The sequence below is a fragment of the Ciconia boyciana genome, chromosome 2 (assembly GCF_034638445.1).
Source record: "Ciconia boyciana chromosome 2, ASM3463844v1, whole genome shotgun sequence".
In the NCBI taxonomy this organism is placed as follows: Eukaryota; Metazoa; Chordata; class Aves; order Ciconiiformes; family Ciconiidae; genus Ciconia; species Ciconia boyciana.
This window is the reverse complement of record NC_132935.1, coordinates 97,549,676-97,616,479: the sequence shown is the minus strand read 5'-3', so window position 1 is coordinate 97,616,479 and position 66,804 is coordinate 97,549,676. Positions and strand designations below refer to the sequence as shown.

Below are 66,804 nucleotides of genomic sequence, written 5' to 3'. Positions count from 1 at the left end.
TTCCAGGCCCTCAGTGGAACTACTGAAGATTTACTTTGATGGATATGGGGCCGGGATCTGGCATGCAGAAAATATGCATTTACATTCTACCAAAGTGTCTAAAATAGTTGCCCAGGGAGGCTGAAATTCAATTTGTGACCTTGTAGTCACTTGGCAGAGCACAAAATTAAATATTTTGTGCCACAAAATTAACCAGAGAGTCTCAGGGGTAGTGGTAAGAGGAGGCTTAGAATCAACCATGAGAGCCAAACTAAGACCTATTTCCCAGGCAAGTTATTCAGTAAATATTGGAAAAAATCATAGCATTCATATCTGGGTTCAAAATAATTTTTTAGTATTTAGTTAGTATTTAACCTTACTGATTATCCGGTTACCTCAGAGGAAGAGGTTATTGGCTGTGTGGATTCATATGAATAACCCCGACACCAAGTTCTGCTCTTGAACTAAAGCTACTGCTTACGGCCAAGAACTGTTTGTGACTGAATTAACCATTTGGAAAAAACAGCAGGTAAAAAACAAATACAATTACAATAGGCCAGACCTTGTAGCAAGTGCTCGAAAGCTCCAAAGTGAAATTTTTGCCTTTTTAAAGTCTCCAGAGGCCCTACCCTGCAAGGAGTTCAATGTTTCTGAAAAGCAAACCAAATACCGGAGGTGTTTGATGTCAACACACTTTAGTTTAACTTCCAGACATTGGTGTTTAAAACATGGGTTAGAGTAAAACCTCTAGGATACGGCCCAATAATAGTTGTGAGCTATAAAATCTAATAATAATACTTGGTGTTTCAAATGTCACCTTCTATCAAACACTCTCAAAATATTTAAGCAAACCTTCAAGTTCCTTTCACCTTGAGAGGGTAATTTCCCTCACTACCTGGAGAGCAGCACATATATAAGAAAATAACACTTTTTTTCTACACCTGAGACAAACAGAACTACCTCCTCCGAGTACGCAGGACGATCTGGTTTCACTGTCAGTAAGGACTATGTTCCTCAAGGAGAAGAGATGGAAACCTACATATACCAACACATACCTGCTTTTCATTTTGAGATGTTCATTCAAGTGGCATGGAACCACCTAGCAATGATGCCATCGCCGGCTGGCAGGTGAAAGCCACATGTGTCACTTAGTGTACTAAACACTCATGTGCTACAACACGCTGCCACTTCTGCCTGTGTTTGGAAACACGTTTTTTCCTTCTGCTGCTTTTCTTCTGCATCAGGATCAAAAGCTCTGGTAGCAGAGCTCTGGTAGCAGCAACCCCCGGCTCTGGCACAGCACACAGGCATGCTGCACCGTAGGGGCACACAGGGAAAGGGTCCATCCGTGAAGAGTTCAGGCCCCCAGTTTACAAACTCCGTGCTGCCGAGGTGACCGTCCCCAGGCTCGGAGGTGACCGTTCCCATGGCAGGGCAATTGCGTGGGCAGCACACCTCCCTGCCTCGCTGACGGAGCTCTCACCCAGAGGCTTGCAAGGACTCGGGCTGTTCTTCTCCAGGCCCACAAATCACCTCTCCTTGCCTTGGCCACCAGCGGGAACTCCCAAAATCATGGGATCAGCCTCAGCTCCCGAGTCAGCGCTCGCGCAGGCTGCGGTTACGTGACAGCAATGTGCACCATGGCACTGCCGCAGCAGGGTTCGGCGTGCCCAGGGCCCAAAGGGGGAAATGAGGACACGTGTGTGTGTGTATATATATATATATATATATATATATATATATAAATATATAAGAAGAGGGGCTCCATACTTAAGCGTTTGTTTCCATCAGGCTTTTCTAGACGCTGACAGAGAGAAGGACGATTCTGGAAGCGTGCCTCCGAAAGGGAAGAAACACACTTTAAAGGCAGGGTATTGCTGCACCGCCCCCCCCAAAAAGGGCCCAAACTCCCGCACCTTGCTTCTATCGAAGGTCGGGACATGTCGCCTGCTCGGGCCGGCTCCAGCCCCCGCGGGCGGGGCGGGGCGGGGCGGCCGCGCGGCTGCCGAGGCGCCACAGCGCCACCTGGTGGGGCGCGCCGGCACCGCCGCCTGCCCGCGCCCCCGCGGAGCGGCGCGCACACGGGCGCGGGAGCTCCCGGGAAACCCCCCGCGGCTGCCCGCCCGCCGCCGGGCGCCAAGAGGGGCCGTGTCTCACTCCAGAACGCTGCGTGTGTGTCCCCCGCGTCCCCCCACCCCCCGTGCAGGTCGTTGCAGCGTTCTACGCAGTTGGGCAAAAAGCTGGAGTTTTGGGTTATTTCAACATTAACTGCCACGTTCCGGGATGCTGCAACCGGCGGCCGCTTCGACATTATAAGCGCTGTTAATTAATATTTCATTACAAGGCACAGCACCTGAATTTGCCACAGGTGCGCCAGCGTTTGCTGCTCAAGCACCAGTGGAGATTTTTGGCACTTATTTCACTTGCACAGCTGGGAGTCCAAACCAGCCCCAGCCCAAAAGAAAACCCATGTTCTGTCCTGCTGCGTCATCTCACAAGCAACCAACACCGTGTTATTAAGTCAAAATCACAGGGAGAATAAACAAAAAGTTGCTCATGTAACAATCACGTGCAAGCAGAAAGAAACAAAAGTTAACGGAGCACATTATTTTTATCCCGAGTCTCAGGTTTGGGGTTGTTGTGCCTTTTTTTTTTTTTCCCCTCCCCTTTTAAAACAGATGTTGCCAAATAGTTTTGACCTTGAATCACACATACCTTAAAATGGCTCACAACCTTTTGAGGAGCAAGCCCCAGGCTCTAAACCATGACATAGCTGAAGCAGCCTCCTTGTTGCCAGCTGCCACACAATAGCCATTGTTCCTGGAGGATCTAGCCAAAAATAATACGATGTGCAACTGCCTTCCCACTGTTGTCTTTGCAAAAGTACTTATAAGTTCCAGAGATGACTTTATGGATGGTGTACAGCACAAATAAACCAAAAAGGAGCAGAACAACTTGAAAAGCATGCAGAAACCCTGGAAGTGGGTGGAGTAGGAATAAGAAAGTGGAAGAAGGATAAAAACACTATGAGGAAGAGTCTGTATTAAAAGATAGCGAAGTGTTTAAAGTTAAGCAGCTGTTTTTATGTTGTTGTGTAGGTGAAAACAAACCAGAAATATTTGAGGACTACTCTGTCTATGTGCTCATATCATTAAGACTCACGCATTAGTCTTGAGCAGGGTAGTTGTGCGCTTGCACCTTAAATGGTGCTTTTATATGGCTCTGATTTTAGAAAGAACATGAGTTGCAAAGAGGGAAAAAGATACAGAAGGATGAAGTAGTTTTCTCTTTTAGCTTTTTTCCCCTTTCTTCAACTTTTACGACAACTTTGCCAGTATTGGTTCTTAAGACACAAACATCAGTCTGAATTCCTGAGAGAACATAAAATGGCTACTCCTCCTGGTTGGGGAAAAAAGTTATTTGAAGATGAAATATCTGGAAATCATAGGGATCACAGGCACACAGCTAAATATACATAGCCTGTGGCTTATGAGCAGTCTGTACTGAATTCAAAACTTTGCAGAAAAGCATACAGGAAAAAAAAGGGAGTTGTTCCAAAGCACCTCCTTAGTTACTGAATTTATTTCCTACTTGTAGTTCAAAAAATACCAGTGAAGGATCAGCTTTGCTTTCCTGCTATTGATAGTCCCAGCCACAGCAGAAGGCATCTTGGTCAGCCACTGGAACTTCATATTGCTGTTGTCTGTGCATACATTTTCTGATATAAAATAAAGATCATTTATCTTCCATCTGTAATACATTCATCTTACCGATAAAGAAAGCCCTGAAAGAAAGGACAAATCCACATGCACACTGTACACGGTGTGAAAGTTTGACTTTCAAGTTTTCTTCCACATTTCCACTTCTAGTCATCAGTCTACTTAGTCACCTCAAATCTCAGTTCTAGATCCTGACGCAAATTTAGAGCTGAACTTTGATCTAAGTCCTGAATCAAAGGTGTAGGAAAACCAAAATGGGCTAAGAAAAGTCACCTCAACCATTTCAGATGAAAGCTAATTTTTTAATTGTTTTTTTTTTTTTTTTAAGTCCGGTTTGAAATTCTGGCAAATACTGAAGCTCATGTTTCCATGTAATGCCATCCAATTACAACATATTTACTAACCACAGCATATTTATTGGTAACAAAATGTTGCAAATGCCTGCTATAATGGGGCCTCTGTTTAGCCGTTACTGGCTGTTTGATAAATGATCTGCAGTGTTAGAAGGTCACAGGAGAATAGTAGAGAAATGGGGAGGGGAAGAGAAAACCCCCAAGCCCCAAGTGGCCAGCAAGACCAGACTGTGGGAGGGACTCAGTTATGCTCTCTCTTTAAATATCACAATCCCTTATAAGGGAGAAAAACATTACCAATGTAAAGCACGGTCTGTAGGCAAAGCCTGTGCCATTCAGATGCATCCCCCAAGCTCTGTCCCTGGTGGTATGTCTATAAGCTCATCGTAAAAGTATGTTCCACTGAACGTACAGCTGCAGCGACTTCCTCCTCAGGGGAGCCGGCATCTATACATCTAGAGAAACAAGCACACGGGTCCAGGTGTGACCACCTGAGTCCACACGGTGCAAGCTGCTTCCAGAGCTGAAGAAAAAGGAAATGACCTGGAGGAAATGGTGTGGGATGTTGTTCCACCAGTGTGCTCTTGTCATCAGCTGGAAAAAAAACCCAAACAAAACAGTCACAGTGGAAATGAGGTTGATCTGGTCATTACGCTGACAGAAAAAATGCCTTTCCTTTTAGTGGTGGTGCCGCCTTTTAGGAGTTTCTGGTTTGTTTTACTTAGTTACTGGGGTTTGGAGTTTCCCAATTATCAGAGCACTCACAAAGCACTTCTGCGTTCTCTGTGCATGTGAGTGCTGTCTCCTATTCCCCAATGAGAAAGACATTTTTAACAAATTGATAAGACGGAATTTTCCCATACAGTCGCTATCAGGCAATCAGAGCACTGCATGGCATGTTGGAAATGAAAAAATGTGCTTATGCTCTTTCTATCTTGGACAAGCCCTCCAGTTCCTCCTCCTCCTCCTCGTCTCAGGGTCAGAGCCAGATAGAGAAACATCTCCCAGGCTACAGCACTGGCACTGCTGTAGCAAATGCCAGATGCAGCCTCGTGCCTTGGGTTTGGCCTGTTTGCACACCTACCTTAACTGATGGGGAGTTTCAACGAAGCAGAAGAAAAAGTAGCTGAAGGAATGAAAAATAAACCATTGTATCAAACATCAGTAACAAGCTCGTGAAACCTGTGTGCTGTATCTTATTTGTGTATTGCTTCATACGCTTTGAGGAGCAATTAGTAAAGCATTATTTCCCTCAGACAGACTGAAAGTATCTGAGACCTGGGCTTGTAATGCAAAGCATGCTCACACTGGGGTTTGTATGCTTCTTTCCTCTGGGAAAGAAGCAACGGGCAAAGGGGAATTCACTGCTTGCTAACAGGCAATCCCACAAAACACCTAAAACTTCCAAAGAGTGAAAAAGCAGAGATTTAGGTTTGGGCAAGCAGAACAGTCATAGAATAATTTCGTAATTAACTGAGGAGTTCCTGCTGTTTAACTTCACTGCGGTGAGCTTTCGGTTCTCCGCGGTGTTGGGAACAGCCAGGGCTTTCCAAGGGCGGGCAGCACGGGGCGGCCGGCAGCGGGCCATTTCTTTCAGCAACGTGCTGCTACAGGCAGGCAGTGTGGGCCAGCTCAAGGACCTTGCTTCCTGCCATTGTTATCCCTGCAGCCCTGGAATTTCATCCAAATGGATTTGACCCCTTCACTAAACAGCCCATGCATACTTCCCCAGTGTCCTGGCTTCAGCTGGGATAGTTAATTTTCTTTCTAGTAGCTGGTATAGTGCTGCATTTTGGATTTAGGATGAGAATCATGTTGATAACACAGGGATGTTTTCGTTACTGCTGAGCAGTGCTCACACAGAGTCAAGGCCTTTTCTGCTCCTCACCCCACCCCACCAGCGAGTAGGCTGGGGGTGCACAAGAAGCTGGGAGGGGAAATGGCTGGGACAGCTGACCCCAGCTGACCAAAGGGATATCCCATACCATAGGACATCATGCTCAGCATATAAAGCTGGGGGAAAAGCTGGCCAGGGTTCTGCTGCTTGGGAACTGGCCGGGCATTGGTCAGCAGGTGGTGAGCAATTGCATTGTGCATCACTTGTTTTGTATATCCTTTTATCATTATTATTATTTCCCCTTCCTTTCCTGTTCTATTAAATTGTCTTTATCCCAACCCATGAGTTTTACCTTTTTTTTTTTTTTTTTTCCCTGATTCTGTCCCCCATCCCCCTGGGGGAAGTGAGCAAATGGCTGTGTGGTGTTTAGCTGCCTGCCAGGTTAAACCACAACACCTGGTTAGGGTATTCCTGTGCAAGGAGAGGATGGAGTCAGCAGGGTGGGGTGGAAAGAGAATGGCTTGCTCCATTGCTGCCAAAGCAACATGACTCCTGGTTTGGCATGCAGCTTTGAGAAACAACAGCTCACCCATCCGATGCGGAGCAGATCTGTGCACCTCGGGTGTGCTCCACCAGCAGCGACTGCTGAAGGGGAGAGAAAATATAAAGCAAAGGATGCAGTTCTTCACCTGGCTTGCACTTGCTCACGAAAGAAATTTAGTAGGTGCCATTTATGCCCTGCGCTTTAGGAAGATTCTGTTATTTCAAATTTTCAAGTCTGAAATGCGGTGCAGCTATCAGTCTGCCATAATGCCTCACCATGCTTGCATACAGTTTTTATTTCTGCACATACTTTATATTGATTTTGCACAGCATTTCCCTGTGCGAACACTGGCCTTCGTTTCTGCCTGGGAGAAATCCTCTCTTTGCAGGAGAGCTGATTCTTTTTTTGTCTTTTTAAAAATATTTTCTATCCATAAGATGATTTCCATAACAGTTCCCTGCCACTAAGCCTCTGAAATCTCAGGTGATGCTCCAGTTCCACGCCACAAGAATATATCTGAGTGGCCTTTGCCTTACAATTTGATGGGTACAGCCACCCCAAGGATAACTGCTGTTTTTATCTTTTTCTGATCCTCACACTCCTAAAAAGCTTTGTGCTGTTCTCAAACCTCTCCATCTGTTTTCCCCTCATATGCGTACCAGAGTATACCCTGCTTAAATTCCCTTTAGCTTACTAGACCTCAAAATGTATGACATTTCATATAACACAGAATAATCACCAATTAGTATTACAATCTGCTTCCAGCTGCCCCACTTTGTTCTTCTCCATTCCATTCCCCCAGCCTTCCTACAGGAGAAACGTCAAAATTTCTTCCATGACAAGGCTGCTGATGTCCAAGGACAGGCCACTGCCACCACTTCAACCTCTATCACCCAATCTATCCCTCTGCTCACTCATGAAAGCATTTCTAAAAGCCAAATATTGAAGAAAGCACTTGAATTTGAATCCACGTTTTGCCTTTGTAACTGGTTCTCAATTTCTGCTCCAGGGCATCCCCTTGTTCCCTGGAGGGGTTGGAAACATTAGGACCACCTCTCTTCTCTCCTGTCATTCAAACTTTCCATGCCTGTCTTAGACTGAGTTACCGGAAGCCTTCCTACCTCTTTTTTCTCTCCTTTCCTCCTCCTACATCCCAGACATGACTTCCTAGCAGACGCCAATCACCCACCCTCTACAAAAAGCCATATTACCTCTCAAAGTTTCCCTCCTCCTTCCTCTCAGGACCTCCTAGAAGCGTTGTTCCTCTTCGTTCTCCTGTTCCAAACTTCTGCTCCGAGGCAGACATGGAAACTTTATAAAACATTATTAACTCTAGATAATGAAGAGTTATTCAGTAAAAGGACCATAGTTTGCTATATAGTAATAGAGTTTTTGGTATGCCAGGGCCACAGCTTCCTTGTAGCTTTAAGCAAGAGTGAATGTCAGAGGATAATAATCAAAAATTCTGTTTCAGCAGATTGACCTTCCTCTTAAGAGGATATTAAACAATCTTTTGGCTGAACAGATCTCCAGGTATTTTGGATAGGAACTTCAGTTAGGTGTCAGCATAGCTCTATCTGAAGTTAGTGGGATCATGTCAGTTTAAGTCTGGAGTTGCTGACCTGGTATAATGTAACTCGGTATTGTGGTTCTTTCATCTAAGAAAATCTAAATATCCTCAAAATATTAATTAAGCCTAAAAATAGGATCAATACTTTAATACCACATTTACAAGCTGGGAAACTGAGTATTGAGAAGACAAGACCCAGGTAATCCATGAGATCCACTGCTTCTGGATGGGTACACGTGAAAATGCATCTAGACTGGATTTTCAGTATGGTTCAGCCGAACAGAAGTCAGGGGAAATGGTTGCCTGACAGTACTTTTGATGGCCAGGTCGTAGGGATCTCATACTGGATTACCATCAAGTAGAAAAGCACATAAACTAAAAGCTACTTTTAAAACACATGAAGCTAAGAGGCCTGGCCAGAATGCTCCAGACTTATCAGAAGAGGATCTGGGTCTTCTGGCTCCTGGCACAAGACCCTCATTTCATTCCTTTTGTTCCCTTTACTTTCATTCCCTTTACTGGGCTTTGGACCAATGCATGCAAAAAAAGTTTCCACTGGGCTTTAACTTGGGTCATCCACTCAACTATGCATTCCTGTACAGTCACATGCTATTATTATGGTTTTAATTAGTAAAGGTTACACATCTATATCTATTGTTTCAGTAAAGCTTTGGCCACAAAGTTCACATGGTCATACTTAACCAAAAACTGAGGTTATCAAGTAATCAAGCTAAGCACATTTGTTGCAATTATGGCTCCCTATTTGTTTTATTCACACACACTCACCTTCCTCTCCCGCCCTCCCTTCTCCCAAGCCCCACTGCCAGCTTACCAGCGTGGAGCAGTTTATTGTTGCTTTGTTGTGAGCAGTGACCCTGCATCATGTAGACAGCTGAATTAAGTCCTATCGCTGTACCGATCTAAACGGACATTTTGACAGGGGTGACATGGGTGTGCCTCGGCAACGACGTGGCAGTAAGTGATGTTACAGCAGAGACACCATTGGAATGGACAAAGCGTATTGTTTGTAGCTGTGCTGCATTGAGTTCAACCTCAAGCCAGGCTGCTCTTAGCCAGTGGATTCAAATACAATAATTGATTGAGTTTTCTTCCTGTGCCAAAACAATAATGAGAGATAAAAAGGGATTTGGACGTTCTTTCCCTTTCACTCTCATCCAGACTCTAAAGAAACAAACAGCTTCATCACGCATGCACGTGATCAGGTATTTTGAAATAAAAGTGCACACAGAAGACTGAAACTGTGGAACAAATTCTGTTCTTAGTTGCAACGGCAACAGTCACGTGTAAACTACATCAAAATTTTGGCCCCCGCAATTTAACAGTCCTTTCATCTTTTACTAGTAAAAAATGTTATGTCTGATAATCTACATAAAGTGATTATTACCTGGTACACCACTCCATATGGCTGTTTTCTTATTTACATGTCACCCATCTTGGACTGTGTCATTGAGCGAGTCCATTTTACATTTATGTTCAGCCTGTCATTTTTTGGTTCTTAGGAATGAGCATGAGGTAGTTACTTTGGATCACTGCAATGAATGCTGATATTCAAAATTTGCAATAGGTTATCTTAAAATGGCTTATTAATTGATTTAATTCAATACCTGGAAAACTCTTATATGGATAGTCTTACCTATTTAAGCCTTGCTTGGTTCAGTTTAATTATGCCTCTTAGAGATTCAGCTTACTGGTAAGTGTTAGTTTGCTACCCCACTCTGCTTTTCACTGTCTTTAAATGCCATGTTGAAAAACCATAACATTAAGAATACTTCAGCTGGGGTTCTTTTTGTTTGTATCTGCCCACCGACCCATTAAGTCCTGTGCTTTTCTCTGAAGCAAAATGAAGAGGAGAATCTCTTTGTCTGCCTTCTGTGCTCTATTTATGAAAAATCAGATTTTCTTATAGTTAAGTGACTCTAGAACAGTGGAGCCTAAACCAAGCTGCCACCATGATTCACAGCAAAAGAACTAAGGGCTTACAACACAGCATTGTACTCCATAAAAGCAGTCTGGTACATATCCCGCAATCAGCTCTCATGCTTGCACAGTCAAGGATGCGTAAGCCCACGTTTGACCTCAGTTGAGTAGGCTGAGACTACACACGTGGTTAGGTACTTGGGTGACACAGGGCAGTTGTTAAAGCCCTTGAGCATCTCTGGAAGGGAATCAAACCGGGTGACCCAAAGGTGCTGGGCAGAGAGTATTGGCGTCTCCCTGGAGCAATAGCCTCTTCCCAGAGACCAGCTTTCGTTCTTTAACTTCCCCCACTAGTTTATTCATCAACAGCTTCTCCATATAGAGGAGCCTTAAGTAGCTCTTCTTGAGGTCTTTAGCTTAAGAGAAAAGGATGCCAGCTATCCTCAAATCCAGCAGTGATCCCTCCATCAAAACCCTTTTAACACAAGGTTTATTCATGGGCCACACAGGTCTATTGTTAGCAAAACACTTTGTGCCTGTAGTGGAGTGGTTACCTTCTTTTTCATAAATGCAACCACAGAAAAATCACATTCAGTTTAATTAAACTGTAAGATTTATTCTTTTCTCAAGAATTAAAGGGGTTTGAAATATAGTGGCAAAACCAGAGTTTTCTAGATCTCAGAACAAATGAAGCCAAGTCCTTGGAGACAACTATTCTTGGAATCCCCCCAAAAAACATTAAGGAAAAAGATGTAGGCAATTCTCTGATAAGAGATCAGAGGTTAGATCTGATAGAGCAAACGGACAATTTTTGTTCTTTCTCAAAAAATAAGGGGGACAATCTGTTCAGGATTCCTCAAAAGATTTGTGCAAGAACTAACTTACTTCAGAAACAGAATGGTAGTTAGTATTCCTCTTCTCAGGCATCTGTTTTGTTTTCCCAGGTAATGTATTTTTAAGCATAGTATTGATTAACTTTGATTTAATTCAAGTTTTCCTATGACTACTCACCCATAACAATGAAGACTTTTCTTCCTCAAATACAAATAAGCAGCAATATCATTTTAGAGCAGTAGGTATCAAACCATATGGTGACTTGTACCTGGAATTTAACAGTTCAGAAGTTAAAAGAAAAAATATTATTTATTCTTAATAAAGCCAAATTTAAATACTCCTTTTATAATACCTACTTTTTAAATTCCCTCCCTGACTTTCATACTAATAAAGGCTGTAGGTATTTAAACCGGGCAGCTGGAGACACAAAAGTACATTCAGAACCAAGTTACAGTGGTAAATATCAACCATATTTCATTTGACTCAGCGTGAGAGAAACACCTAGTTTGCCTGTCCCAAGCAACCTTTTGTGTTTCTTTTAGAGCACAGGACAGTTTGCATTTTGTTAAAACTGGAAAGAAATGAGTGCTACTCACTGAGAATTATTTCTAATACAATTCATCTGTCACTGTATCAAATTCTTATCACAATGAAAAATGAGTGGCATAGATTAGTTTCGCACTGCAGACTTTTTGCTAGCCATTTCATTCCTGTGCTCTGAAAATGCTTGTAATTAAGTGACAGACACAAGAAATTGCTTAACATTAGGCTTGCACAACACAGAGCTCCTGAGAAAGGCCCGAACAGCAGATACTCCTGTTTCAGGCTTTTTTTGCTTCTCAATGAACAGTGGCAAGAGTACGTTATTGCACGAGTACCATTTATTTAATGAATCCAGACTCTGGTTCCGTCTGTCCTCACGTGAGGCATCCAGCCATTGCAAGGCTGTGTAGCACAGAGAAAGGTGATACAGGAGGTAGGATGCTCTCGCTGTGCCAGCTAGTTAGCGCAAGGGTCCTCTACGGCTGAAGTACAGGTGATGAAAGATCACGTCTACTTTCTGTCCCTTCTGGCAATGACCCTTATGAGACTAGGTCCTGTTCATTTTCTGTTGAGCTGGCTTGATGGTACACGCTTAGCAAGCGGAAGAAATGGGTAACAATTTAAAGCCTTGGTTGATATTTTGGAAAGGTCTTTTGTTTGGTTGGTTTTGTTCCCCCGCCCCCTCTGCCCAAGAACAGCACTCTCTTTCTGCCTATGCCATTCAGTTTCTCCATTTCTTTCTTTAATGCCAACCACAGAGTAAGAAAGCAGTTTAACGGAGAGAGATTTGGAAGTTCTTGCAAACCAAACCCTTCTGCTAACTCTGTCTCCACATTCCCAATTTCTATGAGTACACGGTGAGACCAACATGAGGACGAAGAGGCATCTAGAAAGCACAATGTTACTTCACAGCTTTGAGTCAGCTTTTCAATTCTTTTCTTTCTCTTTGTGTGAAAGAGTTCAATGAACCTAAAAGAGCATTTCTTATTAGAAATTTTAAGAAGTGCTTAAAAAAAACACAGTGGTTTAGGGACCAGATTCAGAACTCTGCATAATGGATACAAAAATATTTTAACACTGGAGCTGGTGACATAGACTTACTTTTTATTCCACAACTTGCCTTTGCTTTCTTCCCTTACTATCTCCTGTGTCTTGTACATATTCATGGTACTCTTCCAGTGGCAGTACGGACAGCAGCCCTTGCCTGCAACAGAAAGTGAGCTTTTATTTACACCATGAATATCCTATGCCATTTAAAGATGCCAAGTTGTTTGGTTGTGTGTTTTGGGTTTTTTTGTTTGTTTGTGGTTTTTTGTTTTTTTTTTTTTAAGGGATGTGTGTTTTACAAAACATGCTTGCTTGCTCAAAATGCTAAGCAACTTCACGGAGCCTCACAGGGAGGAAATATAACTAATAGTCATCTTTTAAAAAGTGACAGCTGGCACATGAGTAGCAATAGTGCCTCATGCAGTATAATTGCTGGTATTTCAAAAGGTGACTGTGTAAGCATGGATGTCTATAAGGCACCCTGCTGTCTGTATGCTATTTGAAAGTTGCTGTGATTTTGTGTGATTTTTTTTTTTTTTGCGCTTTTATCTTCTCTGTAAAAGCAACAGTTCGACTGTAAAGCAGAGCTTGGCAGGCGATTTAGCTTACCAGTGACAAAACTGTGGTCTCTTATAGTGTCTGATATCAGAAAAGAGCAAAGAAAACATGGAGATAAATTCTGAGAATTATTTAAAAAAACTAATTCTAAAATCCTGTGGCTCTTTGTGAAAACACAGCTATGCAAGAGAGAAGCAGACAATGAATTTCTACTGAGTCATTTTTTACTGAGATTTCCTCAAGCAGCGTATCTAGATTATCCATTGTCACCTCAAACACAGGTTCATGGGTGCATGGGTTAACCCAGGTTGGAAGAAGCCTAAGGAGATCATCCAGCCCAACCTCCTGCTAAAGCAGACACAGCTATGAACATGGGGGTTTTAAAAAACAAACCCCTCAATTCTTTTTGTTTATATATTAAACACCACTTACAAAGCAGCCTCCTCCTCATCAAGCTTTTGAAAACAATTACATCTTAATCACCCCCCCCTTTTTTTTTTTTTAAATACAAGGGTATTTATTTAAAGATGACAGAACACGAAGCTTTTCCCTCATCCTGTACCCAGTGAAGAAGGCAGGGAAAGAAAAACCTCTCTTGGTAAACAGATACATTAGCACATACAAGAGAGGACATGTGGTGGCAAGGGAAATGCCAACATCTGACTTGTACCAGTTAACTTCAGGGAAAACGGATAAAAACTGCTATTGACTTCAGAGTTATGACTTTACCACATGGAATGACAATGATGTAAGCCCAGACTAAGTGAGCTCATAATCAATCTTTTAAATCTAGTCGAAAGAGGTGTTGGGGAGAGGTAGTGTTGACCAGTAATTATAGTTCAACTGAGACAGTATTATGAATAAGAAGTAGCAGAACTCCTCAGAAAAAACATTTCTCCCCCAACCCAAACCTCCCTCAAACGCAAATCTTTACTTGCAGGTCTGACTTTGTTTGACATGCTGTTGTTCACATGTAGCAAACTTGACTTGAAGCCCAGAAGAGCTTAAGAGTTCCCAGGAAAGAGAGTGGCTCAATAACAGAGTAATAAAAAGCTAAGAAAGTCCACATCATGTGCTGAGCTCTGAACCAAATGTCTACTCAGGGAGTGAGCTAATTGCAACATGATAAAGTAGGAAGGTGCTAATGACGGACAAGCTCCAAACTGAATCGTTCCTGGGGATTCTCAGGTGCCTATCAGATGAAAAAAATAATTGCGGCAACGGAAAATGTAAGAAAACATCAGGAAAAAAAAGACTATTCTTATGGTCTATTAGATGTGGAACAGTCTCCCTAGTGAAGAGCATTTGCCTCAGAGTCACTTTTCCAAAGCCTTGTTAAATCAATTGTGAATGCACCTCCTAAAAAACCAGAATTGCATTGGCAGGGGGAAAGACATGGTGATCCAAAGGGTCTTTTCTATCTCTAATTACCATGACCTCAGCTGGACATGCCCAAAAACTTTTAGAGAGGAATGTGTGTTAACACTTACATGAGGACATGATCCCCTGGGGAGATGAATGCATAATTCCTCCAGCAAAGAAACATCATCTAACTAGTCAGGAATGAAAAGATATTGTACACAGAGCCAGTATTAGTTCAGTTGGGCAATTTCTTGCCTTTTTTTGTTTTTTTAAATCAGCAGCAGCAGTCTCCCAACACAATCCAGGTGATCGATTTCGACTAGGTTTTCTACCTCAGTTAGCAATGAACATCCCAGATTTCAAATATTTTTAAAGTTCAGATTAACAGTTTAATTCAGCAGTATTTTATAATAAAATTTTAAAAATTTGTATCATTACCAGGTAAGCATAAGTTTGTTTTGGGAAGAAATTGCAGCATGTTTCAGATATTCTCTTCACTGAGTATGCCTGCCCTCCAAAAATTAATGACTGTAGTAATAATTAGGGCTGATTGAACTCCTATTGTTAACATTACTTAAATTAAAAAATAATATTTCAAGCAGCATTATGAATACGTATATGCTGTCTGCTGGAAAGTTTTTAGCTGCATAAAAGCTTTTGGAAAAATATTTCCATTTTTGCTTAGTTTTCAAATAATAAAGGAATTTTTTTTAAATAAAGTTGTTACCAAAGGCTTTCAGCAACATTATATGTAAGTTTTTTGTTTACAGCTTTCTATTCAACAGGCACATAAAAATGTCATAAGATATTGAAAAAACCCAACAAACTTCAAACCACATCTATTAAACATTTCCTGAGAGGGAAAAGGAATTACTGACATTTTTATTGTTTTATTTTTAATAAGAAGAAAGCACAACTGCTTTGTTTGAATAGCAAGTTCCGAGGACTTGTCAGGACAAACTTTACTAAGTACTAAAGTGGTGATAGTTGACTGCAATTAGATTCAGCGTTCTCACCTAACGAGCTTATTGTATAATCAATGCAAACCTACATGGTTAAACCAAAGGATTAACGTAAAAATCAGCATGGGAGCACATTAACCATGCCAGACCATAGGCATACTACATCACTGGTTTTTAATATCCAAGGCAAAGACCTGGGAATAATATCAAGAATGGAGCTACTGAGAAAGGTGAGGAGGCCTCCCTGGCCTCAGCTTGACATGGAACAGCAACAGGATGCCCTCTAAGTCCGAAACCAGGGAAAAAAATTGTAGTTTTAAGGTCTTTCCCCCCACAAAATTTGCCCACCACCATCAAGGTGGCATTCAGCCCTAAAACTTGCTGAGACTGAGAGGACTGGAAAAGCACATACCTGGGGACATAAGCCTCTGGCTCTTGGTATCAGCTTTGTCAGTATTGAAGATAAATATCTGAAGAGAACAAAATTTACAGTTTGGGATTTTTCTGGTGTTAAAATGATAAGGGAAATAACTCCTGCTTGGTGCTCCACAGTGATAGGACTTTTTTTTAGTCACTAATAACATTCAAATTGCCTTAAAAGCTATGATGGGGAAAGGCTACATTTGAAGGAAAGATCAGGGTATGAACTTCTACCCAATCTCTGAGGGAGGTGGAGGCTTTTTATCATCATCATCATCACTTTGTTATTGTCTTGAGATTAGCCTTAACAAGAGCTATTTTTGAAACCGAAACATGAGTGAAAAATGCTTGGGTAGCGAGCCAAGGTTTCCTAGGGCACTGTTTCTTAGCTGGGTTTTTAAACATTCTAGAAAACACTTCAAAAATTGTTTTTTCTTTCTTTAAAGCAGCACTATGCACTTAGCTGCAGTGCAAGACTCCTCGATAAGGCTGAACTGTGGCTGGGGGGGAGTTGCACGTTTGCGGCTGGACACAAGCAGGGCATCCCCAGCTCCAGCATCGGGAGCTGCAGAGGAAAGAGCCCTGCCAGAGGCACCGGGTGTCTCTGCCTCAGGACACTCCTCACCCTCCAGGTGAGTGAAAGGGCTGCAGGCAGAGACCTCCCCAACCTTGCTCTTTTAGGCTCACTGACTACTTAAGCAGTGCCTCTGATCCCAGATATTCAGCCCAAGTAGGAGCGCAAAAGGTGGAATGAATTGCTCCTTTCCTCTCTTTTCCCTAAGAGACCCTTGACAACTCTGTGACCTGGAGCTTATGCTTTACATTGGCCAGCCTATACCCACTAAAAGCATGTTGATTTGTTTTGGGTTTTTTTAAAGTCACCATAGGTCTATATGCTGCAGAGACTTTGTGTGTACACTCATATATGTAAGTATTCTAAAAATCACCATACACATGCATATGCTCCCTACAGACTGGGTTTCCATACAAGCAATGCTCTTATAAAATGTAGCTAGTCTGTGTTTCTTAAAGATATCAAACTGATTAGACTGAACGGGATAGCCACGTATCAGCAAGGAATCTAAGCATGTTACCCACCTTTAACCCATTGAAAACAACCTGCATGCAGCTGAATATGCATTTACCCATCTTGCTAAATTGGGAACTGTAAGATTTGCAAGGAACTGCTACAAAATAAATCAGGAACTTATTGATCCGTTTTCTCAATTGGGAATGTGTAGTTTGGAATAACAGTTTAATGAACGTAAGGTGAAATAAATGTTTTTCTTTCAATAAGTGAATTATGAAAATTCTCATGGATTAAAAAGTACAATTGACATTTTTTCTGAGATGGTTAAGGAAATAAGTGTTTTTCCTATCAGCACAATGTGCTTTTTAGGGTGTCATTCCTCTATGCAGAGGAGATAGTGGGCACCTGCTCCCAAAAATTTAACATAGCTTTACTTGTGTCCTCAATTAAGATAATTAAGTCTATATTGGATTAAAAATGTTGTTCTACAGGGATCCTGCCAAGCCTACAAATGTCTTAATGTCTCCAGGATTACCATTCAAGAACTGCCTTGACAGTTTGGCAATGAGTTCCTAAAAAGGGATTAATTTTTTTCGTTCCTCTCAAAACTGAATTCTTAACCCCCCCCCCCAAAATAAAAATACACTGGCATCTGCCCAACTGTATATTGGAAATAAATTATGAATTTGCACTTTGCACAGTGCAAATTCGGCCCATGTTTTGGAAGCTGGGGTTTTACGCATTGCCCTTTGTGTGCCGCTGGGCTCCTCTGCACCTGTTTCATACTGTACATACTTGGAATTTTTCTGTATTCTTTATCATTTCAAAGACAGGAACATAAACATCTCTGCTTTTCCTGAGATGACTGTCTGTGTGTGTGTGTGTGTGTATATATGCATCACTGAAACTTCCTAGACTCAACTGCTGTTTTCTCTTGCCAGACACCCCTGTGGGTCTTCCTGAACAGCAGGCAGTTTTTCAATAGCAACTTGGAGCTACTGAGGGAGAATAGAAGGTCATTTTCTAAGACAGGATGCCAAGAGGACAGGAATTGAATGGTGCTGGCTGGCCACGAGACGCCATGTAAATCAGGAATGCAATGTGGTCCCCAGGGAAATAGTTCATGAGCCTGGAGTATATGATAAACCTGCAACTAAAGCCTTCTTAGGCAACTGTGATAACAATGTGTCACATTCCAGAGGAGTCAAAAAACAAAGGTTGCAAAAGTCTTGCAAAGCAACGCTCCCTTAGACATCTGTGCTTTCAAGGAAACGAAAAGGTTTGGCAAGTTTTGTCACTTCTGGCTATTTTCTGAGAACAGAACAGAACAGTTTAGGGCTAGTCCCTCTGAAAACCCTTAAGTAAATGACAGCAGAAAGTAGTTGTAAGAACATTTAACCTTTAACAAGGTAAAAAAATTAAATATGCATGTGCACCCACAATGTATTGAAAATAAATGCCACAAAGAGGAGGTGGTAAACTATTTCCATAGTATATTACAAATAACTACTTATCTGAATGCAGTGTTAACCACTAGAAGATTAGACCCATCTCTTTAAATTGGCTTTCTTACCCGTTTCATTTAGGCATTGTACTACTTTCATAGATAAGGAGTCACTTCATTGCTGCTCATAAATTGAGCATAAACAGTCTGAGATACTTACTTGTTCTTCTATTACTTGCCGGATGTTCAGTGGCTAGTGTGTGCAAACAAACAGATCATAAAATGACTGCAGTGTGTATTTGTTATTCACAATTAATTATTGATGCTGGTCGACTGGCCAAGTCCCACAGGCTGCAGGAGAGGTGGGGGAAGGAATGGGAGACCGAACAAAACACCCTTGACTAAGGTGACAGATAAAATTCTGCCATGCAGGTATGAAATATGTGATGCAGCATGAGATTTCACAGGAGAAGCATAACTCACCGTGTCCTTCTGAGAACTGAGGAAGGGAAGATCAAGAGTGCCCCAGAATTCAGAAAGCAGCTACACTGCACTTTTGAGAAGCAGATCAAGCTTACTATCTCACCCTGCTTTCAACCTTGAGGTTTGCTGCTTCCCTTTCAGATCTGAAGCACCCAAGTGCTCATTTGCTTCTTTGTTCCAGATATTCCTGCCAATAGCAGTACAAACAACACAGATCTTTGCAGTGTTGCTTTGTAAAAATTCTTTGATATCAAAGATCACTTCTCCCTAGCAGAGTATCACAGTGCACCTCACAACACCCTGCTTCAACAGCGGGATAAAGGCCTTCGTGCCAAGGCCTAGAGCCAGAGATTATTAGCTAAATTGTAACAAAAAAATAAGCAGAGAATAAGAGCAGAAAAAATAGTTTGGAGAAAAGCACACAAATTATGCTAGTCCAGGTAGGAAAGCTGCATACCAAAAAAGAAAGTGCTGGGAAGACTGCCAAGACAACAGCTGAGCTGTCTGTATCAAGGCTGTGTCTTTCACAGGGACCCCCAAGAATTAGTAGAGCTGTTAAGTCAGGCTAAGGTAGGCACTGCCCCCTTATTTCTCAAAGGTATCCAGAATTTATGCACAGGTGAGTACGAAACACGCATCCACAGCAGAAAAAAGCTACAAAGAGACCCTCCAGAGGTCCCTCTAGAGACACCACCATACGACCAGAAAGCCATCAAGGTTCAAATATAGGTAGTTGTCCTGTACAATAACTTCCATTTATGGCATTGTTTCTTAAGGCATCTTTTTGCCTGGCTGTCAGTATTGCTGTTTATGCGGTGCTCTATTTCCAACTCCAATTGCATGACATCCTCTCACAGACCTCGGAGGGCATTGTTTAGACTACCGTATTTTAAAAATTAAATAAAGATTAACAAGTTACTAGTCATTCTCATCTTGCAAGGACTGAAAATTATCCTCAAGCATGCCAGCAGCTTCTAATTAAGACTACAGAAAGCGTCAGCCTGATCAGAGAAAGTGCTAAAAAGCTATTTAACAAGTGCAATTTGCCTGCATAGCTGTCTCCTGAAGAAAAACCAAAAGGTCGCCATTAATTTTACTTTCTGTTCTCAGAAGCGCATTTAAGACAATCAGCCCTTTGCTTCACTGGTAATCACATACTGACAAAGCTTTCTCCTTCTCCTCTGCCCCCCATCTGTGCTTCTGAAGAAATGCAGAGCCATAGAAATAAAGAAAAGTTGTACTGCCAGTCATTCACTTCCATAGACTGTTCCTTCCCTTCCTCCCAAATAACGTCTGTTCGCAGTAGTATGCCCACTCTGGACAGACAGAAAAAGCTGTCCATCCAACGGACAGTTAAGAGCACTACATGGTTTGGGAAGTCAGAACATTTTGGTGTTTCCATTACTAGAGAAAATGCAGTCCTTGCGAGTACCTGAGCTGTGCAAGAATCACAGGTCTCCTTTCCTCCATCCCATTCCCACTCCACAACTCCTGGGCAGTCAGCTCGTTTTCCAAAGTTCAAATCTCCAGGTGATTCTTTCTCTCAGTCTCACACAGACCAGAGAGATGAATATGAGTCCTGAGTTGGGATTTGCAGCCTGAATTTTCCCCAGCATTCAGAGTTGCTCACATTTAATTTTCCAGTTCAGACTCACCTGCAGAGATTTAATACATTTGGGAAAAACAAGAATAGCACATTAGAACTGTGATACAAAGCCTGCAAACAAAAAATAGATCAATTTTCTATGCAGATACCACTTACACCTGAAAGTATGTATTCATCACAAATCCATTATAGACCTGACTCTTGGTATCTATTTCCTCATACTCAAAAACCTCCTACACAATTATTTCCTATATGATTCTTTCCTTCCTACCCACCCCAGCCACTGCCCTTCCTGGTAGTGCGCCAGTTTTGTTATTGTTCAAAGGTGAAAAACAAAAATCTATCCCAGGAACTCACTCTGGCAAAGCTTAACCTAAAACGATTAATTTAAGAAGAGTGAAAAGGCCCAGTACAGGGGCCTCCAAGCAGGGCCAGCAGCCTCGATATGGCGCAGAAAGCCGCATGCATCGCCCTTCTTTCCACTTGCTTTACAGTCGTAGAGCCGACAGTCCTGCAAGTACAGAAAGCTGATCACATTCAAGAAAGTTAAAAATATGCACTTACACTTATGATTAACTTCCAGGCAAGTAATAATGAGGTTGCCACGAGGATGCTGTAGGGTTTGAGAATAAAAAGGAGGGTGAGCCATTCAGTCATGAACAGAAGCTATGCTTCCCTCCCACATAGCCTCAACACACAGCTAAACATTTTCTTCATTTATACAATTTGCGAAACAATTTGACTAGGCATCTAAGTTACCCAGGGGCAACCTACCGCTTCTGTAAAGCCACCTACAAAATGAAGCTGAATAATGAAGCTCTGATTATTTGTACCAACTGGAGACCAGCTTCCCCAAGGATCATTGGCACTCTGTAAAAGTTTCACTGTTGAAATTTCACGCTTCCCTTTTCAGCTTACAAGATCAACGTCCTGGTGCTTTGTTTTATTATAATTTTTTTCTAAGTAAATAAGTGGCCACTATATGGAAGTGAATTAGCCTTCATTCAAAACATGTTTTGCAAAAGGTTTCATTTAATTCAGTGCCAACTAGAAGACAGTGATCTTATTTATGAGGGCTGGATCTATTGTCTAGGTTTAATTAGCTGATTATTAGACTTCCCATTTCTGTTATTGCAGATCTTCAATTCTTTTCCTAACATGATGTGCTTTAAAAAAATCTTTTCCAAAGAAAGCAGAAGACATTTCTATTCGTCCTAATTGTTCAGGAAATTAAAACATGCCAATTTTTTTTTCAGCTAATTAACTTGAAATACCTTGTTTCTCACTGCCAGAACTGACCTGTAACATCTTTCTCGCTCTCTCTCTAAAATCACCAACTGCTCATTTCCTTCCTTTCACCATCCTACATCACTCAGCAACTTTTTCCACAGGACATTTTCTCTCACCAGTTGTTCATTTGCCCACAAAAAAAACATATCCTAACGGATGCATTGAGCTTTTTTCCTCTCCAGATATTGACATAGCATACTACTGTTGGTGGCAGAAATCACTTCTGGAGGAATAGAAGGTGCTGCTTCATGTCGGCAAAGGGGAGCAGGGGTGTGCAACATACCACCACACTGCAGGCACAGGTAGGCAGGGTGCTGGACAACTACTACTTCATTTTCACTGGATTCTTTAAATATTGTGATCATGGGGAAAAAAAAAAGGTGAAAAGTTTTAGGAGTTTGTCATCGCTGCTTTAGCCAGTAATTAATGTGATCAAACACTTTTTGGAAGTCATCTGGGTCTTTAGATATTTCTGTCAGCATCATATAGGACCCATCAATTAAGTCTTCCACATGCTGACCTTTAACACACCAATTTTAGAGGCTGTTTTTAACAACACTTGTCTACACGTAATCTAGGTTAACCATTCCCACCTAACACTGTATGTGGACCCTCTTACTTCAGAATTAATTACTTTTTCACCTCAATTTTGTATTATGGAAAACATCCATAGGAAGCCAGGCCCTACAGATCTTACCTTGCAAGCCTCTTTTGAAGTGTTTGAGATTGTGCCTGTCCATATGCAATTTGTTTATGTAGCCATTACACATGGTATGTTTTATCCTTCATCAGAGCCTGAACTGCTATCACAAGAGTGATGATTTAAAACTAAATTCACCCCTTCTTTTGACATTGGATCAATGCACCCATGAAGTGTACAGCAACAAAGAATTATGGGTGAAATGCATTTACTAATGTATGGTTTGCTTTTACTGCTGCTTCAGCAAAACATGGAGTGCTTACTTAAAAAGTCAGTGGCATGAAACATCTATCCAATGTCTTTCTATGAAAATAAATCAGAGCATTTTTGAAATAACAGTAGTTCTTTAACAGCTTACAAATACTGTTCAGTACTGAGACAGGGAACAGTCTCTCTACCCATAAATCACAGATGCCACAAAAAATAGCAATAGGACTTCTTCATATTTTCCTTCCCTACCCCTTCAACCCTTCATGATACCACTGCCCCAGGAAAATGATGAATGCTTATAGGAAGAAAAAACTGTTCTACTGCCAAGCCCATTCAGAACGTCATCTTTCAGAACATACTTATAGCTTGTTATGGTGGCATTTGCAATATGAATCGTCATCTGCAAGGGATTAAATCATCAATGTATTTCAATGGGTTATTGAAAAGTTTGAAGTGGCATGAGTGTCTGGGGTTTTATTGTTGTTTGGTTGGTTTATTTTTGGGGTTTTTTTTTTCTTTTTTTTTTTTCTTTTTAAGTGTCTTTTGGCTTAGGAAAAATGTACCAGAAATTTTAGGATATGCAGCTCAAAGGTAAATTTAAAACACTGTATATTTGCTAACTAAAGCTGTTGTAGTGCTCATCTAGCTATGGAATATTGTTAATTTAAGCTATTATCCTAGAATTGCTGTTTTCTAAAATAACCCCAGGTCTCAGAATAGAAGATGAGACTACACAAATATGTCTTTTCCCCTTTCTCCACTCTAGCTGCAACACAAAGTCCTCATGGCAGAAAAGCAAATGAACAATATCCTGTAGACCTTTGCAATACCCTTGCAAAAATCTTGAGCATCTTCAGCATGAATTTCCCTACTGCTCCCTAGCAGATTGCCTTTCCTAGAGTACCAAGGAACAAAAGGAGAGGAGATTTTACTATTGTATGCCCATATGATTCCCTTTGCTCCTAAAAAACAAGAACCACATTCTCTGTACTGATGTCCTTTTGTCTGGCGTAAGTCAGTTATCACTTTTCTCTTATATAGCTAAAAGGAGTCATAAATACATTCAGTCAGGCAGCTACTGCATGTCCTTAGAGCACCTGGAAAAAAGATTCCCATGGGTAAGGAGCAAATAATAATTTTGCTGGCCCCTAGTATAATAGTGTTTTTTCTTTTAATTCATACTTTTCATAGATTTTATTTTTAAAAGTTATTTTTAGACTGCTTAATTTCTGTCTCAGGTTGCATGAAGGAAAAGTTCTCTTTTCCATAGCCCATTTAAGGAATCCAGTCAATAAGGTGCAGCCAAAAGCAAATCTTGGAGAAGAGCAGTATTTGACAGTGCTTATGCATAACTTCATATTTGTAATATCAACCATCCCAGGCAGTTCAAGACAAATAATTTTGGATATTTTGAGGCAAGCTCTATTGGAATTGGGGGAGGAGTGGAGAATGATGCAGGGCATGCAAAAGCAGCTGTAATTTCTTATCAGAATATAAATCAAGTCATTTAAAAAAGTGTAAATTAAAAAATGGGAAGTCAGAGAGAGACCTCCAGCAGGAATTTAAAGCTATTTGAAAGAAAATTATCCTCACTGAAAAAGTTTTATATATTCAGCATAGGTGCCAGCAAACATCCAGCCTGAATATGACATGGCAGACCGCTGAAATTTAGAAACCTTTAAAAACCTGTTAAGAGCAATTGAATAGCATTGTGAGTGTTGCAGGACTGGTACACACCAAGAATTACTCCTTCACTCCAGCTTGCGTTATCCTAGTAAGTATATGTATGTATGAGACAGGGCATACCTAGAGGATTCTTGCTTCGTATCAAAATACCTCAGCTGACTACAGTAATGAAAAAAATACATCCTATACTTTTACTTAATCTCATACTCACTGTAAAGAGTGAGTTACAGGAGGCCAGGAGAACCAGAAGGTAGCAGGGACCAGTGCAGGTAGGTAACAGCCTTTCAGAAGAGTGCTGCTGCAAAAACCGTATCAAGAACCTGTGAATGAGAAGGCAAGAGAGTAGCACCTATTAGTGAATTGAAAGTATTGAGAAACAAGCTAGCCTTAAAGCTGTTCACGCCTAAAGCTTAGGTCAGTCTTTTAGGACACACTATCACTCCCTGTGCTGTTTATACAAAAGCAGAGACCATGCAAGTGCTGGGGAGATTCAAAACTAACACCAAGTTCGCTTTTTGCGGGGCTCTTCGTCACTAGGGACTAGCAATAAATGTTATGATCCTCCACCCCATCCCCCCAAATTGTGCATGCTCTTATGTTCTTGAGCTCTCAGCCTGTATTTTCATGTAACATACAAGCCAAGCAATTCAACCGTGCCCCTGTTAAGTCGCGTTTGCGAAACTGAGCCTGGAAAGGGAAGTTTCCTGACGATTACAGAAGAGAGGCTGGAAAGATCAATTGATATAACCTGGTCATGATCCATCTATTATTCAGAGGAAGTAATTGGGCAGATAGTGTTACAATCGCTAACACTTTCACACAGGTGCAGCTTCATCTGCTTCTGCTCTTTTTGGCACAGGGCTATTAGATGTTCAGTCCAAAGTCTAGTTTAGGTATAGGGTGAAATTAGTAGGATGAACCTTTATGAGCCAAGGGAGACCAGTGTCAAACACTTGGAGGAAAATCAGCAGACAAGAAGACTGAAGAAGCCTAATACTAGGCTGTACCTTGCAGACATTTGGTTTAAGATTTGCAAAAGACACTGTCAAACAGCAAATATACTCTCTAAAGCCTCAAATGCACATTTTTACGGTTGGATAGGGTTCATTGTTTAGCTAACACTGAGACTTCATTAAAGGAGATTGTCCCCTTCTCTCATGTGGACATCCACAGTCAGGGGCAACAATCTCTTGATCAGCCATAGCTGCATATTTTCATACTGATCGCAGCGCTGATGAGTACTGGGTTTTCAGAGGGGTATGCCGGACTGTTTGGTCTCAGAAGATGCCTATCAGTACTCATTCCTCCTGCACTTCCAGAACTCAGTCTGACCTTTAGGTACGGACTTGTTTTGCAACAGGTCAGACTATTTAGACTTCTGTCTGTTTGTTTTGGTTTTAAATGAAGGCATTATTTCTTCAAAACTCACAGCTCTACAAGTTCCAGGTTCAAAACTGGAACTGTTTGAACTTATTCAATGAATCTTCTACCACTTGTAAGTCAGTATTTTGACAGCAGGAACAATAGCCCATCATGCAATCTCTGGCATTTAATAAAAGCTTGCTTTACTCTTTCTGTTTAATTATTGGAGTAATAAATCTCTCCCTTACAGTTTATTTAAAGTACCTCTCAAACACATGATCCACACACTACATTGCATGTGCTCAGAGGCCCCTCAGCAAAGGCAAGAACATTCAACTACTGCATTACAAAGTTACTAGAAAACTCACCTCAAACCTATGGTAAAGGGCAGAATATTGCTGTTATTTACATTGTTGAAAGTTTACAACAGCGACTCACCATTTATTTTTTCAACTGGAAGTTTCCACAGGGTATCTCAAAGATGTTTATAGCTTAGATTTAACAGTTTTCACCCTGTTGAAATAATCAGCTGGATGACTTCAGTTAGCAGAGGCACTCCAAAGACCATTTAGCCTAATTGAAAATAAACCAAAAACCCCACACCATTTAAATTCAGAAATCTGAAGTCTTTACTATATTATTAACCTACTTGAAACCTGTACTCAGAAGCTGACAAAGTTAAACTTAAAAACATACCTTACCAATCCAAAAAGGAGTTCACTTTAAATGCAAAGGACCACCAAAGGCTGAAGTCCTTCCTTCCCTCCCATTTTATTGCAGGATAATACACTATTATAAAATAAATACAAATAGCATGAACAAACTTGTCTTCTGTGTTTGTTAATACTATACCCTAGCATACTTCTCAATCAAGATATAAATTGTCAGATACAGAAGGCAATATAAGTGCTGTTATTTCTATTGTGATAATAGCAAAAAGTTTCAATAAAGACTGGGATTCCACATTAAAAAAATTGTTTTAAAAAAGCCCCTTTTGGATTCAGTCACCTAGAATTCATCTTTCTGCTCCAAAATAGGGTTGAGATTTTCTTTATATACACATTAAAAAAAAAAAGGGGGGAAAATGTTCTACAACACTGTGTCCTCAAATCACCATGTTTATCTGAAACCAATCTGCCAAAAGGATAGTTGACCAGGATCCTCTCTGTCTGAAAAGAAATTACCCTGACTGCCAAACACATGGTAAGTCCTTTGCAAAGATTAAAAAGCAAGACCCCGTCTTGGCACTGGAGTGTTTCTTCCTCAATTATATCCTATCTGAAACAGGAATCTCGGAGTTTTGGAGGTGGGAGGAATGAGTTATAGAAGTCAATAACTCACATAAAACCCCACAACCACACAACACCACCACCCCATCACACTCCATGTTTTTTTAGGGTTTTTTGTTGTTGGGTTCCCCCCCCCTTCAACCAAATGGGCAATCTCTTTAACGTAGCGCAAACTAATCACTACTGCTATCTACAGAATGGCAGAACAGCAGGATAGCATTAAAAAGGGGTTTCTTTACTCTGATAGGATGCAATAACAAGCTGAAGGGTGATTAGGTCTATTTTATTTCCCCATCCTAGAGCTAGGGAGAAGCAAACTGCAAGAAAACCTTTGGTTTTCTGTTACTCTGGTAGACATATCCAACCAAAGATGCCAGCTTGGTGAAGTTGGGTACATAAGACTCAAGAAGAGAATTTGTTAAAACAAAATGTTCAAAGAACAGTAGGAGGAAAGAGTCAACAGAGCTGTAGCTTGAAAATGTCTTTTTAGTTTCTAGACTTTTGTTGTTGTTGTTCACAGTGTTTTCTTGTGCAGAAAGATGACCAGTGATACATACACAAACCTGAAGAACTAGAATTTGAGCTTTGTTCACATTTGAATACCTCCAGAATCTCTGCTTCGGAAATACATTTCATATTTAGGAACAGAGGAACCTGACCGATTAGAAAGCCAAAGAGGACTTCACTTTCTAAAACACACAGTGGAATGATAGCAAGCTTTAATGCAATGGCCATGCACCGACAGACGTGAGTCTTAAGTTTGGCTATGCAAGGCTCAGTCCTGACTTGCATTAGCAAATACAGAAGACAAAACCATCATGTTTAGTAAATTCCTAAAGAATTCCCAGTTTGTCACTGGATGCCTGTAAAAGGTGCCAAGTTAGAGCCGCACTACGTGGAAAGAAAGGAGGTGGACCAAAGAAAACACCCACTGTAGCAAGTCAAATAGAAGTAAAGTCTCAAGGAGAGATTCCTTTCCGTCTCAGTTTGTTGCCTCCTCTCACTTTTACTGTTTCCTTACTACCTGTCACCAGCCAAGAGATTTTGCCCTGGATTCCCAAACCAACACACTACTGTTCTAATTCTTTATAAAAAAAAGAATCCATTTCTTTTGCTAGTCACATAAAGAGTAATTTAACATTTAAATAAGTGTGCCAGCTCTGGATTTTGTCATCTGCTCCTGTAGTTTTTATTCTGACTTTTAGAAGTATTCATTTTATATAGCACAATGTTAAGCATGCTACCAGCCATAAATAAAAAATAATGTCTTGAGTACCGGACACCGTAAGCAAAGATAAAGTTGGGAGGAAAAAGATGAGGATGAATAGTTTCAGTCCCTAAGCTCTAAGCCTTTAAATGCTAAGATTTTTTACCTTTGTAGACATAATATTCAGAAGCAGCATTAAAACAGAACTGAAGGTGAGGATTATTGCTTCGGTCATTATCTAGAAGGGCAGTGTGGGAGGAAAGGGGGAGAGAAGGGAGGAAGAGAAAGCATGCACAAGCCAAGATCACCACCTAGTGACACAACTTTTGCTTTGCAGGTGGTTTACTTAAGTATTATACAAGTTACTGTGCCGGAGAAACAAATATACAATAATAATCCTCTAATGTAAGGATTATATATTCCCTCAGGATTAGGAAAAAATTCAGAGCATATGGTGTGGTGCAGTAAGGTACTTAATACTTTGTTGATTCTTTTTGCTTGTTTTAAAAAAAAAAAATCAAGAAAAAAATTTTCTTGAATTTGTGGAAGATTAATTTGGAAAGGCACCTGTTCTAATATTCCCTAAACTAAAAATTTAAATAACTAATAAGTTAAATGTTATTTGAACCAGAACAGTTTTTAAATGAGTTATTTTGGCACTACTCAACAGGGGCAGGAGTTCTCTGAACTGATGGGACCCTGAAAAACACAGAACCAGAACTCTGTGCAAGAGGAAGCATCCCTCCTCAATGAGGGCAGCAGCCCTGGATGCATACCTTCATGCAGCACCTGGCTCTGAAGGAGTGCCAGGCGAAGTAGGAAGATTCCCTAGAATCTGTCTTTAATTCTTCCAACAGAATACATTATTCTTTTCTTCTGTATATCACTACTTTCTTTCCCTCCCCGGACAGCACTGCCATCATTCAAAATGGTAAACTTGAGGCATGATCTTTGATGTGGATATCTACACTTTTATGTTCAGAATAGTAAATCTCTCCTACAGATAGGACAAGTGTGTTGAAAACTAGCCTTTCAAATGAAGGTCATGCCATCTACCCTCTTATTATTGCAGTACCTTTTTTCCCCAGCCCCGAGAAATACACCTGTCCTTGCTCCCTCCCCCTTTCACACAGAATCACAGAATTGTATAGGTTGGAAAAGACCTTTAAGATCACCAAGTCCAACTGTTAACCTAACGCTACCAAGACCACCACTACACCATGTCCCTAACCACCTCATCCAAACGTCTTTTAAATACTTCCAGGGATGGCGACTCAACCACTTCCCTGGGCAGCCTGTTCCAATGCTTGATAACCCTTTCAGTGAAGTAAAATTTCCTAATATCCAGTCTAAACCTCCCCTGGCACAACTTGAGGCCATTTCCTCTTGTCCTATCACTTGTTACCTGGGAGAAGAGACCGACCCCCACCTCTCTACAACCTCCTTTCAGGTAGTTGTAGAGAGCAATAAGGTCTCCCTTCAGCCTCCTTTTCTCCAGGCTAAACAACCCCAGTTCCCTCAGCCGCTCCTCACAGGACTTGTGCTCCAGACCCTTCACCAGCTTCGTTGCCCTTCTCTGGACACGCTCCAGCACCTCAATGTCTCTCTTGTAGTGAGGGGCCCAAAACTGAACACAGTATTCGACTGCGGCCTCACCAGTGCCGAGTACAGGGGCACGATCACTTCCCTACTCCTGCTGGCCACACTATTTTTGATACAGGCCAGGGTGCCATTGGCTTTCTTGGCCACCTGGGCACACTGCTGGCTCATATTCAGCCGGCTGTCAGACACACTACAAAGATCCTTGCCATAACCCAGTACATCCTAGGTCTTGGCCACCCCATCCCTTGCTCTGCTTCTCCATCCCATCTAGAGTTCCATGCTTTTGTTTCAAGGTATTCCATAGCCACTCAAGCCATCTTACACACTATCAAGGTATTTTCACCCACATCCAGTGGGCCTGTCACATCACTATCCAGCAGTCATTAACTTCTCAAACACTGTTATGCTTTATCCCTAATCACTCAAGTTACTTAGCTTTGTGATAATGGGATTAATTATGGCTTTAAAAAATTATTTAAACAGTATCATTTTAGTATGCCGAACAATGCTGTATATTACCTTGTACTTCCCATTCTGTCTTTTGATGAGTTTTCTACTGTCTTACCCTTAGTTATAGCCTGTTTGGGGTAGGTCAAGTGCGTGCATGCTTGCACGCACAACAGGGGAACAGTCAGAGACTAAAGCTCTAAGCTACCCAGTCATAGGAACAGGGCTGCATGCCTCTCCCAGGTAGCGGCTGAACAAAAAATGAAGCAATGGCTCATGCTGAATAGTTAGTGGAAAGCAAATAACATTTAAATCCTACAATGAGGGAGGGTACTAGGAATTGTACTAAAAGCAGAAGCTACACCCGGTAAGCTCTTGAAATAGAAAGGCATGCATTAGATGCCACTGGTGCAGCACTGAAGAAAGAACAAATAGTGCAGGCACTAGAAACATTCTTTTTTAAGGCAGCATTTTTTTTTTTTTAATAGCAGCAGGGACAGTTTAGACAGCTCTGAAGTAAAATGCAATCACTGTACAAAGGTACTGCTCAGCTGATAGTTAGGCGCTGTGCAATAGCTTCTATTGCACATAGAAGCGCATAGGATAGCTTCATCTGGTTTTGGAATAGTTGCATTAAAATACACTACATGTTAAATAGGAAGCTATATGCTCAGACAACTGATTACTCTGGCTCCCCTTCTACTGATAAAATGTTAAGCTGCTGTTCTACAACAATGCTTTCATTCAACTTTTAACAATTTAAAAAACTCTGCTACTGCCAATATCTATCATGCCTGGAATGTCAGTAATCAGTGTTGTTCTATAATCCATCAATGCAGTTGGGCTGATACATGCCATAATTTGGACAAAAGGAACATATTTGAAATAAAAATCAGGTCTTCATGCTCTCTGAATAATTAAAACATGTATCCTATTTTACAGTTGAATAAGCTCCACCTACACTGTACTTCTGTGCCCAAGCTTACTAGAAATACTTTAAAAAGAGAAATAACAGGTATTATTTTTAAAAGAAAGGGTAAAAAACCCCATTATTTACACAAGTATAGCCAGTATGAGAAGTTCAACTAAACATGGACCTACATAAAAAATTCTGTATTTCACATCTATATTTATAGCTACATACACTTATGTAGACATGCTATATAATTTACAATATATAAAACCTATTAATGTGGAGTTTTATTCTGGTGACATCCACTTCACCAGGCTAATTAGTTTTGGTATTGAAAAGATGAAACTATTTCTCTTGTGTGTCAGAGTGTGAAACTGATTTAAAAACCTTTCTGTGAAGCAATGTAAGATGCAATGGCTTAACACCATTCCCCAGAACTAAGCTTCTCAGAAAGCAAGAAAATCTGTTCTTCAGGAGAAAATATGTCTTAAAAATAAAAACATCTTATTTTTCAAGAAGCAAAACAAGTGTCCAAACTAGTTCTGAATGAGACATTTCGGCATACTAGCAATGGCATTTGGACATCATTCTTCCCAGAGAGAGGGCTCCAGTTTGAGAGCGGAGATGACTTACCTTGGAGCAGTTCTAGCGCTTCCAGCTCCTGCTGTCCCCCTGTTCCCGATGCGGACACAGCTCAGTTTTTCACAGATGTTCCTGCAGCAGTACAGGGCAGGCAGCCAGGAAGCACTGCGGTGGTGAGGCATCCCTGCTCCAGTCAGAGGCGGACCCCAAAGGTACCCAGCTGTTCTGCAGAGGCAGCTAGCCCATGCAGGGTACAAAATTAGAGTAGCTACACTTGCTTCTGGCACTCACTCTGAAAGCTTGTACTTTGGTGAGATATTGCATTGTACCTTATACAAGTCCCTCCAGGGTTTATAATCTGAAGATTCAGGTATTTTGAATCTTTTCCCCCCACACCAATTTCCCTTCTTGTGCCTCCACCACTTGCACTAAAAGCTCATCTTGAAAGCAACTTTAACTTACAAGTTAAAAAACAACCAAACAAAAAACTCCCAAACACACCCAACAAAAAACCCACCACTACGTCAAGGCATAGCAACCTGGTTTTGTACTCTTTAAAGTCTCTTAAGCTCTTCATGAGAAGTTAGCTATTGTGATGCCATCTCTAAAAGCAGTACTTTCAGTCTGCATGGAAGATACACATATTTACTGGTGAATGTTCTCAGACTGTTTTAATAAAATATAAAGCCAATAAAACTGTACCTTTTATTTAAAAAAAGCAATACAAAGCTTACATTATACTTTGTCAAAATGGCATCTCCAAGAGGTAACAACTAATACACTTATGGTGAATTAGACTTCCTTAAAGACAAAGCACACGTGACAAAAGCAGGAATAAATAGCATTTATATATCTCAGCAGGTCAACAAAAAATAAAACAGATAAAAACTTTTACATCATGTTGACTCAGCATATTTTTCCCCAAACAGTATTCCATTGTGAGCTGGCTTAATCTGATGAACTAAATCAATCTGGTTTTCATTTCTGCAACCAATTTGTTTTCTAAACTATGCATATCCAGTTGCATAAACAAACCCTTATGATAACCACAAAAGCAGGTGCCTCAGTTTCTGTTGTAACTAGCCATTTACATGTGTTTAATTTGCTCAGGCATTTTTTTTCCACATGCTAGAATTTAACTACCAGAAACAGAGGCCATAGGTATTAAAATAATGTATGAAAAAAAGTGGAGAAATTAAAGTCTCACCCACAACACACTTTAGTCTTGTGCCAACATAGGTCCCACTGAGGTTTTATTTCTATCTATGAAGCAGAAACAAGACGCTTGCAGGAACACACCACTACAGTCTAGAAGAAACTGCATCACTTAAGTATTAATTTTAGCTTTATTTTATGTGTACATTTGTACATTTCAATCAGGTTCACAAAATGTAAAACTTTTGTTATCAGAGTATTTCATACAGAGGTCGACACATAGCTTTATGATACTTTTTTATAAGCACATGCAATAAGCTATGGAAAGTTTATGAAAATATAACAGAAACTTTTAATCAAATAAATGAGCATGAGAAATTGTGTTTGACTTTTAAATTCTGTATAGAAGCTACTATGAAACATTTCCTATCACAAAAAGATAAAAACTACTTAAAGGTTCTTGAAATCTTACAATTGGACAAGTGTTCCACTGTGCCTCCATTCTAAAGTGTGGAAGTGGAAATTGTGCAGAAAAAAGTTTTACTTTAAGTAACTGTCCAACTGTTATTGCTGCTTTTCAAAGAACCTGAAAGCATACAATGAAAACTTAGAACTAAACAAACAGCTGAATGGATGTATTTAGATCATTACTGCAATTAAAATGCAAAAGTTAACTACAAAAGTTTCTCAAAATGTTGTGGGTTTTTTTATATGTACATAGAGAACTGTACACAAATAGGGAAATAAAAAAGTTGCTTAAAAAATGAAAGATAATAGTATACAGTATTTACAGCTTAAGTGTCACCCATTAAAGTACTTTTTTTTTTTAATTGGAGCTAAACAGCTACATGAACATGCAGTACATCCATAACTCAAAATGAATATCTTTTTTGCAGTGTAATATAGTCCTGTACAAAGTATAAATCAACAATATGTTAAAGCACTCTTCTCCATCACTGTTCTTGCTATCTTTGAGCTTCGTAACAACGCCTAGGTCACAATCCTTTAGCTTAGGTAACTTCATCAAGTGAAAATATGAACATTTATTTCTAACACAAATTTGCAGAATGCATTCTATCCACAAGACACTTTATGGAGAGATATTATGCTGCATTGTGTATGATTTATTCTTTAAGTCATGCTTGATGAAAAACCGTATTGGAGGAGCACGATTTTGTCAGTGGGCGAATTGATACTTTTTGCCTTTTTCTTTTTTAAGGATTTTCAAATTCCCTTTTCCTCTCCTCCTTATTTGCTCAGCCAAGTCCAAATGGTTATAATACTGATTGTATTTGTAAAGCTTACAGTACAACTGTTACAGTTATCAATATAGATGTCAAGTATTGTAGCCTTTTCTAACTGTAAAATAGGTATCTATCTTTAGTGGTTTCTATAAGCATTTCTGAAGAATTATGTGCTATTCAATATATTGCCACAGTCAAAAGTTTAGTTACATAAATACCTGATTATCCTCTAAAACCCCAAAACATTAAGGACCTTCAAAACTTCATTATCTGTATAAAAGTTAAGCACATTTGAAACAAGTAAAAACCTCCAGCCAAGTAATTTTGAAAGGTTTTTTAGATTTTTAGCTCCGATGGCCTCATCAATATACTTTTATATTGATGGATAATCCGGAAACAGATTTTACAATGGTGATATTAAATACCTGAATTAAACTTAAAAAGTTAGATCTCAAATCAAAAGGAATGCCGTTTATATCAATCAAGTATTATCTATTTTATTGAAAATATCTCTTCAGTATTTACTTTGCCTTATAGATTTTTTATTTTTTCCAATTCACAAAAGAAGCACAAGAGGACATACCATCCATTCCCTTTAACAACTGACAAATCTTACTAGTAGTCATGCAGTAACTTCTTAATGTGTTCACTAACTACAAGATGAACAATTAGAAGTGGAAAAAATGTGTGTTCCTGAAAGAAAATACTACTTTAGATCATTACTTTAGAGTATAATTGTTTTTACACCTGCTATACTGGGAGAATACCCTAAGCAGTAACATATCTTTGCGGACTTTGAGATATTTTTGTGATTACATTTAAACTTAATGCAGAAACTGATTTCAAGTATAACTCCAGGCACAAGTGTGGGAAACAGCATGCTGTCAGGACACAATCTTTCTAACTTACAAGGTATCAAACAGTATGCACTCAGGTTAAAGTCTACCTTCCATGACAACTTCATTTCCACCAAAGGATGTGCAGTTAAGTACCCAAACTAATGCAGCCCAGATGAAGATTTCATTGCTGTAACAGAGTACAGAATACTCTTCCCACTGACCTTAAAGGTTGTGGTGGTATGACTAAGGTGTGACCAAAAATTTGACTTTTAACCAAATACAAATTTTCAGCTGTGTTCAATTAACCTGTACACAAAGAACACTTACTCCTTCTGAAGCAACAGCTGAGGATTTAGACAGCCTTTTCACCTTGAGCTGCTCCCAATCTAGAGGTTAAAAAAAAGGAAATAATTCAAAAGGCATTCTGTCAATATGCTGATGCAGTTGTATGTTAAATCCTGGTAACACTCAAAGTTACATTCTAGCATTTATATATATGTAGCACTCCATTATAAATCGTGACAAAACTGAGAATTTCATTTGATCTCAAATTGCCTGGAATTAGATTAGATTGCAGTTGTCATCCTAACAACCAATCTCCACAATTTTCCCCTTAACTGAAATACACACATGACAAAAAAGCATATTTCCAGAAACAGAAGTGTAACTGAAAAAATTCTCATGTTCACAATTGTTTTTCTAAGCCTTATTAGTCACATACTTTTTTTTTTTTTGGTCGTGATTCATCCACATTTTGTTACACCTAGGAATATACTATTGTGTCTGAAGAAGAAAATTAATCGCTTGTATGGAATTATACATGTGTGATGATGGCTACATACAAAACCATGCAGCTTAATATACTCATTATATAATATTCAGATTTAATGCAAGAAAGGCATTATTAGAATATACTTTGTGCATTAAATACATAAATTAAAACAGAAAATAACAATTAAATCAGTTCTTAGAGTTATTAGAGCTTAGACTCCATTACAGCTTCCACTCAAATAGCATTATATATGCCCCCCCAACAGAATTCAAATAGAAATTGTAACCAAAATAAATAGTGTGCAATATGTTGAAGACTGAATACTATTTCCTTTAGAGTAATAAAAACAGTATACTTCAAAAATAGAAAGCTACATTACACAAAATCAGGACTACTCACTTTGGTCCATGTTGAATGTTCAAAACTGGTTAAATTATTGGGTTTTTTTAAAAAAAACTGTCAACAGCAAACTTCAAATTATATCGCTAGTCATGGTACGCAGATTAGTTTCATAAACTCAGAATAACCCACGAAATTAAAGACAATAATTATTTTGCAGATTTTTTTGCTACAATATAGCTGGGGTTTTCGAGTCAAAACAAACTTTTTTGATCATACTGATAAATTGGAAATGTGTGGAATGTTTAAACCTTTAGCAGCAGCAGCTTCTAACAAAGCAGCTGAAGCTTCTTCACATTGAATAGTATATTCAGAATTTCCCCCTCCTCCAAGATAAAATTGTGCTGATGTATTACTTGTTCTTCACCAGAAATTATTCATTAACAATGCACAGAATGTGCCTAGTGATACAATGCAGAGACGGGCAGAGCTATTTGAAGATAGCGCTAAACGATCCTGTGTGGACATCTGCACAACACTGTATTGTCCAAAGGGAACCAGAGTACCATCGGTGCCATTCACCCACAAGATAGCTTTGTGGCCTAACAGCAAGAAGGAGGGGGGGGGGAAAAAGTATCTGAAGTAATTTTCTTTTTCTCAGACAAGTTATTTAAATTGTTAGTGTGTGTAAGGTACAGAACACACCCCAAAATATCACTCACACACATATATATAGACAAACATATACATATGCATACACTGCACTTTGACTAGAGCACCTTATGTTTAACAATGCTGTTCCTAAGGACGTGGAATGAAACTTCAAAGTTTCACAGACATAAGGCCACTTACACTTCCTTTCACTGCTGGAGTTGTTATGCAGTAACTTCATGCTATGATCAAAGAATACTTCGTAGACAAACTATTTGTCCTCATATATCCCTCACAAGAAATAGTTAAAAACAATTTTCTATCAAATACATAACTTTGTCTCTGTTAAGTCACTTAGGCATTATATTATCTGCCTATTCATTGTTGCCAGGCAATAATGCCATATGAAGCAGAGACAACTAAGCACCTAACAATGTTTTAAAAGTGATTACAATGATCTGTGCAATAAAAATTATTTGGAGGAAGGTAACAACATCTGCAAAGATGCCTCCTTGTCAAAGAAGGAAAGTTACAATGGCAACAATTTCATTGGCACTGCAATTAAAATGAAGAATGAAGCTCACCAATAAAAGTTTTGTATATGCATTTCATAAGTTAGCAGTAGTCTGTTACAGTTTAACTTGGCAAAAGACAGCAAGCCATTGATCAGCGGTAGCATAATAGCCTCGTACAATAAATGAGAATCCAGATGCTCAAGGAAATTTGGAAACTGGGAAGAAGTTTAAGTGTGAGGTAAAGTCATGAGACAATCTAAATTACTGAATACAGTGCTTCATTAAATGGTTGGTTTTTATCCAGACAAGCATTTCCAGGTTGCCAAACAGAAATGTTTTAATGTCTGTTGAGTGAGACATTCTATCAAATAACCAAATTAGTTAGAAATAGTAAAAATAGAACAAGAATGAAGATATGGAAATTTTTTTTAAATCCTCTCCCCTAAAAAGATATGTAAGAAGGCACATTAGAAGAAATATCTTCAATTATTTTATTATTCAATTTGACTTAAATACCTGAAACCAGTTCTCTCATAATTTAAGACAATGGGGAGAAGTTTAAATTGCCTTTTACAGATGTAATAATTTCATTGTCTACTAAAGTGCAACAATTGTTATGCCAAAAAGTATCAGCAGAAAGTAAAAAACCCAAACCATAAAAAATAAATAAGCTTTTGAAGACATTCAAAATAATGAGAATATATGTATTCAGCCACATTTTAAAGCAATTCAAAGCCAGAATATAACACTGAAAAGGTTTATAAACCCATATTTTACCTTGTTCCCTGCAAAGCCCATAACTTTGTACATTTTCCAAAGAAGACCTAAATACTTTTAAAGAAAAAAGTAATATTAGCATCCTTAGCACTTTAAAAAAAAAAAAGTTTGTGGAGTAAAATAAAGGCAGATAGGTTAATCCATTATATTTTAAAGCACTAAGCAATACGGCTGGATTGTAAGTTATATTTTAACCATACTCTTTTATCTGTGCAGTAGGTGCCGGTGGTTTCAACAGTCCTGAAAATCTTTTTGACATCTTAACAGCAAAATCTTCGAGCAATTTACTCTTCCTGTCAGCATTAAAAGCTGACTGCTGAAAAGCATTCAGCTGAGGAAAGGTGCAAAAGATTCCTTATTCCTCACACAGAACTTTGTGCCCTTTAAATTTTGCATTTCATAAATAATTGGACTTAAAATTTCTATTCACTCCAAAACATTCACATTTAAGACATTTCACATGCACAACACTACTGTCCCTTTTAAACCAGAAAAGCACAAACTCTACTGAAAGCTAAGTGTTTGAAAGTTCCAGGTATCTTAATCTTTGCAAAGATACAAAGTGTTCAGAACAAGGTAGTAAATACATTAGTGCTGCCCCACTTCCAAACTTCTGGAGTATAGTAACTATTTTATTAAACTCAACATTTTTGTTCAGTAGAAAATCAGTATATAATTTTTTTTTTTATCCCTTTTCATTTTCCTCATAGGCGTATTCCCTTAAAGTCTGTTATATTTGTGTGTTCTTTAAAGAATATATGTAGGGTTAAGAGTCCTGTCAGTGCCTAAATAAATACAGGGAGCTTATTTGCAACAAGTAGCCTTTCCGAGGTTTTCAGAAGGGCTTGTAACCATCTGTGTGTTTAAGACAAAATAATTTCAAGGAACGCATCGATTTAAGAGTTGTTTGTGCATACACAACAGATTGTACTTAGTAACCCTCATACAGTCTCCTTAAACTACCGATTTTTGAGAAGCTAAACCCATGAAGAAGTGGTGCACTGAGCTTCAGAAAACTGCCACGAGCCATCCTACACATGGTGCTAATTACATCAGGGTTGCTAATGCTGTGGTTCTTAAACACCATCAATATTCATCTACACTTCAAAACAGACCTAACAGTTGTTTTGAACGCTGAATAAGAATATTCAGCATTCAAAGAGATTCTGCCAATACAGAAGTCAGTTATCTTGCTATTTTACCTGAATTCAAGTAGAATGTGTGTTCAGAGCATTCTTCTATAATTACAATTTCAAAGCTTACCCAACCAACAGTTAAGAATTAACCTCCAAGTTTGGCATGTACAGCAATTTTCAGGAGCGTCCCTTTATTTTATTACAACACTGTTAAGAACAATGATCCCATCACCAAGCATTACTGACTGGCAGCTATTCAAGGTGCTTTATCTCAACTTCACACACATGGATTGCACCTTGCCTGTGACTGAGGCACGTAAGGCGCAGTGGAGCAGTACAACAGTTCAGACGCTAGAGGACAGTCTGTTCATTTGACTGAACCTCTACATTTGTAGTGCAGGTTCCACACAGCTTCCTTTCTCTTGCGCTAGAATTCAAGTTCGTGAGCTGATGAATCCGCTTTCAGGAAGCTCCTCTTCAGATTAAAGATTTCTTTAAACTAGTTGACTTTTTCCCCTTTTACATAAGTCTCAAAGCGTTGCAAGAATTCTTGAAAATGAGATAATTAATGTCAGTACTGTCTGTCCAACACCAAAGACAAGAGCTTCTAAGGGAGCCATATTCTTTCCTGCTACTCTGTAAATTCCAGCTACTGCAGCACCTGAGAATCAGAAGAAAAACAACGATCAAATCACAGAAATAAAGCCAAGGCTGAAATATATGACAAATTGTTTACTGTGTCTATGCATCAGCTATTTATAGAACATTACCAAACACTGTATTACTTCATGGCATTATAGAATTACTAGTCTTGCTTGTATTTTTCTAGTTGTTATCAAAGTACTTCAGGAATGATTTTCCCAACTGAACCAGATTAACTTTTCCAGCACTAGTTTGATTTAAGAAAATTGAATCTTGCCATTTCCCTGCAGACATCTTCAAATCTTTTTTACATTTTTGCCTTCTGCTAATTTGAAAAGGTAGAAAAAACCCTTTAAAAATTGGCCAAGTCCAAAGCGTGGTTTAATAGTGCTTGTATAGGCAGGGAGAAGACAACAACAGTAAAACTGCTAGCATCTACAAAATAACTCTAAACACTTACACATCTGTCAGCTTCATTTAATATTTCAGTTGAATAACCTGGTCGTATTGTGTCAGTTTAGTTTTGACTTAAACTACTAAATTGTTAACAACTATTTAGCAAATCAAGCAAAACATGAAAAAGATCGAAGTATTGCATTGTTATCCTTGAACATGTACGAGAGGAAATTTCTAACCAATATGATTAGATTTTGAGCTATAACACATTAAAAATTAAGAGACTATTTGTCTTGTACAGTTGTGTGCAAATTTCCATTTAAGGTATAATATCAAATGGCCAGGATAAACCAGAAACAAAATACTGCACTGTAAACAAAGCCAGGTGCTACTAACTCCCTTCTACTGTCTTTCACATGTTGAATTTATCACATGCTTTTGAAGAACAAAAGTCACAGAGCAAATGGATAGCTGTGATGTCTTGGAGCAAATACCTGAGAAAAACATGCTAATGATGAATAACATTTTCTGCTGGAACAACTTCTGAACCTTTTAAGGACACTAAAATGTTCACTGAAAAAAGAAATACAGGCTTATATGCGTCTGTGTACATAGGTAAAAATTTTTACTCAATCCAACCCTCAAAAGTTCACCTACAACAAAGCTTTTAGTTAATACTTTCTGAATTAGTATTTTCTATAAAGTGCTTGCTTTCTTTGCCTAAAGAACAAACATTAAGTATATTGTCCTTTATTTCAGAATGAATTAATTTTCCTGAAGACCAAAACCCAAAATTTAATTATAGACCTTCAGTGTGTATAGTTTCAGATGCTATCTAATCATAATTAAATGCTTTCAGAGATCACAGAAGCTTTTTCAAGGCTCAAAGAAAAACTGAAAAGCCATCACCAATTTTAAATAATAGGCAAGAGTTTAAAAAATCTGGAATGTTCTTGTTTTTGCACAGTCTCTAACAGGAATAGTCTTCTGAAGTGATCAAAAACCCACTAGTAACATGGAAATATATTAAGTCCCAACAGATTTTCTGAAAGTACAACCTGTATCTGAACATAATCTGATATCTTAAAAGAGTAACACCCCATTTTTACAAAAATTTTAGGAAGAATAGAATTCACTAATAATTGTGGCCATAACAGTATTTATAAACACTATTAATCAAATTATTAGGTGAATAAGTTTTGGGTTGGGTTTTTTTTGTTGGTGGTGTTTTTTAAAAAAACATATTCTGTAAAGCATATTTTGTCAGAAATCTCTCACCAGAAGGCTAGCCTTATGGTATTTCACTCAGCTACCTTGCATAAGCTTTTCCATTTGTTCCTTGACTATCTGCTGTCAAAAACTGAAGGAGATCCTTTAGACTGAGCCCAGTACTGACATTAAAATTATTTTGGCGATCGAACTCTCAAAGTGAATTCAAATCAGCCAAACTGGGATACCAGAATTTGATGCTATTAGTTAATCAATAACCAAAATTTTTGGCTTCTTGAGAAAACACTGAGATATTCTGGAAAATATCCATAATTAAAACATAAAAATTTGGTAGTTTGATAATGATGTATTTATACTCATCAAAAACCGGTGTGTAATACAACCTGTAATGCATAATGCAGCACAATTGGTATAGAGCCAAAGTACACTACAATAGGCTGCCAATGAGGGAAATGAGAATATGTCACCAAAAAGGAGTGTGCTTGGGGAGAGGGGGAAGACCAGACCCTTCTGGATGAAATACAGCTAAAATCCTTGCCTCAAACTGGCTGACATTTATCTGTTCTTGGTTTTGGGGTTGGTTTTTTTGGGACAGTATCCACTGCTATTTAGCACACTTTTATACCTTTTTTTATAACCACTAAGTTCTGTGATTTTTCAAAGCCTAGAATCTGAGGGGTTTCCGGCTTTTCTACATGCTGGTAAAAACACTCCAGAAGTCCAGAAAGTTTGAAAGATCTACCTCAGCAAAATTAAGCTTGCATTATTTAATAATCTATACTGCATTCATTCACCTACACAAACGGTGCAGAGGACTGGAAATACAAAATGGAAATTGCAGTCAGCTTGCTGTTTCAATTTCTTAAGCACTGAAACAGGCATATCCAAACAACTAAATACTTCAACTTGCATCCCAGTTGGCAGCACAATAGCTATTAAAAATCCTCTCTTTAATATTTTATCACCATAATTTGTCTTCAGAAGCTCCCCACAGAATTTCTTTCAGTATCAAACAACCCAGTACTGTCCAGAAACAAAAATACCTGGAAGTAAAAGTATTTGGCTAACCAAGTTGCAATGCTTTGCGCAATACCTTTGGGAACAGCATAACAAGTCTGCAGTCTAAGCTTGGAGAAATTCTCAGGTGAATTTACACATAAATACATAAGGACTGCTTACTTGTTAAATGCATTGACCTGCAAAACTGGATGCCAAAGATACAACTGTGTTGCTCCTCTTTTTATGCATAGATAAAAGACACAAAGTACTTTCATTGGAGAAACACTGAACCTGAACTTCCCAGCCACAGAATACTGTAAAAGTCTCTGCTTGGATATTCCAGCATCACATTTCCTATCCTCTGTTCTTCAGAAATGCTCATGCACAATTGACGTTGTAACAGGACCACTGCTATTTTAATCATAGGAAAAAATCAGCATAACATGTAATGTAAGGAACTCAGCTGGTTCCACCTCACCTTAGCAAAAAAAAAAAAAAGTAGAGTTATACTGAACTATATTGTGTTAAATTATGGAAATTCTAGGCTGAGAAATATATAGCAATTAAAAGAGCATTTTGAGGAAAGTCTTAGCAAAACTTTTCATGAAATTTGCATCTTTATTTAACCTTGAAAACCAACAGGCAAGAAGGTCTTTCAGTAGCAGCAAGAAATAATCTGTTACAAATCATCCATTAATGTGTTCAAAGCTGAAGTGATACCACTATTCTGATAATCTGGGCAGTACACAGAAAAATGGGAATGAAAGGCAGCAAGGCTTGCCTACAGTTTAAGACTATATGATGGTCGCTAGATTTACAGTTCCTTACCCTCAAAGGCCTTTCAAGTTAGACCATCTTGTCAACAACACTGAACACCTTTGGGCAGAAACTACTGCTCAAGTTAAAATAGACCTCAATCAATCAATTGATTTTAACGTTGAGAACTCCTTACCAGCATTGTTTCAGACAACGAAGCACAAGCTTCTTCCCTGTGAAAATAATATTCACTATTTCTCTCCACCACCACCACCACCCCCTCCCAACAGAAAACTTACCATGCTCATATTTGCTTGGAAAAGCTACTGTGGTTTATTTATAAGTTAGATAAAAGTAGCTGAATATGATAAAGCCAAAGACTGAATAAAGTGTCCTACTGATCTTATGGCATATATTTCAGTATTGACACAGATAACGGAATTTCTTAGGAAAGATGGAAAAACAGTATCCGATACCAATAACTCTAGATGAAAACAGCTAAGCAGCATTTCCTCAAAACGTTCTTGGCAACATCACTTGTGTGCCATATTTGGTCAGGTGTAATTCTTCTGCATTTTACTACATAAAATACTCCTGCTTTCTGCAATGTTTTAATGATGAGTACAGGTTTTAACTATAGCTCTGTGAACCTTTCAGCATGCTGCTTTAACAGAAACTGATTAGCATCTTATCTGTGTATACAATGTCAAGAAATAAAAAATGTCTAAAATGTATCTTGAGTGATAGGCATTAGACTAATACCATAAGAAACTCTGTAACAGATGCCCTTGCCAAAGGGCATGTTACCTAGAACAACAGCACTGCTTAATTTTTTTTTTTTTTTTTTTTTTTGGGGGGGGGGGGGCAGGGGAGAGGGGAGTCTAATGGCCTTCCTCCCTCTTTCCTCCCTAACCCAAATAAATTAGAAAGTAACATTATGGCCAAGCTACCGACTGGAAAGTTCTTTCAAATCCATGAGCCAAGTGTAACTTCTCCAAACCACCAAATGAATTTTCTTAGCTGTAAATCACTACCTATGTTGCACCTTTACTTCTTTTGAGAGCAACATCCTATCCAGGTGCAATTTAAAAACCGCCAGCAGGCCCAAGGAAATGAGCAGAAGTCAGCCTTGCAACCAATGGAATCAGGACCTCATTTCCAAAAGAAACGTGAGGCTTTAAGGGTACTAAGATGTGATCTTGATCAGAAACCTTTGACAAAAAAATCTGCAACAAGTATGGTAGGACAGGACTGCTCTTCCTGATGCCAAAAAAATATTACCTGCTGAGCATACACCTTTTGAATAGCTTGGTACTCCACGTTCCCAAAATGAAAGAGTAGGATGATTTCTGCACTTCTCTGACAATTTACAGTAGTTTTATCTTTACACAATAGAAGAGCAACTCAGCTGTCATTATCATTAGGATAGCTATATAGCTAAGGCAAAATCCTTAATAAACAATTAATAAATCACTAAGAGGTTTTTTTTTCTTTTTAGAAGTTAGATGTAAAATAAGAAAAAAAAGAAAAAAGAAAAGACAGACTTACTGGTTATCATTGCTCCAGTTATAGAACCCAGAAATCCAATGCTGACCACAATGACAGAGATCAGCCTCCCCTGCCTATGCCTCTGCAGCATCACAAACATTAATACTCCCACAGCACCATGGACAAAGAGAGAGGAGAAGAGAGCCCAGAGGAAAACCCAGTACCACATCTCTGAAAGAAAGCAGTCAAATAAAGGGTTAATATTTGTGAGACAAGAACTTTATAAGTAAGAAACTTTAAAACATTGCATACAATCAACAGTAAGAGAAAAGCAATACTGATTTTCATCTTAGAAGGAATCAATGTGACAACATCAGCATATGCTCAAGACACTTTCCCCCTTTTAGCAGTCTATCATAAAGGAACAACTCTGTTATGATCAAAAAATTATAAAAAGGATTCTGGCACAATTCTTAATTTAGATGTATTATTGTAATAAGTCCATCATTCTTTTAATGGTATCTTTAAACAACGTTAATTGCAATTTCTTACTAGGTATTGTAACTACTCCTGCAGAATGACATATTCTCTGAAAAAAAACTGAACCAGGAAAAAGTCAAGAATTGTTTTGGGTTTTTGTTTGGTTGTTTGTTTTTTTTTTTTTAAAAGAAGAGACAGCATCAGAGATATCAAATGGGAAAACTGAGATTAAAGACTTCAGTTTATCTACCCAGGAGCTGTAATAGAGTGTTCCATCGAATTAGCTTCAAAGGTACAAATAAAAACACTACAATTTTAACAAGAAATTTGAATACATCTAACTCCTTGCTTCAAATTGCTTAGTGCAGAACTTCATAGAGACAGGTAATCACTGTTATTTAAATTACTAAGTAAGGACAAGAGGTCATGAGAATGTGTGGAGTACAAACATTTCTCTGAAGAACAGCAGACATAATCATTACCTCCAAAGAAAAGAGCAGGAACTATCAATGAAGCTACATAAGAATTAAAGAGCATTTCTTACTTGGTGGTAATTTTCTAAAAACACTTACTATAACTCAAAAAGGTGGGGAAAAAAAAAAAAATCCCTTTTTGTTGCATAAGTCAACTACATTACGTATATATCATCTCAGAATTCAGCAAATTGGGGCACATTTTCCCGATTGACATAATCCCACGACACTGTCATTAATTCAGAGTTTTTGCTGCACTTCCCCCTCAAAAAAAATAATACAGCTTCCTTACAACAGCAGATTACCTATTGTTTATGAGGTGAGTCTGTATTATTGCAGCTTGACACACATCGGTCATTTGAGCAGAAATATGACCCAATTAGCTAACTTAAAAAATACTTAGCAGTTCAAACAAAACATACTGTGAAAGGATGCTGAGAAAGAATGGTTGCTACACAATAAACACAGTCCTTTGACTCCAATGTCAATATTGTATGTATATCCATAGCATAAATACAGAGTTTAAGCTTTTTCATTTAGCAGGACTTTGAGAGTAGACTCAACCCTTCCCCTTTCACACAGGCATAAAAGGCAAAACTATCTTGTAGGACTTGCAACTCCTCTAAATTATGGTAACCAAAAGGCTCTCTTAAGAGAGCAGCAAGGAAGGTGGGTGGTAAATCTACATTCAATTAATACTTCAGCTGTAGTTCAAGATGTAACTTTTCTCTGAGCACTTGGATATATGCACACATATATTGAGGGTGGCTCCAAGCAGCTCTCCTCAGGTCCTCAATCCCTTCACCCCTGGCCCCACGGTGGGTCTCAAAAATCTTTGCAAAAGGATAATGACCACAGTACTGTTCCATTAAATGTCTCATTATTCTCAGAAGCTACTGTGACAGAACAGTGGCAAGAGTGCCAAGTAGTCACTCTACAAATACCTGACAAACCCCCTCACTAACATTAAGAAAGAATGACTGATTGCTGATCTAATCTGCCATGGTCATAGACAGTTTGGGAGGGGAACCTCTCCTGCAGTTCTAACAGGCCTTGTCTGTTACTAGCACAGCTTGGGTGTTCCCATTGTTTTTTTCTAGTGGAAGCTAATAAGGAAGGAGGTTAGCCAAACGATCTATCAATATAGAACCCAACAGCCCTGCTAGACCTACAGTTTGACCATAGGGAAATAAGCCTTAGGAGATTGGAAAAAAGTTTACTTTCTTGCAAACATAAATCACATACAGCTTTGGGCAGGAAAACCCTGTCAGGAAGGAACACTTTCATTCTTCTAGCGTACATCAGAAGAGTTACCAGGGAATACCCTTTCATTGAAAGATGTCTCAAAACCAGATTCTTAACAGCTCAAAACATTATTCTATCAAAATGAATAATCAAAACTAAGCTCCTGTCCCATGGGGGATCATTTCCTTGAACACCAGGTAGACTGTTAGCAGATACTTAATAAATTTTAGAGGTATGGACTGAGCAGACTATAGTTCAGCAACAGACTGAACAGGTCCTCAAGTCTAAAGTGCTTTGGCAACACTGGCAGTGAAAAAAACAAGGTGTATGTTCCACTTTACCATATGAATAAACATGAAGAACAAAAGTTACAGAAAATAACTCTAATATGGGGATAAGAATGCATCTAGTAGGCAAGAGCAAGCATTTCCTTGCTTGCAGATGTTGATCTCTGAAAACCTTCAATCCTAGAAGATATTATGTGCGTATTGTAGATCTTCCATTTTAGTTCTCCACAGCAACGTGGTTGAGCCCATCTCCCAGATTATTCAGAGAAGCACAAAACTAAACTGCTGGCAGGTGAATGTGATGTTCAGTGCACCATTTCAAAAGATAACTTGTTCTTACACCGAAGAGGATGTTTTGCCTTGTTTGCCCGTAAATACTGTAGTGGAGATGCTACTTATTTTCTGGACACAGCACCCTTTCCTGCAATTAAGTCTGTCACACAATTTTCATACCACTCGGGTTATATTGATACGCAAAATACTCAGTAAAAGAGAGGCCTGGATCATCAGGACAGAGTGCTGACAAAGTTCTTGACCCAAACTTTCATTTCTCTTGACCAAGATGGATGCAAGAGATGAAACATCTACCAAGAAAAAGTGAGGGCCTCTTGCAATATTACTAAAGATAACCTGATAGCCCAGTTACGGACCCTGAGAATACACATTTCAAATCTGCAGTTGAAGAAAATGCTTGGTTCTTATGTAAGATTACATGACAACTGCAGGCTTCTAAGACTGCCAAACACTCCATAACTATGCCAATGGTGTATTGATTAGTATTATCCCATCAGTTCTTCCACAGTCCAAAAAAACCCAAAATTCTGGAAGGTGTGCTGTTGTGGATACGGAAATCAGGCAGCTATCAACCAATTTCATAAAACTGCATCAGAATGAGACAAACATGTCCCCATTTAACATGAAGCCCAAGAACAGAAGACTCTTATTTCAGGTAAAAGGCGACCTGCGATTATGGCAGCCTATTCAGCAGCCAGTTATTCTGAAGTGAATGGCCAATACATAAATATGCTAGGGGGGAGAGAAGCAAACCTCTTGATATTGTCTCTCTGCAAATGTATCTGAGGGACAGTCCCAGGACACTGAAAGCTGCACTTTCAGTCATTCTCTCCTAAAATGCCATTGCAGCTGAAAAGCTTGAAACTGGACCAAGAAAGTCTGTTGGAATCTGACTCTGTTTGACACTGTCATTCCTTGTAATTTCCACAGGGTTTACTAGGCACTGCATCACCTTTTAGGAAATCAGTGTTTGTGGTCATTGTCAACCCTCACCAAGTAGAAAAGGGAACTGATTTCCAGTCTTAGGAAGACTTATTAAGATGACTGTGTTTTTAGAAGAAAAGGAAACATTATGGAGAGTCTAACTACTCCCCTGTAACAAAGAAACCAAAAATATTTACAAACCCTTACACAAAACAGCAGTATAGTGAGCAACTATCTTAGGTCTTCTTTACATTCCAAATAAGGCTCAAGGAAAATTAGCATCACCGCTCACTTTATATTTAGGGCAGGAGACACGAGAATAGAACTAGCCCCAAATGTCCTGTTGGATAAAGGGAATATAAACTTGCATTCCTTGGTACACACTTTCTTCTCCTACTCTTTAAAAGCAACATGCATATTGAATGCATTCAAAAGGTAATTAGAGAACATCCAGAAATATTCCTTGTTCCACACAAATGCAGCTGTAGCATTTAAAGAAACCAGTTATAAACCATCACTTCACAGAGGCTTACGTTTCCATGTCAATAGCATTGTAAAGTCAGTGACACAAGAAATACAGATAGTGTTACACATACCTGCAACAACCCAGTACCTTCTTATTACAAATTATTCGTAATAGCTTATAATTTTGCCAAACTGACTGTAGATGCTAAAACTTGTAGGTGTTCACTTCAGCACAGGTGGAGGGGAGGGAGGGAACACCTTCACGTCTAGCTGAAGGTAAGAGGGAGGCAGGACCAAAAATTTGTTTATTTGAGAAGGAGACAGAAGGGGGAAGTGACAGGTGTGAACAGAAAGGTTAGGGTCATAGACCTGTGACACTGATTTGCAGAAGGCAGGCAGCAGGGTGAGGGACACAGCAAGCAGTTGAGGACTGGTTAACTGTCTCTATCCTCTAAGTATGCAAATTACTTAGAGATCATCTTCTATTTGGAGTTGCTTTTTATTTGGGTAACTCCATCAAGTACATATGCTTCAGATTATCCACTCTCCACCAACTTACATTTCTAATTTTGTTAAATGAAAGCAGCTGAAAAGCTTTTATTTACCAAGTTACTAGACAGAGTTATGAGCAGAGAGACTAGAGGATTTTTGTTTTGTCCTCCCCCTCCCCTCACACACATTCTTGCTAAATATTCTCACCTGCTGCAACAAGAACTAGATTTTAAAAGGGAAGGAAGAGAAAAAGTCTCCCTGAACAGGAAACAGTAGAACCAATTTGTCTTGTGGTTGGAACTATTCTAGCATCTCCCCTCAGTACCAAGATACCTTTAATTTCCTAGAGATGTGTTATTTTGGGTTTTGTTTTGGTTTTTTTTTTTAATTGTTGATATTAGCAAGGAATAGGCAATAACTTATATTATTGCATCCTGATACAAAATAAAGAAAAAGGAATAATCACACTACTCAACAAATATTCTAGGATGATAGCTTACCTAATCATTGTATGACAGTACCATTTTAAAATCTGATACTAAAGAAATTGAAAATTTGATCATACAAAGCTTTTTAATAATTGATTTAGACCAAATCTTTCTCTTGCAAAGTTGGCTTTTCTAGTGAGGGACTCAGTGAAACACAGCAACATATTTCCCATAAAACTTAACACAACATACAAAATTGGAGACATTTACAACCATAATTTATGAACCTCTCATCACAGTCATCTTTGTCATGTTAAAGTAGCTGTTAAAAAAAACCTGGAAGATGTGTAATTCAGAGAATCGTATCAATTGACTATTTCACATAAGTGTTTTCTATTCTTCAGCTACAGATTACACATTTAGTAAGAGACTGCATATTTATTAGCAATTCTTCTGAATACAAAAATTTCTTCAGATTCCTGAGTAGGCATCATCCACTTGGTTAAATCACCACCTCACTTCATTAAAACACCACCTCAGTCCTAGAAGCTGAAACAGGATAAATCTCTTTTGAGCACCTTCTATAGGAAAGGCAGGAAGAGTCATCCTTTCTTATCTCCCTTTATTTATCCTTTTTATGCCTGATGGTTCAACACACTCACTTATTTACTTCTGCTCATTAATTAGGCCAGTGATGAAGACTGAGTAAGCTGTTTAATGTGGATGGACAGGGTAAGGAGGACAGCAAACCTTTTAAGCAAACTGGAGGAGGCTTCAAGCTCCATAAACCTAGAGGACAACTTAGTCATTCTTATCCTGACATGTTGAGGGCAAAGAACTTAATGCACAGGAATTTATGAGTGGAAGAGTTCAAGGTTCACTAACATTCAGTATCATCAAACTCCAGAATCACGATGAGAGATGACCCTCAGAAAAAAAGTGTGCTAGAGTAACAATGAAGGGATCAAAGAATGGGTTAAGGATAACACAGAGATGCCACTAGAAAATAGAGAAAGAGAACGTGGACCTCTGGACACAAACTGTCAAGACTTTTCTTGTTCAAAAACAACCGAGTAGTTGAAAGATTTGCAATACCTATAAGGAGGAGGAAGGGGGACCGAACTGTCTTAAGAACATGCTGGTACAAAAACTATTTATGTCCTATATATTGATTCATACTTTATGAGGTATAAACTTACCTACATGATCATCGTTTCTACCTCGATAAAAAAGCATGCGGTCAAAAAAACCTCAGTCTTTGTGTAGCTATACTAATTAGCTTGCTCTTTTGATGATGAGCTGCACATATGGAATACTTTGCTGGTATGGTAATAATGATTTAGCTTTATCTGACAGAGAGCTCCAAATACTAACCTCGCCTCCATTTATTTAGTCATGTCCTCATAGGGCTACCCTAAAGAGTCATGAATAAAACTTTAGAAAAACCTCCCAGTTTCCTTTGCTTGACCCTGAGAAAGTTTCAGAGTTTACTTTCATTGTATCCAAATTACTTTAAGTAGCCAAAACACAGTCTCTGTATCAAAACTGCACAGTTGCCAAAGGAATGCACGAACAGGGAACTAGGAAAGATCCAGTACTTACTATCTTACAAGCACAGTGACATCCAATCTATTGCATAGAAGCCACAGCTTTTCTAATAAGGACAACTGAGATCCATTTTTCAGGTTTATCTAAAATTCTTAGCACTTAATCACTATCTTAAATCTTGTCTTCAGTTTAGGTTCCTTTCCACTGGTTTTACTTGGGTGGGGATTTTTATTTTTATTTTTTTTAACCAGAAAAGCTACAAGGCTCAAATAACTTGTAATTCATGCCCTATTGCTCCAGTTTTAGAGCATTACTTTGTTAATTTAGGTATTATATATACCATAGATACATATCATACATACACTATTCTTATGTACTATATATACACATTATACATATCATATTGGTGTAGGCATACACAACCTTAAAGATTAGATTTGAGATTTAAAAAAGTTTTTAAAGCATGCTACACTTTAGAATAACATTCATATCGCTTCCAACTTATCAAAACTTGAAGTTGCACTCCATCAACAGCTTTATCTTGGGCAAATAAAAAAATGCAAAGTCAACCCACAAAGTATAAAAATGCTAACATTTTCAAATATTATCTACATATATGAACATACTGTCCTACTGACACTCAGCTTCAGTAAACGTGGAGTACCTCCTTAGTCCTTCACCTTCAGCAGTTTTCTTTGCACTAGTCCTCTTTCCTTCTTCCTTCTTTCACTAGTCCACTAGTTTTCACTATTCCTTAGCTTGTTTTGCCAGATGAATGATTGCCTACAACATTTCATAAATCAAGACTGATTACTCTAAAAGAAAGTATCCCTCTTGAGATTCCAATCTATGTACCCAGCCTACCACTATTAGCTACAGAGTGAAGTCAGGCAATAAGTATCTGTGCTGTGAATACAAAGATACAAATTTAAGTCAACAAGGTAGCACCTGTTGGAATTTGAATTAAGAAACTGTATAATGTTATATTCCTAGAGATTTATAAACTCAAAGCACTCAGATTAAGAAATGCCAGTATATTATACCTGCAAATGTAACTCTGCTCTTTACATGTTACAGTATTTTCTTCATCACTGGGTCCTCTCCTTAATTATTGTATTAACTGGTATTGTCAAAGTTATCAGGAGTATACAGTCAAATTGTTGTTTGGAGACGCTAACGCTTTTGCTGCATTAAGTGGAAAAGAAGCACTTGCTGAAGAGCATTTAAATCATAAATTGCAGACTAGTCCTCTCAAGTTACAGGACAGGGGACAAAGACATAATCCAGACAATCAGGGATTTATGATTATAGGATGAAGCTTAGGAAAAAATATAACAGACAAGCAGCATCTTCTGTGCAACACCCATAGTCTCTTATAAATGTTAATTTTCAAGAAATTCAGGAGTTATTACTGTCCAGCACTTTAAAATTACAAACTTTTATTTCGAAGTGTATAAAAACAGTTGTACAGTCTTGAGCTCATCACTTAGGATGCTGGGGGTGTGGGGTGGAGAAGGAAGATGACTGTGACTTTAGAACTCATACAGTACAACAAAAGTTTGTGGTGGGTTTTTTTGTTTGTTTGTTTTTGTAAACTACTCTGCATGTAGTGGCACAGAGGAGACTACATTCTCCCCCTACCTCCTCAGTGACTAACATAAAACCCATTCAGACCAGAAGCTTACGCCTTTGGAATAACTTGGACCAGGAGCTTAAATCTTTGGAACATGCAATAACTAGACATAAATAAAACATTTACATTGGTTATAGGAGGAGTAGAAATATTGCTAAGTTCTTTATTGTGGAGGTAGCCTTTAAACAGAAATATTTATTTTAATGGACACTCAAACTGGGATTTTTTTTTCAGTTCAGATTCAGCAATTATCTGACTTGTTCTAGTAAACCCTGATCTACCACTAACTCTAAAACACAACCGGTCCATATAAAGGAGCTGTTTTGGGGATTTGCTGGAGGAGGTAAAACAGGGCGAGGTAAAAGCCTCTCCCATGGTTACTAGACACTTACCTCCACCATTTACAGTAACCCTCCTCTTCCTCTCAAGTGAAGGCAGGAGGATATGAAGCAAAGTACACCATGTTGGCGGGCCAAGGTTCAGCTACAAAAAACAGTGATTGCAGCTTTGGCTGTCACAGGCTGTGAAGTGTATGTGGCAGGAGTGAAATTGTCTGTGGTCTCCTGGGTATTTTGAGCCTTATATGAAACACATTTTTTTAATATATATATATTGAACCCGAATCAGATATATGGTATAAAAATAATGGTTCAGCTTCTCATTAAGGGGAAAAAAACCCCAAAATTAAACCATTAAAGTTTGAAGCACTTCCTGGTTTAAGATGGAGTTCATATCAGATCCCCGTTGAAATTTTGAAAAATGAATATATTTTTTAAGAAGGATATGAGTTTGCTGATAAACCTTCAGAACTTTGTGCAAACCTAATCAACGCCGTTTATCTAAAGTTGATATGCTTTTACTTGTGCAACTTAAAAGCCAAGTCCAGACCACAACTTTCAGTCCAAAAACAAACACAAAGCAGTCTTAAAGAATATTCATGGAATACTGTATATTTATGAATTTCTTTTCCCAGTATTCTGAAAAAGTTTCTCCTTATACTTGACAGAGATGCAAAAATGGAATGAATTAAGTAGTCAAACAAGGTAAACTCATTCACACACCTATTTTCTTAGCATGGAAAAACCAGAACTTCTGTTTTTGCACAAAGTTTACTTCTGCATTTGGTAAGTATTTTAGGAAGGGTTTATGTAAGTTTAGTAACACCTATTTGTTAATATGAATTATTATATTAAATACAATCTCCTAAGATATAATCAGTAACAGTGTATCTTACATAGAGGATTTTAAATCCAGTGAAAGTTATTAACTGTCGACAGTCCATAAGAACATTCAGCACAGCAGCTCATGGCTATAAGGATAACCTGCAATTAAGCACCTATTCAGAAAGTATAGTGCAACTACAACTGACACTGACATTCTCCAACAACACTATGACAGAGAATTATTTTTCATATTCTTTAAATTAAAAAGAAAAACCATACCACATTAAAAAATACCTTGTGCAACCCCTCGTTATATTGCAAAAGCACTGAGAAACAAAATGTTTTGCTTACTTAACACTCAGCACTGAATTTCACAGAAATGCCTATGTTGTATAATGCACTAGTAAGAAAAACTTTATAGAGAATGTCTGGCACAAAGAAAAGTTAAATCCATTCTTAACTTTTTCCTTTAAGAGTACAAATTATGTTTTTATAATAAGTACGCAAAAATAGCTATTCAGAAAATGAGCTGTATTAGTGTGTCACCACACTAATGCCTGAAAAATTTAATCATCAAAAACACACCTTAGAAAGTGATTATCTTAGGCTTTATTATGTTTCTTGTTCTTTTAACTTCCAGGATACTTTTTAATGTCGTAAACAGATTATACAGATTCTGTTTTTATTTGATCTATGACCTTTTTGTTTGCTACAGCTTCAACTTCAGCTACACCTCTATTTTCATTATACTTCTTCCACCTTGAATAGATTTTAAAAAAAATAATCTATCAATCACTAATACAGAGAGGGAAAAAGAGGGCATAAGACTCTCTCATAAATTTTAGTATATTTTCATAAATATTAGAAACATATCCTCTTTACTCAACATTTCCCACTAACCTGTCACCACATAATATACAAAGCGGAAAGAATTTACTCAGTAATATCTCTGCTATTGATGTCAAATCCCTCCTTATTCAGAGCTGGAAGCTTATGATTTTCTTTACACCTGGACAGAATAGGAAATCAGAAGATACACCTCTCCACTATACACCTTGGCTCTCACAGTAGTCCACACCCATTTTTCAGCATGAGACTGAGCAGAAAAAAGCCAGTTCTCACCAAAGCTAGCTAAAGCTCCCCTCTCCTAACAGAGAAGGAAGACCTGACTCTACTTTGGTTCACAGAACTTTTTCAGAACAGCTCAGTCTGTTAAGAATCCCTGATGCTTAAGATTATGTGTATTTGTCAGCAAACCTCTGCCACCCCATTAACTCCCATAGCCCTCATTGTCCAGGGGCATACTGGGGGTAGGGATGTGGGTGGAGAAGAGAGTCCCTGCTTCTCACATTCATTTATCTGGGGGTTTTTTGTTTGGTTTTATAGCTTTCTGTCAAATGCCAACGAGCATATATCCACACACACACAAAAAAGCCACCACTCCCGCAAACGTACTCCAGCCTTCCATACATATTTATACATTCACACACACTTTCTACAACGCTTTACTCACACACAGGTACCCATCAATTCGCTCATATACACAAACCCTATACCATTAGCCTTTTATTACATACACACATACAAAAGTGAGTGAACACGTTCACATCATCAGCTCCTTTACTCATGCAGTCGCACAGATCTCAGGCGCACACACCAGTCCTCCCAACACGTAACGCACAGATCCCTCTCGTTTCCCTGGACGTACCAACCCCACACCCAAGCGCTTCAAGCATACACACACGATATGCACGCTCACAGAACAAACACGTATATACACACACACACACGCATGCATAGACTCAGGAACACAAACATCAGCGCTCCCTACGTGCAACACACAGGGAGACCACCCCCAGCCCTACACACCGGCCCTACACCCACGCCCTCCATTGTGTACCACGGGGCTCCCTCTCCACTCACGGAGCGGTTCCCACACTGACGGCACCACTTGGCCACCTACACACAGGGATGCACAGGCAAACCCACGCTACTCTCCGCACTCCAGCCCCCTCGGCCCGCAGCTCGCCCCGCCGCCCCCACGCGTGTGCCAGAGCCAGCCCAACCTCCTCCCTGCATACCCGTACCCATACCCACGCCCCGCCGCCCTCCCGGCCGCCGCCCAGTTACCGGTGAGGTTGCGGAGGACGGTGCCGTGTGCCCACAGACTCAGCACTTGCTGCACCGACAGGTTGATCATGGAGTTGTCCCCCGCTTCCACCTTCATCGTGGCAGGTGGTCCAGCGGCGTCTCCTCCGCCGCTCCTCAGCCGGGGGGGACGGGCGGCAGCGACGGCCTGACGACTGGGAGGCCGGACGCCTCTCGCCGCCGGGCCGCGGGGCGGGAGGGCTGCGGCGGCGGCGAGGAGCAAGAGGGCGGGGAGGCGGCGAAGGGGCCTCCGCGCCGCGGGGGAGACATCGAGGACGGAGGGGGGAGATGGCGGCCGGGGGGAGCCGGGCGATGGGGCCGGCCGCTGGCGCTTCCCCGCGGCTCAGGGGCAGGGCAGGGCGGCCCCGAGGTGCGAGCCGGTGGCGGGGGCCGGCGACAAGGCCCGCGCGGACCCCATCGCCGCCTCCGTCGCCGTCGGTAACGGTGGTGGCCGCCGCCGCCGCCGCCTCGCCGCCGGCATCGCCCGCCCGGCCACGGGCATCACCTGGGGCGGGGCGGGGCGGCCGCGAGACTCCCTCCCTCACGCGGGCAGCTCCATGCAGCAGCGGCCCCGCCCGCGGGAGATGGGAGAAGCCCCGCGCCCGCACGAGGGCGGCGCGTGCCGCTCGCAGCGCGAGACGCCAGCCCCCGCCGTAGGGGAGGGAGTGGGAGAGGAGGGGCCGGCGGCCCCGCGCAGGCGCAGTGCGAGGAGCTGGAGGGCGTGGGCGCCGCGGGTCCCTGGAGCGTGTGGAAGGGGCAGGGTCCCAGTGGCCGTTAAGCAGCGCACGAGCTGCGCACCTCTCCCTGATTGGCCCTCGCCATAGGGACGGGCTCACCCCACGTGCCCGTGGCACCGCCCCCCGGGGGCTCGGGCCGTTCCCGCCGGTGCGCGGCGGCGGAGCCGCCCGCTGCCCGCTCCCCTGCCGGGCGGTACTGACCCGCGCCCGGGATGCCGTGACCGGCATTGGTACCGGGAACAGAAACGGCAGCGGCTTTTCCAGGCAGCGTTAAAAGACGACGCTCCAGAGAGCGCGGGCGTTAGCATCTCCGCGGCTGGCATGGCGGGGTCTGAGTCTCCCCGGCCGTCCCCCGCTCGCCGCTGAGGGGGGGGGTAAGGAGGCGGCGAGCTGAGGAAACGGCACCGAGCGGTGAGCACCGGGGGGACGGGGCAGGGCAGGGCAGGGCAGTTAGGCACACAAGGTGAATTTTGCTGGGGAAGGCCAGAGTTGCCTGGGCTCAGGTGGCCGTCGGGCGTGCAGCAGAGGAGCTGTCATCCTGAGGCAACGCTGCGTAACGTTCCTGTCTACTTCGAACCTACGAGCTCCACCGTCAACGATGCTGCGGATTAAAGCCCTCAAAAGTTAGAAAACATGGGAAAGCTTGAGCAAATCTTAATCCTGTAACCCTACTTCAGTCCCTAGTTCCTTTGCTTTAAGTATATCTAATAAAAAAAAATGCAGTCTTTAAGCTGAACACTACCTCTTTCAAAGCGCAGGGTGCATGGTGCTCACCGATTTAAAAGCCAGCAATTCCCACCCCCCCTTCTTAAATACGTGGCCCTAGGCCATATTTAGTGCACCGATTTCCTCACTGGCCTTTCTTCAACAGTGCTTGCTATAGCACTTCATAAATATAATTTTATGTGAGCATCCTTTGCTGCAAGTGTTTGGAGAGGTAAAGTAATTCGCAATATAATTTGCAATTTATAGATGAAGAGCCACGACAGATACATCAATTAATATCCTGCTTGATGCCAATGACCTGATTTTTTCAGAAAGACTATAGCAGGATGTTTAGTTCAGCAGACCGCTCCCAAAGCCTTTTGTTTGCAGCTGACAATGCTTGGCATTTCTGCAAATAGGTATCAAGCCAGGCAATGAGAAACTCACCGTGAACGGCTCCCTAGAGGGCTCTGGGTTTGACTACTGATTAAGCACGGGATCACTGTAAGGGAGAAACAACCCAGCTGCCGGGCCAGGTCCCCCCTTCCATGACTGGGGGAAGGTCCGTTCCCCCTCCCTCTTCCTGCAATCCCACCGCCACAGCAACTTACAGTTGTATAATTCAGGCCCCACAGAAAACGGTCCCCTTTGTTAGACAGGAGCGATTCATTTTTAGGGCAGAATTATTCCATACTTTGAGTAGGGCTCAGTGAGAAAATAGCGTATCATTTATGTTTGAATGGGAAACATACAATGAAGTGTTTAGAAACAGTTACTCTGGTTTCTTCTTTTTAACTTCTGCAGGCTGAACTTTGAGAAAGCAAACTTTTTTCAATGTGCTTAAAAAAACCAACCCTAAATCTGTTTGTATTGTAGATCAACGCCCCAGGAAAAAGTGTGCTCCACATGACACTATATAATCAAACTCCCAGCTAAAAGGAATCCTTTCTAGATCCTGGGAGAGCAAAACAGCTTCCCTCCCCAGAGCGATCCACCAAAAACGCAGGCCAGCTTCTGCTGAAACTCCGCCTGAGAAGCTAAAAATGGTTGTCAAACCTCAGGCATGCAACATCTTAATTAATTTAACATTTTCTGATCAAACACTGCTGACGCACTTGGAGAAGCCCTGTTGACAGTTCAGAAGCAATAAAGGGGCAGAGACTTATCTCACAAGGGGCTGTAATTCATCTCATTTTTTCAACTTAGTCCTCAGTCTGTCATCCAGCGGGTGAGCTGGACACAAATTTGAAATGCACTTTTTGTCACGTGAAAACAAGGCTAACTGGATCATGGAGGAAAATATTGTTAAAGCATTGACTTTAAAGCAAAAAAGGTGGTGCATGGCAATGACATTTCCCGGTAGTGCAACGCTGGGAGGGCCACACTGGAAGAACAAAGTGCCTTGAATGAAGCAGCAGAAACAACCAAAATTCACTCCTCCAAACTGTAATTTCACACAAGCAGGGACTTGCGGCCAGCATTTTGTCCTCAGCAAGACCTGGGAGGTGTTGCCACGGAAGGCCTGAGAGTATTAGCTCCCTGTGGGGATTATTATGAACTCTGTAGGCAGCAACATACAGAGCAACAGGGACGATGTCAACAGGTCCCCAGCAGGGCTGAGGCACCTTGGCTTAGGTTGCTGCTGAAGCTGTGACCCTGGGCGAGAAGCAGCCAGGGATGCTTGGGCAAGGCAAGAAAAGGCAGTGATGGCTGGAAAGACCTCAAAGAGGAGAAATCACAGGGACAGCGCTGCCTTGGTAGATAGAGAAGAAGGGAAGAAGGGAAGAGAGAAGGAAAAAGAAAGAAAAGAAAAAAAGAAAGAAAAGAAAAAAAGAAAGAAAAGAAAAAAAGAAAGAAAAGAAAAAAGAAAGAAAAAGAAAGAAGAAGAAAGAAGAAGAAAGAAGAAGAAAGAAGAAGAAAGAAGAAGAAAGAAGAAAGAAAAGGAACATGATCTTAGTATTTTATCAGATAAGGTAGTTCCTTAAAGTATTAAAGGTTAAAAAAAGGGAAGTAGCCCTTTTCTAAGGGCTTGATGAGACCACTTCATGCCGTTGTGGTACCTCATGATGGCAGGGGAGGACGGGCACAGCAGAGGATGTGGGGACAGCTCAGGGGATGTGGCTGCATAAGAGGGGGCTCAGAGGGCTTGCTGGTAGCACGGCAGAAGGAGGGCTGCCAGGCTGGGGGGTATGACTGGCGCCGATAAACACTCCGCAGAAGCAGGAATTAGTAGGAGTAGGAATTAGGAGAAGGCTTGTAACTGGAGGAAAAACAGAGGGTGAGGGGGAACAACCCCACAAATAAACCTCCGCCATTTGCATACAGGTAAAATAGACGTTTCCACTCCAGTGTGGTATTTCAGGGGCCAGAGCACAGGTCACAGAAGGTGGCAGCAGCCGGGGTCCCCCCCGAGGGAGGGGGGCCGCCCCTCAGGCCAGACCCCGCAGCAGGCAGCCGTGCCTCGCATACCCTGCACCCTCTGGTCCCCTTGAAGAAAAAATTTCCACTCGAGTTTTTCTAACTAGCGCCAGCCATGCAGATTGACTGTCACTGCAGTTAAAGATCTGTTCGAGATCTGTTTTTACTGAACGGATAACCCCAGCACTGTTCAGATATCCAGACAGTTTTTCCCCCCACTTCAAAGGGGTTTTTTAGCCTATGATTCAAGTCGCTGACAAGACATTACCAAGTGCAGATAGTAAATGAATACCTCAGACGTTAGCAATGGATGTTTGCGTACTTGCCCCCTTCTAGACCACCATTTTACACACAGCAGTTACGACTCAGTCAGAAGAACTGGCAGCCACAGCGACTTGTGGTTTGAGAACTGGGTCATTCAGAGATCCTTGGCCTCATAATCCCAGCTCCTAAAAGGCTGAAACGCGATCTCAGCCCCTAGCCTCGATGATGGATGAAGACGCCTTGACAGCGATGTAGGAAAGGAAGGAAGTAAGGTGATATCACGGGCCAAATAGCGGAACTCTCCCCAGCGCGAAAGCAGCCTCACAGGTTGATCTAAGCCACCAAAAATCACTGGGAGCCGGCTTCCAAGGCTGCGGAGGGAGGCAGAGGTGCAGCGGAGACTTCTCCCGGGCACCGGTAGATGGAGCGCTGTGGTACCGGAGATCTCCTCCGCTACGCCCTGGAAACAGGACTGCTGCGGCGGCGGGTGGCATCTCCCGTATGCTGCCATGGCTTTATTTGCAATGTTATTTCAACACAATACCTGTGGATACTTAGAATCCGCAGTTAGAATCTCTTTTTTTTTTTGGTCTTAATTAAAGCTTTGAAAGAAAAAGTCTGCTTAGTCGTGTCAGAATATCCCTCAGTAAAAGTCACTGACTTTTAGCCAAAAGCTTGTATGTATTACAAAGCCTCAAAGATTGGACCCGTCATGAAATATGTATAAAAGTCCCACTGACTACTCTAAAAAGACTTGTGAAGTGCTGTTGTAAACAAACTCTTGCCTAAGCTGGCATCTAAATTTGTTTTTTAGCATTTAAGTCTGCACTGATTAAAACACCAAGCCATGTACCTGATCACCGCTCAGGAAAATAAGGCTTTGTCCTACCCTCCACACACACACACACGAGTGTGCACTCATAGACACGCAGCAGTTTTTAGTCAGGACTACTGTTAATATCAACTATGCTGCTATTTACAAAAGGATTTTTTTACTCTGTGTGAACAGATCTCAAGGAATCTTCTCTTATGATTAAGAACATTACCAGGGTTCACATGAAGTCTAAATTATCATTTGTGTTTCCCCTTTTAAGCTGGTTGAAAGCAGGCAATTACATGTGAAAATTGTCATTAGAAAACATTTGGAATAGGCTAGCAGAAACAAGCAACTTTCAAACCATGGATGAAACTAATTTCACTGTTCCCTCAGGAGTTAAGAATAAAGTAAAAGTGGGGAAGAACCCTTGCTCCTTTGTTCTCGTCAGTGCCATGTTCAAAAAGGTTGTTTGGCTAAAATGCAAAAACCTTACTTGCTGCAAGACTTATTTCTTTTAGAATAGTCCCCCTCCCCCCAGGTATTTTTTAAATAATGTATCAGCTTCTCAAGATCCATGTCAACAACTTGATGCATGATAGCCACATCAGATTTCTCATATGCTTAGGTCATTAGCTAGCAAGGACATTGTCAAGTTACTAGTTTGAAATATCCTATTTTTAAATTCTTTGTTTTGAAGTTGCTGGAAGTTTGGTAGAGAAATCTGTTCCTTCATTAAACTATTTTTTATTTAACCCTCACATATGCATGTTACTCTCCAGACAGTATATAGGCTTTTATGCATAGCTCATATATACAGTCCTAAGCACTGGGATATCTGATTTGCATTTCTCTTCCGATTCAGAATTCAGGAAAACTGAGCTTCAAAATATCTAAATTTTGTTGAAATACCTGTAACTTCAACATGCACAGTTAAAGCCATATCTGTATGTATTTATCATCTGTAGCACCCGTACACTGAGCTTCATCTCTCATCTCGTTTGCTCCTCAATCAATGCACTCTTGAACAGACAGGCGGTGACACATCAGTATCACAAAGCAGGACATTTCCTCAAAACTCCTAGTTTTCCCCTAGAGGCAGCTGTGCTACACACAAATCATTTCCGTGCTTTGCAATCCCACAGTCAGTTCCTAAGCAGGTTCTTCCCCTACCGGCCTGACATCTATTGAAGTAACCTGGAAATATCTAATTGATTTCAGTGGACCTCACATTCGGTTCTGAATGGCAGAATTACCTGATCTTATCGCATCTTCTTTTCACCTGACAACTGTAATTATGGTTAGCAGAACTGTCACAGGTGTTTCTAGAGATTCAGTTGCCTTAGGGAACAAACAGTTCCTTTCTGTTCAGTAAGGGCCACTGGTACATATTTTTGTTCCTCTATAGTATAGGTCAGTTTTATCTAGTCTTACACAGTTCTTGGTCACCCCGACATGTTTGCAGTGCTGATTTATGTAACATAATTGTCCATTTTATCAATACTGTCTACCTCAGATAATACCTTTGAGGGCATCTCCTTCCCCTTTTTTAAGAAGTACAACTGCATTGCCATCATTTTTTTAATCTCCCCTGGTTCCTCCAGCCCTACCACAATCCCATAAAATTCAAAATCTGATTCCTGTCTTGATTTTAATTTACTGATTAATTTGAAATTTTTGGCACCACCACAAGCCTATGTGAGTTCAGACCGTTGTGAGGTTCCCATTTGAATTCCTGGTATTTTCAAGCTGTTTTAACAAGTCGTTGAATTCCTGTCGTCCCCTTTAGATTTTCCTCTCCTAGTTCATAGTTCAAGCCAATCATATAAATATGCCACACAACTATGCTTTCCAAAAGTATCCACCTTTGCATTGCTGAGCAAAACAACTCAGGGTAGACAAAAGGAAAACAAAAATCAGCTCATTCCTGCAGCAAGAGGATCCCACTGTTCTGAGGAAAAGAAAACCGAAATCATATGGAACTCCAGGTAGTTGTAACTGTTAAAGCAGTAAATACGCTGAGTCTTGCATTTCTTTTGGATCAGGCCTTGATACTTTGGAAAATTCTGATGTATGATCCAATCACAACCCAAAGCATTTCTTCCGAGGGCTTATTTGTACTATCTTCAATACTACTACTACCAGACTTTTCAATAATACTACTTCTAAAGAGAGAGAAAAAAAAAAAAGCCAGCAGTGTAACTGAGGTGCACAACCAAGAATCAGGAGACACGGCATCTCTTTCTAGACTAACCTCACGTTGACAGGTAACTCTCATGGCCAGATTCACATCAGACAGTATCATGCTCTGTGAATAGCCCTGTTGTCCTCAGTGGGTCCCAGGGCTTGGGTAGTACTCAAAACACAAAGGGGTCTCCAAATTCTATTTGTAGCCCCTTTGGTTTTTGGTTTCTCCAATTGGAAAAGAGAGATAACCTTACGTGCGAGGGTTAATTCACTGACAGTTTAAAATACACCGAAAGATTCAGATAGACAGCAATGAGAAGTATAAAGTACTGCCAAAGATAAATACTTTCAAGGCGGCTTTGTTATTGTTCTGGCTACCTGCCCACAGTGCTTTGCATGCAATTTAATACCACCAGTAGGAGAAATATTTGATTTACTAGATTTGTAAGCTCTAGCTGATTAAAAATCCTAAGTGGGGAAAAAAAGTGAAGTACTTGATCAAGCCAGCATTTAACATCCTGCCCAGGGGCTGTCCTGATACTCAATGGTCTTAAGAACAGGGAAAAAGAGTCAGGTGAGGACGGGAAGTGTGCTTTCCCACTCAAAGGATGGCTTTAGTCACTACATCTGAGCTCAGCCTCCCCCTGTGATCCGCTGTAAGAAATCTCCTCCTTCGACGAGGGGAAAATTTTGCCTTTTGGTTGTACAGACCACCTAGCTGACAGAGACTTGAACTGAGAAGGCCACACAGTGCAACGCCTTCTTGCCACCCTGGGTCTGGAAGCAGTGCGGCCACCCTTGCTCGGGGCTGTGCCTGAGAGAAGGAGCTCTGCCTTCTGCATTTCATTCTCTTGCACTCCCAGTTCAAGGATTAGTGCAGGCTGAACTGCATTAAAGTAATCTGCACCTGCTTGCATGGAAATGCCTTCAGTCAGGGGTATTTTGCAAGCAAATATACTCGTTTACTGCCAGACTCTCTGTCCAAAGCCCTAATTAGAGGTGCAGTTTCACAATCAGTTTAAGTATGCCTAAGGCTGCACTGACATTGAAAATGACAGTCTCACACTCTTCCTTCAGGTCCCCCCTCCAAGCCAGCACTGGCAACGCTGTGCACTAAGAACAGACTAGTAAGCTGAGTGGTCTGAAAAGTAATTTATCTGTAGGAGAGGAAGGGAACGAGTCGTTAAGGTGGCAGCATTCCTTTAAGACATTTGTAGACAGATTTGTACACAAGTATGTCCTAAGTCCTTGCTTTGTGTGGCAATAGTGGAAGAAAAAGAAGGTAATACAAACTTATCCCTGCTAGGAAAGGCAGGATCTGACCCAAAGTGGCCAAGAATGCAATGGCAATACTCCCAGCTTACATGATGTTAGCTTTTAACTGCACCAGTTGCTGTGGCCCTGCCCTAAAAAAAATTCAAGTCCTGATAACATGACAAAGGCCATCTCACAAACATTTTCCTTATCTTCTGCTTGCTTGGTAAGGAACAGCAACAGTACAGTAGAACTAGTGCATGCAGGTGGCAGTCATCACAGAAATTATTAAAAAAATGAATACCTAAGGTGAACAGTCTTCCTGAAGACATCAGAATTTAAACAGGTTTGGTTGCAATGTGCACTGAATAATGAACCTGCTTTTAAACAATCCACTACTCAGGAAAAAAAAAACAACCCACAAACCCCCCCCCCCAAAACCAAAAACAAACCACAAAATCAAGAATAGTCTTACAAAAGGGAAAGGACCACAACTAATTTAATAAGTTATTTTCTACAGATAATTTTCCTATCCCTACTCTGACATCGGGAAAAAATCTCACAGGTTTCAGGTAGGCATTAGCTGTCCTGTCCTCAGATAATCTTTGAGAGCTGAGAGCGCAGGAATTATTGTATAAATATTTTTCAAATGTGCTGTATATGAACTAAAGCTGGGAATAAACTATTCTCTAATAGAGGTCTCAGACCTGATTAACAAAGAGAAAAGCTGAAGCAGATACTTTCCAAGGGAAATGTATGCAACAGAACTATTCCAGGCTTTTATGACCTGATCTTTAAAACTGGCCAAGAAGAGATTTAATTTCATTTACTTAAACAGATTACAAAAGGAAAACGTCTCACTACTCTGCCCCTTTGTCAGACGGATTCCAGAACAGAGGACTACCTAACAGTTTGGTCTTACAGTGTATATACACATACTACCTCGCATTGGAAAGAGGAACTTGGTCAGTTTGCAAAATGAGGAGAAACGCACGTTGGTCCAAGTTCTCTGTTTCTGTCAACCTCTATGGGTAAAGCAGCACAGTGGGTCAGGGTGTTAGGGAAAGGTTTTAAGCATTGGTTTCCACTTCTCACTACATACCATGAAAAAAACCCACCTCTTTCTGTTTCTACTTTTTCATGTAGGAGCAAACAAGTACAGCTTCGGTAAAAAGCACAACAGTACTGCAAGTACTAATATAATCAGTTTTACAAATGCGTTAGTAACAAAATCCTCCTAACTAGGGGCTGAACCCCTGTGCCAGCATGAACCCTGGCACGGAGCCTTCCAGACAGACTGTCTGTCTGGGGAGGAAGTTGGAGTGAGTGGCTGCAACCTCCCTGCTGCCAGAGCTACCAAAGGAAACCAGCGCTGCTCAGAAACCGGACGGTGTTAGCTGAAGAGAGCTGTGCCGCCAGGGTGCAATGATTCACCGCCGTCCACCAGCAGCCACTTCTGCCAGAGCTCTTCTGGAGGGTTGCCCAAGATTTACAGCTGCCCTGCCTTCACCCACCCTCCTTTCCAGTCTGCATGGCACCGTACTGGAAACTTGATAAGTGTAAGGCTTGCCCAGGGTAAGGTGTGCGCTGAAGATGTACCTTAATGTTGCTGCCTGCCTTCCTTTCGGATGGAGTCCTCCCTGCAGTTCTGCGTAGCCATGCAGAACATTTTTTGAACCTATCACTTTCAGCTCTTCTGCGTCTAAATGTTTAGAGGTAACCCGCTCCCTCCTCCCGCATCTGAAAGCGTGCGGAGGATCTTAACATCTAGAGCAAGTTCAAGCATCTTTTAGTTGGAAATTTAGTCTATTCCTAAAGGTTTATAGTGGATGGTGCTTTGGTCATGGAGTCTTTTTGGCTGTATTACTTCTATTTTGACTTCCACAAGTACAGTCTGGTTTTTATGCCAGGGGCTTGCTGATTATATTATAATTTCTATCATACAGTTTTGAAGGGATTTCTAAGAAGAGAAATTCACTGCTAAATGAAGAGATCAGTGCAAGGTTAGAACATCACTTAAATTTTCAGACTGAGCTGAGATCTCATTGGTGAATAACATAGGCAAGACTGGATGTCTCACAGTGGTGAATTACATCCAACGCACTTTTGTAAGGTAACAGAGTAGTTTTCCAGAATGGTGTCTTGACAAAATGTAATGGTAGTGAGGGGAGCTGTGATGATCGGGATAAGGAGTTCAAGCAGATCAAGATAAGCAGTTGAAGTGAAAGGCAGAGATACAGAAATCCCCTAACATAATTGAAAACCAGTATTGTTAAAAGACTGCAAAAAAAGAAAATTGCTTTAAAGCAGGACTCAAGGTCTGTGTGCAGAAATATACCTGTCTACATTATAGATAATGTTCTGTGTACAAATGTAGTGCAGCTGGCAC

At 40.3% G+C, this 66,804-nt stretch overlaps 1 protein-coding gene across 4 annotated transcripts; it reads right to left on the bottom strand.

Annotated features, from left to right (window-relative positions):
- Positions 1–32,844: 32,844 nt before the first annotated feature.
- On the bottom strand, positions 32,845–56,748 carry TMEM170B (transmembrane protein 170B). 4 transcript variants are annotated; one of them, XR_012041045.1, is made up of 5 exons: positions 56,019–56,748; positions 44,517–44,687; positions 39,012–39,606; positions 37,810–37,863; positions 32,845–35,141 (listed from the first exon to the last, which is right to left on the bottom strand). XR_012041045.1 is itself a non-coding variant. In XM_072853271.1 (3 exons), exons 1-3 carry the CDS (start codon positions 56,113–56,115, stop codon positions 39,476–39,478), a joined length of 399 nt encoding a protein of 132 aa, XP_072709372.1. In that variant the 5' UTR covers positions 56,116–56,748; the 3' UTR covers positions 32,845–39,475. The 4 variants fall into 4 exon arrangements, 1 of the variants encoding a protein (XP_072709372.1); XR_012041043.1 differs by having other exon boundaries at positions 37,810–39,606; XR_012041044.1 differs by having other exon boundaries at positions 32,845–37,863.
- Between the last annotated feature and the right edge of the window lie 10,056 nt (positions 56,749–66,804).

Excerpts from the sequence above, each read along its gene's own strand:
- TMEM170B (XM_072853271.1), bottom strand. The coding sequence starts at position 56,115 with ATGAAGGTGGAAGCGGGGGACAACTCCATGATCAACCTGTCGGTGCAG. Across the intron at positions 44,688-56,018 it reads CGTCCTCCGCAACCTCACCG|AGATGTGGTACTGGGTTTTC; the intron begins GTAACTGGGCGG and ends GCTTTCTTTCAG. Across the intron at positions 39,607-44,516 it reads AACTGGAGCAATGATAACCA|GTGCTGCAGTAGCTGGAATT; the intron begins GTAAGTCTGTCT and ends TCTGATTCTCAG.